Raw genomic sequence first — 72089 nt, forward strand, 5'->3', positions numbered from 1 at the left:
TCACCCAACTCTTTCTCTATGCATATGCAAGTATATATGTACTGGTTCTTCATTTGTGTTGGATTTGGAATTTAATGTTTGGAATAAAGCCTATAGAAAACAAAAACAAATGCATATAGACATCTATTCTGGAAGAACAATGGATGCTACAAATGCTATGATATTAAGATCTAACCAATATTAATTACAAGATAGTGTTTATTGGTAGGAAGGAAAATGTTATAGGACTTAGAAAAAGGAGTTGAGCAATTGTAGTAACTGACATCCTCTCTCTGAAAGATACTCCCAGGGCACACCCACACTAAATTTCAGGATACTGGAGTCCCCTGGGTTTTTGCTTTTAAAGATTAGCTGAGGGAACAGAGGAATGGAAATAATAATTAGTTCTTAAGCTAAGGAAGATTGGAGGTCCTTTATGAAGGAGCAGTGCTACCCTAGATACACAAATTTGCAATCACACATCTTTTTTTAGAATTTTAATTAATCTAAGGAAGACAGCATAACTATGACAAACTATTTTCCACTCAAATCCTGAGTTAATGCTGCAAGCTTTCGTCTCTTCTTCCCTTTCAGTATTAAAGGAACCTCAAAGTCAACCTTTGTAATCTTTCTTTACACACATATACTTCTAGATAGGCAGGACCTGGAAGTCACTGCATGGGACAAGCATTGTACATGCTTTGTCTAATGTCCCACTCTCAACTTTTTGTGCTTTTATCACTCTTCTAAACCTAACCACACACAGTAGCCTAGTAAAAAATAGACATTTCTCAAAACGTAAATAAAAATCACCTTACACATGCATAAATACCTATATAATATATATAATACAGGTACACACATATACATATAAACATATACTTGGGAAATATCATTCTCTTACTATTTCAGTTTTACTCCATATACCCCCATCCCCATATACATACTTATGCATGTGTGGTTTTGTCTGTTTTTGAACCCTACGTAAATAGAAATATATTACACTATTCTTCTATGATTTGCTTCTTTCTTATCAATATTGTTTGTGAATTCATTCACATGCTTGCAGATAGCTGTTTTCATGCATACTTTTTAAAAGATTTTATTTATTTATTCATGAGAGACACCGAGAGAGAGAAACGCAGAAACATAGGCAGGGGGAGAAGCAGGCTCCTTGCAGGGAGCCTGATGTGAGATTCGATCCTGGGACACCAGGATCACTCCCTGAGCCAAAGGCAGACACTTAAATGTGAGCCACCCAGGTGTCCCTTGTTCATGCTTATTGCGTTATGGTATTCCATTTGTGCTTTGATGGTACTTTTATTTGCTCTAACCTTTACAAACATTTGGCCTATTCCAACTTTGGGCTTTTTTTTTTTTTTTTTTAAGATTTTATTTACTTATTCATGAGAGACACAGAGAGAGAGAGAGAGGTAGAGACACAGGCAGAGGGAGAAGCAGGCTCCATGCAGGGAGCCTGATATGGAACTTGATCCGAGGTGTCCAGGATCAGGCTCTGGGCTGAAGGCGGCGCTAAACCGCTGAGCCACCTGGGCTGCCCAACTTGAGGCTTTAATACACAATGATGTTATGGATATTATATGCAATTGCTTTACTCGGCTCAAGCTGCTATAGCAAAAATACCATATACTAGTTGGCTTAAATGACCAAAATTTATTTTTCACAGTTCAAGAAGCTGGAAGTCTGAGATTAAGATGTCAGCATAGTCAGGTTCTGGTAATGCTCTGTTCCTGATTTGCAGATAGCCATCTTATCCCTATATCTTCATATGGCAGAGAGAACTCTAGTCTTCTCCCTTTCTTATAGGGGCACTAATCTCACTCATGAGAACTCCATTCTCATGACTTGATTACTTTCCAAACACACCACCTGTAAATACCATCACATTGGAGATTATAGTTTCAATATGTGCACATATATGCCAATGATATATATGTATATGATATATATACACACACAAACACACACACATGTTTTGGAGGAACACAAACATTCAGTCTATAGCAGCAAAAATTCCCCTAAACTTAAAATCTAGGAGTAACATTGTTGAGTTTTAAAATATGGGCATATGCAGTTTCACTATATAATGCCAAACTGGTTTCTCAACATGATTGTACCAATTTTCTCTTATCAATAGTGTATGAGAATTCCATAAACTTTCCAACTCTTGCTATAAAAACTCCCCAAGTATTGGTAGTGTCTGATTTGAAATGTGGTGTCCATTTTTGCAGGTGTGTAATAGTGTAATAGTATCCCACTGCGTTTATGATTTGTAATTTTGTTGATCATTAATGAAATTGAGAATTTTATCCCATATTTATTGACCATATGAGTACTCTTTTGTGCAGAGACTCTCAATTTTGCTTCATTAATCTATTTGTCTCTTTTCCATAATATACTGTCTTTATAAAGCACATCTTTCAAACTTATTCTACTTCTTCAGGAATGGTAGGCCTATTTTCAGAATTTTGTGCTTTCTAGTGCATTGTTGAATCAACTTGTCAACTTCCACAGTGGAAGCAAAAAGGCCTACTAGAATCCACTTAGACTGTTTTAAGTTTGTAAGTGAATTTAGACAGAGCTGATGTTATTATAATATGGGACTTCTAAACTACGAGCAAGATATATAACTCAATTTATTAAGAATTATATAACATATCTCAAAATGATTTTATAATTCTGATTTTTGAGTTTGCAAAATTTTCTTGGAGTGATTTTAGGTGCTTTATAACTCATATATTAATTTTGTATGAAATACAATTATTACATTATAAATTCTAATACTCTGTATTTCTATCCGCTTTTAAGTAAATAATCATACCACCTTAGCACAAAAGACTTGAGCTTTCCTATGTAAGCTTTCTGTTTCTTTTTGTTTCCTTTTATTCTAAGACCAGTATATAATTAGATACAAATGCCAATAAATGGCATCTTTGTCTTGTTTTAGATTCAAAGGGATAGATATTTATTATAAATTGTTTTGGCTGATTTTCTTTATCAAAGAAAGGAAATTGCTTTTCCTTTTTAGTCTAATAGTTTTACCATTTATGGATATTTAACATTACCAAAAGCTTTTCCTGTCTCCAGTAAGATCATCCTAAATTTTGCTTTGTTCTTTAATCAGTTAATATGTTGGATACTAGTGACTGATTTCCTAATAATAAACCATCTCACATTAGTTGGATAAAATAAAATTGGTCATTAAAAGATGTTTTAAGATTGTATGTATTTAAGGATTCAGTTTTCTAATATATTGTTTAAGCTATTTACATATGTGTTTACCACCAAGAATAATCTGTAATTTTCTGTGCTTACATAGGTACTGTCAGATTTCATTGTCATAGAAAAGCCTGCTATATACATTAGGGAATATTTTTCACTGCTGTTTGATGATTTTTTTTTAATTTTTTAAATTTTTTATTTATGATAGGCACACAGTGAGAGAGAGAGGCAGAGACATAGGCAGAGGGAGAAGCAGGCTCCATGCACTGGGAGCCTGACATGGGATTCGATTCCAGGATCGCGCCCTGGGCCAAAGGCAGGCGCCAAACCGCTGTTCCACCCAGGGATCCCTGTTTGATGAATTTTTAATTGAAATGATTTATTTTTGAAATTTTTGTTAGAACTCCCACTGAACAAAAAAAATGGGCAGTACGTTCTCATGATAACAAGATGTTGGTTACTGAGTCAATATTTTAATAATGAGACTATTAAAACTTGCTGTTTTTATGAGTCACCTTAGTATTATTTTTTCTTTTATCTACTTAAATTATCAAATATGTTGAGATAATTCTTATAACATCTTAATTAGTTTTAATGTCACAGCTTCTAAAACTTAAGGATCTTACCATGCATCCCAGAAATGGCTATTTGTATTTTTATTACCTTTTTCTTGATGTCCCAGAACTGATGTGCCTAATTTGGGATCTCTTTTCCTTGAGACAAAAATATATTCTGATATTTGTTTATCTTAAACTTTCCCTGACTTTCTGTTACTAAAACCCAGCACTATTCTCTAAAACTTTTCTGTCATTTACCTATACAGTAATTATTGATTTATAAATATCCAAACTGCATAGTGTTTGGATGAGTGATTATTTCTTATAATGTCCCTACTGGATGCTATGGCTTTGAGAGAATTGCCTCTTTTAATACCCATATTGACGAAGATTGGCCTTCACAGAGATTATGTTACCAAAGGTTAAATAATTAAGTAATACAAGCAGGATTCATAGCCAAGCTTGCCTGAAACTAACCCTATGCATATTCACAATTACACTGAATTGTTTTAAGAAATGCACAGTGTAATTATAATGCCCAATGGTCCAAAAAGAGCTATTAAACTACTAGATTAAATAATTAAGACAGAACTAAACCCAAAAGTAAATTATGAGTTTTTTAGAAAGCAATAGATACAAAATATAAAATAATTCATATCTTACATGTTATACCCTATAGTTAAGTTTTTGTCTAAATACTGTGAAGAATGGCCCTGTATGATTTAGTGAATCTTCCATATTTTATGTAACAGTATTCAGTTTTAGTAAAAATTATAGTAATATATAATCTGTTTAATAGCTTCATGATCATTACACTGTGGATAATTAAATGTATAGTGTGTCAATTCATAATTTATAAATGTAGATAATTTCAGTGTCATTTAGTGAAATTATTTGTTTGCTAAATGTTTAATGAGAAAAAAATCTCTAGATGCTTTTATATAATGTTAGGCATGGCTATTAATTCTTGCTTTCCATTGTTGTATATTCCTAGGATTTGGTAGACAAGAATCATAAAAGGAAGTAAGTAAGATTAAGGGAATGAAAGAATCACTGCATTTAATGAGCACACATGGTGCCCTGTCATAACAAATTACCCTATGATGCTTGTGATTAACTAGGCTGCCACTTGTTCTGTGAGCTTACAGTACCATGAGCCAAGTAAGCATAATAGAAAACAGTCTACAAAATTAGAAAACTGCTTTAACTTCATATTTATCACCATCTTGTCATTTGTGATAACACTTCATCATATACGTGCTTTTGCCTGAAGTGTTCAAAATTAAAATTTACTTAAATAGAAGTATTGTAGCTCAGTGGAGAACCAATGAGGCTATGCGACAAATAATAAGGTATACAAATTAGAATGAATTTGTTCCAGTTTGAAGATAACAGTATCACAAGAATCTCGAAGGGTTCCCTTGTTTCAATGCTATCATATATTTCCATTACAGGGAGATACATATCACTAAGTCTATTGGTATTGATGTACAAATAATAAACTTTTTGGCACATTGTACTTTTTCATCATGGGATTTCAGTGTAGTCTGATTCTAGAAAAGAGCCCTAGGTAAACGTCTCTTTGCAAAGGTGTTGTGAAGACTGAATATTTACTGTCAAGCCACATGCAGTAAAAATGCAAGTAAATAATGTGGAAACATGATCAATCATATCATAGCAGTGTATCAAATTCAGAGCCAAGAGGAGATTACAAAATAGATATAAACTGTGCTTTCACTTCGTGTTCCTGATAAACATAGCTCTTTATTTTGAAACCATCTTTGACCAGGAATTAAAGCTTCATTCCATTGCAATCAGGCAGGGGTTGTCCGTGTCTCCAGAATAATCAACTACAGTGTTCTCTGATCATTAGCTGTGATCCATAATTTCTGCCCTCTATTTATGCTACCTTTTTTTGTCACCTCTATAAAACTATATAAAATTGCTTCAGCTACAATTGCCTCAATTTTCCCTGCATTCTTATTACATTCATAACCCCTTAATCTTCTTTTTGCTTCACACATACTCACTTTTATTTCACCCAATAATAAGGTCTTGGGGTCAGGGAATATTATATACTTTATTTTCTCTCCACAGCATCTAAGACGGTGATGAATATATCATAAATCTTCATATATTCTCATTGAATTTATTTTTTTTACACTTGTAAAATTTTAAGAAGCTTCACTTTTCTACTCAAGTTCTGAACTAATTGAGGAATGAAAGAACTTGTATTCAGAACAAAATCTAATCTTTATTGCTGGTGAAGCAGAAATCTGAGATTGTGGCTTGAAAATTGGGACAAAATAAATTTCCTAATTCTGATTGTACTCCATCACTAGACTGATTAGTCATGGGTAAGTCAACTCCTTCCTATCTTTTTCTTCTTGGGACTCTGCACTCAAGAGGTCTATTTTATGCACTCTCTCTCTTTTTTTAAAATAAACCATAAAGCATAGAGAAGCAGTACAGAAAGATACTTCTATGCATACTACTAAGATGCAAAAAGACAAAAAGATTTTAGCTACTCATAACCAATTCCTCTCTTAAGCCTCACCAGTTAGTTAATAGATGAAAGATTGAGAAGGTTGAGAGGGGCCAGGAATTTTATTTTAATAAATAACCTTCCACATGGAAGGACTGTTGAATAAGAGCTCTTCCCTAACACTGTTACCAAAGCAAACAGAATAATGTATTTATACTAACTGTAATGATTTCAAATTGTTGTGAAACAGTTTGGAGATTTTTGAATTCAAGGAAATATCCTGGGTAGATTTCAGTAATCAAATATATTTGGCTCTTAGACAATTTGAAAGCACAAATATGAAATCTGTAGGAATCCCAATTTGGTTTGTTAACCCCACACAGAGCATGTGATATGTGTATGTGTATAATAGTATTATATATGTAATTAGCAATGCATGTAATTGGAGCAAAGTCTCTATCTATATCAACAAGAAAATGGTTAATTGATATTGGTGATGGATAAAAGTAATCAAATAACATATTCATATTCTTCTGTAATTCAGTAATATAAAGTTTGAATGTGTGAAAAAAAATAAACTGTCTGGAGAAAAATTTTCGTTCAAACTATACTAGGAAAGTTGGTTGAATTATTCAATAATTATCTTTGTCATTTAGGGTATAAATTATTGTTTTATTTACAGACACACAAAGAATTAAAAGTTACTAAATGCTAATAGCTACTAAAAAAATTCTGCAAGCCTAAAAAAATGGTAGCATATTAGTTCCCTCTGTCATAATAGAAGTTCAAATATTTTCTGAGAGTCTACCACTGGCATGATATTTATGAGTGTGTAACATTTTTAAGAGTTCACATGTAACCTTGAGAAATATCCTTGTTTTGGGAAGTGCTCTTTGCTTGTGAATACCTCATCAATTGGTCTTCTATAACATGAAACAGTCTTAGTTTTCTTTTGAATTGTACTAGCCTTTGTGTTAATGTACATGGATTCATGGAGTCCCTTTGCTCCCCAAATGATTATACAGGATATAGCCTCAGAAGAGAATTATAATCTTTGTTCTGAAAACAAAGAAAAATGGAAATATATTTTTGCACCATATGATTTTCTATTATAGGATTTCTGAATAAATTGTGCATTTTAGTTATTACAGTACTTATGTGTGTCACAGATAAATGAATGATTAAATGAATTAATGAATGTATAAATGGACTTCTCTCGTGTTTTGCAAATCATCCTTTTAATGACAGACCTTAGTGAGAACATCTGGAGGTGCCACATATATCATTTCCTTGTAGCCATCATCAATCAAGGCATATTTTGACCTCATCACTGTTTTTATATAATGCTAGTTTTCTAGACTCACCAGTGGAAATAAATTCTGGCTTTCTTCTGCTATTTATACTAGTAATTCCCAAATCTACATTTACAACTATGTTCTCTTTTCTGAACTGCAGATGTATATACTTCAACCATCGAATGAAAATGTATACTTATATTCTTCTATCTATATTGTATAGATAAAATATCTATACTTGTATATACTAAGAATATTTCATACAGAGAATAGCTATCCTTAATTTTTTTCCCAACCTAATCTTCTTCCCATATTCCCTATCTCATGAATGGCATTATCCACCCAGGTAAACAAACAAGAAAACTAACACGACTTTAATCCTTCTCTTTCTCCATAACCTATGTCAAATTAATTTCTTCTCTCCTAATATAGTAAAGTAAATGGACTTTAGAATCAGACAGCCTGGATCTAAATCCTTATTTCTCTTCTTAATGTTGTGTGACCTTGAGTTTCTTTGAGCCTTAGATTCTTTATTTTCAAAATTCTTTAAGACATAATTTTAAAATAAAATTTCTCACTTAAAAATATCTACCTCAACCAAAGAAGAATTGAGTAAATAGAGAGATATTCTACAGTCATGGAGAGCAAGACTCAATATTGAATCTATAGAATGCAACCCAATCAAAACCCCTGTGAGTTATGTGGATATTGACAAACATTTTAGAGTTTCACTGGAGAGGCAAAAGACCCAGACTAGCTAATGCAGTATGTTTCAAAAAGATTTAGCAGCTAACTGAAGAGCCTCCCATTGGAAAAGAAAAGAAAATTTTGTGGCGCAGCGGTTTAGCGCCTGCCTTTGGCCCAGGGCCTGATCCTGGAGACCCGGGATCGAGTCCCACGTCGGGCTCCCGGTGCATGGAGCCTGCTTCTCCCTCTGCCTATATCTCTGCCTCTCTCTCTTTCTCTCTCTGTGACTATCATAAATAAATAATAAAAAAAAAAGGATAGCTAAAAATTAAATACGAGGAACACAGAAGATATTTAGGGCAGTGAAAAAAACTCTGTATGATACTATAGTGGTAGATACATGACATACATTTATCCAAGCCCATGGAATGTACAAAGCTAAGAATGAACGTTGATGTAAATTTTGGACTTTGGGTGATAATGATGAAACAATGCAGGCTCATCAATTATGGTAAATATACCACTATGGTGGGGAATGTTGATACTGGGAATGGTTTTGCATGTGGGAACAGGAAGTAATCTTTGTATCTTCCCCTCAATTTTGCTGTGAATCTTAAGCTCTTCTTTAAAAAAAAATGTCTTAATAAAAAAATCTAATTCATAGACATTGAGGAGGAATAAATGCCATAATGCATGAAAAGCATTTACTAAAAGCATTTACATAAAAGCATTTACTGTCTAACAGGCAGTGCTCAATAATGGTTAGATTTTCTTCTATATTATTAATATGATTAAATGTGTTTCAAACCCACCTACTCTTCTGTTTTCTTCTACCTTTCTCATAGTATCACAACTCATGTTTCTAATGGAACACTACATTTACTCAGTACTCTGCTCCTGTTTTCAGTCTTGAGTGCCCCCATCTATTACACTCTGTAATTTCCCTTACCTTCAGGGCTTTATATATAATTTTCTCTTCTCTATTTTAATCTATCTTCTCTTCTCACCCTGATCTTTCTAGCACCTACTTATATTTTGGTTTGTAAATTAGATGTCAGTTTCTCTGAAAATGCTTCTCTGACTCATAACCTCCTCCAATAGAAGCTATTTCATAAAATTTATCATTAAATATATTCTACAAAATTTATCTTCCTACCTTCTTTTCTATGCTCTCCATCAGAGGGCAAGATTCTTGAGTTCTGGAACCATATCTGCCAGGTTGACTATTATATTCTCAGTGCTTAGCCTGATGATCATTATATAGGTATTCAATAAATAGTTTTTGAATAAATGAATAAAGGAATTCCTAATCTATCCATTTTTGATAAACCATTAGTAAGTGACAATAGATTCTGGCCATAGCTTCCAGAATATTCAGGCATCTTGATTCTGCTCCTGCTCCTTAAAAGCTGCTAGAAAAAAAAAAAAATAGAAGTTTTTTCTTTGCTTTTGTATTTTGTTTTTAATAACAGAATGCCATAATAATCAACTATAGACCTTTTTATTGTTTTCCAATTCTATTCTATTTGTTACATTGTTATTGTTCTTTACAAATATTAGTATTTACCAATACTTTCCCAATAACTGGTATTAATGTCTATAGAAATTCCTTTAGTTTTTGGGAAAATATCTTTGCTGAAATATGCTCCCATTTGTGCTTTAGAGAGGTTTAGTAGGTGATACAGAATGTAGTAAAGAAAATAGATAATTTTAGATGACCACATCCTGAGATTGCAAGACTTCAGTACTACTTAAGAGATCACATTTTCCTAAAATATACACTAAATGAGAGAATTCAATACTTATGACTTCCATCTGGCAGACACGACGAACAAAGGTCATCAATTTGTTCTCAAAAATAGCCGATGCTTAGACTCAAACTTTGTGAAAATATTTATTTGTAGTGATCTAATATGACTCTGAAACTTCCCATCATTCAAGATGTTAAGGTTAAAGAAATGAATCTGCATCTGTTGGTTGGAAAGATAAGTGAGGAAGACAATCAGGAACAGTTACAAAATACCTCCTCTTTGTTATTTTCATTTAAATGAAAGGGTATAGATGTCTTTCAGTTCAAGCTGATTCCACTCCTAAGGCCTGATTTTTCTCCCGCTGTAGGTGTATTTCACTTTATTTAATGATTACTTCCTTGAAAGCAATCACTGTTAGATTCATCCTTCCCATTTCCCCTTTTATTGATCTCATACTTTCAGACCTGCTTTTATATTTACTTTCCTGGATGTCTAACTCTAGGGCTACTACTCCTATGGGTAATTTTTGTATTAAAAGCTTAATTTTAATATTTTCTATTACGAGGAATTCAACTTGCAAAAGAGCACTATGTTTCTCCAAGAACCCTGTCTTTATTTTGCTTCCTCAGGATGTACATAAAAATGTTCATTATGTGTTCTCAAAAGTGTTCCTCTTGATGTAGCCCCTGTGATGTTAATATTGTCAAATACATTTAGTAAATATATTTTTTAAGTTACATATCTCTTTATTGTAAGACTTCTTAGAGGTTTTAATAAGCTAATGTGAATTGTGACTAAGACAAGATAATGTGTGCAACGTTTCTCAAATGTATTTGCTACTTTGGTTCAGATATTTTCTCTGAACAGTTTGTGGAACATTTAATAGAAGAGATTACACTAAATATTGTGGCATCCATACAATAACTTTTAATTATTACTCAGTTTTAAATTAAATCAGGCAAAACTGTTAGTAGGTAACTATACTGGTAGTGAGTGCCACAGGCTTTATTCAATTGAAGCCAGTTCATTTTCCATTTGAATTTTACAAAATTATATTAAAACTTGATGCATAGAAATGAGTTTCCTGATTTTACTTATCATTACATGTTGCTCCAATAACTGAAGAGTGAATCTTATGTCAAAAGTGAAAAAAAAAAAACAAAACAAACAAATAATTTTTTCTACACTGTCCGTAAGATTTATTGCCTTTGATCAGAAAAGGAAGAAGATCTACATTTAATTTTACTTATCTTTAATTCATGAATTCAGCCAATTCAACGTTAACCATTATATTACAATTAGTTCAATAGAAGTTGTATGTACAATGATGAAAGGAGAGACTGTTCTCATGGAACTTTGGGCCAGGGAAAACACAGGACTGTCTTCTTTTTTTTTTTTTTTTTTCCAGGACTGTCTTCTTAGACAAGGCCAGGATTGAGATAATACCTGAAGAACAAGTAGTCAGATGAGAGATAGAGAACTTTCAGGCCATTACATCTAGGGGACTACAAATAGCTGTGCTCTTCTGAAAGGAACAGTGTGAGGAAAAGAATGCCTCCTGGACATTCTTAGCACATGGTTCCTATTGTTTGCTGTGGCTTTAGCCTCTTTCAAATACAGCGTCTTAACTTGATCTCATCATGATCTCGTGATTTCTTTTTTACAAAGGGTAAGAATGCTTACTGGATTGATTCTTCAGTACAGTAATGACTCTCTGAGAAGACTACCTAATGTATATACTCACAATATTATAGAGGGGAGCTATGTGAGGGGATGAACAACACCTTTATTTTTGTGATACTAAATATGAAGAAAAATGGAACACAACATTTGGAAGAGAGAAAATTAGAAGACATAGTAAAAGTAGAAGGATAGGAGAGATAATATGTTTTTAGAAAAGTTCAATATGTTATGTATTTCACCACATGCCATAAAAAGTATGAACTCTTAATACTCAGTGAAAATTGGGAAACACATCTTTGCCGTACTCTGAGTACTACCTTGGGTAAAAATAAAGATACATCAATAGAATTATTAAGTATAAAACATTTCTTCAGTTTGAAAGCAAAAGATAAAAGCAAGTACTGAAATCAAAGTAATGCCACAACTCACAGAGCAAGTGCATATCCTTCCCATCTGGAAATCTTTCTTGTCATTTCTTTATCGCACTTGCGTAAGATTTTCTCTTTTCTCTAACACAAGCAATGCTCCATTGAAGTTTTCCAAACCTAGATAAGGAGGAAAAAAGGATTCAAACAATTTTGAAAACAATTTACTGAACCAAGTGGCAAGGTTTTCTGAACTTCTTGAAAGGTGTATCACTGAAATTTAATTTCATCCCCTCATCAGAAGGATGATCTGAAACTTTCAAAAGAAAAAGAAAAAAGAAGGCATTAAAAGAATTGTGTTTCTGAAAAGCTCTATGACTGTGAACAGGAATAGGATGGAAATAATTGCTAACTTATACAGCTATTTCTATGAGCCAAATAGTGTTCTCGGTACTGCATATATTCAATGCTTTAATCTTCCAAATGACTCTAAGAGAGAGATTCTATTATTGTCCTCACTTTAACAATAATGTATTCAGACACAGCAGTGCTCCAGGTGTCATAGCCAGTAAGTGACACAGAACAATTTAAATCTCTGGATTCAGCCTCCAGAATCTACAATCTTAATACTGATGCTAAACATATTATAAACACTAAATGATACTATTTTTGTATGTTGAATACATTTTATAAAATTGGATACTTATTATTTCTCTCAAGAAAGAACTTAAGTGTGTAAAGATAATTTCTTAGCCAAAACATTTCAGTCATCTAAGTTGTCATAACTCATATTCAAGGCCATGCCTGAAAGTATTAGTCAATTAGCTGGTTATTATAATGACTCTATAAGAAGTAGATCAGGAGATCCCTGGGTGGCTCAGTGGTTTAGCGTCGCCTTTGGCCCAGGGCTTTATCCTGGAGACCCAGGATCGAGTCCCACATCGGGCTCCCTGCATGGAGCCTGCTTCTCCCTCTGCCTGTGTCTCTGCCTCTCTCTGTGTGTCTCTCATGAATAAATAAATAAATAAATAAATAAATAAATAAATAAATAAATCTTAAAAAAAAAGAAGTAGATCAAGCTGCATTTTTATTCTTTACGATGGATAGACGAATGTATCTATATGGATTTATTCATTCTAAACCTCATATTTAAATCCTAACTGTAATCCAAGATTAAAATAAATAGTACATAAAGCAGAGAAAAATTAAAATCAATGTTCAAAACGTAAAATGAAATCAATATCAAGTTAATGCATAATATGCAAGCCATAAAAATCCTATGTACTTGTGAGCCTATAAATGTTGTTTCAAGATTCCCATCTGTCTACACACACGCATGGAAATAGTAAAGTTGTCAGAAGAATCATTGGTAGCACAGAAAAAAGAAATGCTTCTCCTCTGGATTCTTACAGAGTTGTAACTATGGTCCGAGTACTCAAGGAATATAGTAACTAGCACTTCCTTTATTAAATAACAGAGTCCATGTAGTATTGTTATTGTTTTCTAATGCCCTTTGTTGTAAACAGACAAAACTATTCCAAAACAGAAAGATGCAATAAAAATAATTTCTATATGCTACCAGAATAATAGAGTCCAGGCACATTATTTAGTGATGTTATATACTAAAAAATGTATTTCCATAAAAGGACAGCTTTGTAGAAGTGAACCACATCTACCTTAATTTCTTTTAACAGAAAAACAGGCTATCTCTGTATATTTTTCCACGGATTCATAATTAACAAGTGTTAAAATTGGCAAAAATATTTTTAACTTAATGAAACGGGAACAATCTTAAAGTCTACAAAAAAGTGCAACTCTTTGAAATGTTCAATGCTGAATATTTTGAAACTATTTTATGAATTTTATGCTTTTATACTTACATCTTAAAGTACCAGCTAATGACTGACTCAACTGAGATATCATATGTAACTCTGATAAATTCTATCATTACTGTCTTCATCCCCTCATCTTTCACCTCCATAACTCAGCACTAAAAGTAAATGATTTATTGTTGATATGGTACACTATGAAAATGCTAAAAATACATGTTAAATAAATACAGAATGGTTAATACAGAAATGGTTAGAATACAACTTTGTAAGGGATTTGAAATAACATTTGATGGAGCTAGAAAAATCACTGTTTACAAAAAGACTATGACACTCACACATTTCTTTCTCCTCTAGATAGAAACTATGGCACTCCATCTTATAAGTAAGAATTTATTATTTACAGGAAAGAACACTGTAATAAAAATACTCCTTTTTTCCTGGTGAACTTGTAAAACTAATGAAAGTTGTTTATCATTTTCTCATGCATAAATATCAAAGCTAATGCCTGAAAATAAAATTTGTAAAAGCAATATTTTAAATTATATTGGTAACTCCAAAGTTCCCTCAACATTTTTAGAAAAATCTAAATGGATGTTTACTTACTTTTAACTGTGCTTACAACTCCTCATTTTTTCATGCCTTTCCAATGTTTTGCATTTCTTAAGAAAATCTAAATCAAAAGGAAAGATATACCTTTAAAATGGATTTGCTCAAAATAGTCTAGTTTTCTTTTGATTTTTGAAAATGCCATCAGCCCTTTGAAGTTTAGAAATTAATCTCTACCAGTTATGAGCATATAGTCACCTGTTGATTATTTATTCTGATTAATCAATTTACTTTATCTAATTATGATCTATCTAAAAGCCTCTAGCCTTATGTATTTCCACTTAAAATTAATTATTACTTTATCCCTATCTGAAGTAGGCATAGGTCGAGCCAAACTGTATTTGCCTCCAAAATAGAAAAAATTTACTATTTCTAAATGTAACTTTAATGGGTTTGCATTCATATGTATGTACTGACTACTAAATTAGGTAAATAATACCATAAAAGTTGCCCTGAGTAATAAGGAGAGTGTTTATATACAATGGATACCCTTTCTGTTATGCAGATGGAAAATGATTCTGTTCTCATTTGTTATTTACTAAATCTTTAAGAAACTGTGTATTTTTCACATTTATTTAGGAGGTTTTCAAAAGACCAGTCAGTGAATAGAGTAAAAACTGCTGCTGAAAATGAATTAGCACCATCCCTGAAAGAGTCAGACCTCACATAGGTGCCAAATGAAAGGCGTGATGACCCTCATAAACACCTTGTGTGAGTTAATAAGAGTGAAGGTTCATTTCTGTAATGACTCCACATTTGCATCTGTTGCATACCACTTGGGGTGCCCCATAATATAGGCTGTTCATGGTACAGGTTGGCAAGTCAACTATGAATCAGCCAGGCTGTGATACTCATCACTTTGGTAATAAAAATGACCATGCAGACTCTGCATCTGGCCCACTGCCCAAGTAACAGCCATTACATTGGCTTAACAACCACACAGCCTTTGAAGCACACCATCTGCTAGTCAGCTTTGTTACTACTTCCTCCTCCTTGTTAGTACATAAACATTAATATACCACCAAGTATATACTTCCAGAAGACCCACCAAGGACAAGGTGAAAAAGCAGATTCTCTCATTGATTTCTACTTCTGTTACCAATACCCTCTGAGCCAAAGGAATAAAATAACATGGGACAAGTTTGATTATGCAGAATAGAAAAGACAAACGATAAAAATGTGGGAAGAAATGTATTTCTGAAGGCTCTACTAACCTTAAAAATAGAGATTGAAGCCTAGAAATCCAGTGGTCTTATTCTTCAAACACATCTGCAGACTCAAAGCATGAAGATGAAGAGAAAAGCTCCATTTATTAGATATTGCTATACCAGGAAAGTTCTCCTTTTAACCATTGCCAAAGCCCAAAGTATTTTATTTCACATTAAGGGGGGGTGGGGGGGAAGGCATGCATGTGATTTTTCCCTCCATGTTTCCAATTATAAGAGGAATGTATGGAAGACTATTTAACAAAAGAAGAAAATTTAAGTCAATGGAAACAAATAAACATATAACCGACATTTACATATTCATAAAAGGACTAAGTCATAGAATATCAATATGTGTCTGATAATGTAAAATGCTTTTAGAATTGAAAGCAAACTGCCTAGCTCCGTCTTTGGTTTGACAAATACTACTTTTTACTCTGAAAGACACTAAAGTGATGAAATGAGAAAAATGCAAAAAAGAAAAAGTTGATAGCTTTCATCTCTGTGTAAGAGAAACTATGTCAACTCAACAAATGTGAAACTGAAGATGGTGCGAGGGACGGATATCCAGAAGTGGATGAAATGGAGAAAGTTGTGGATGGAAATAATCATAATCAATAATGCTCTGGTACATATTTCTTGAGAGCCTGATACAGAAAGGGACCCATTAACCATTAGGCAGATTGAATGATCCCTCTCAAGTTCTTACACTTTCTTATTCAGAGACCTCATTTTATTTTATTTATTTTTATTTTTTTTAATTTATTTTTTATTGGTGTTCAATTTACTAACATACAGAATAACCCCCAGTGCTCATTTGATTTTATAACTTTAACTTCTATACCTGATGATGCTCATATCTGTAAGCTCAGCTCTGTTCTCCCATTCAAGCTCAAACTATTATTTTTAATTATCTCCTAGACTCTTTTACTCACATAGCTTCCTGCTATGTTGTTTCCTTTTTTTTTTTCTGAGTAAGGAAGACTTGCAAATTTTCTTTGAAATCTCTTTCTCCTGTCCTGTTATTTAAAATTTTAATGCCACTAGTGCTGTACTCTACTTTTTCAAGCCTCAATTCCTAAAAAAAATCAATTTGATAGCCCTCAAACCCTAAATTCTCTCTACCTTTATTCAGTGTTCTTTCAGACTAAATTACCTCAAATATTGTTTCCTGATTTGCAGGCTTTAGGAAAAGCAAATTTCCAACCATACTAAATGCATTTTTTCTTTGCTTGGCTTCATTTAAGTTTTAGGTGGTATTTATTGAGGGCAGACACTGAGCTAAGTACTTGATGATGATTGTCTCATTTACCATCCAGAATGTGGTAAGTATTGTAATATTTCTATTTTAATAATATGGAAACTGAGTTTTACAGGGTAAATAACTTATCCTATAGCTAGTCAATCATATAGCTAGTAAGAGTAAGGTAAGAATTTAACCCTGTACAAGAAAGAAGTAATTATGTGATGGGAAGAGGTATTAGTTAATGCTACAGGGGTTATCATATATATGTATGTATATATATATATATATATATATATATATATATATATACATACACATCAGATCAACATGTATACCTTAAATAACATTATATGGCAATTATATTTCAATTTTAAAAATTAAAAAACAAATATCCAAAAAAGTCCCTATCAATCAGACTTCAAAGTTGATGCTCTTTAATAACTCTATGATATTGCTTCCACATTTCTTAGTTTTACTTCTTCCTAATGTCAACACATTATCCTTTCATTTAGAGTCTCTCTCTCCCTCTCTCTCCCCTCTCTCTCTCTACACACACACACACATACACACACACACAAACATTTCTTTATACCATTTTCCTTACATAGAACACCTTCTTTACCCTTCAGTTCTCTGTTTATTTATTTATTTATTTATTATATTTTTTAATTTTTTTTTTCAGTTCTCTGTTTAAACATGATGTGACAAAGTTCAAGTCATTTGCAAGTTACCTTTCATGGAGCCATTCATAAATATTTTTCATTATTAATTTCCCGATGCTTTTTAACTCTTAAGGAACCCAAGGTTTATCATGGAAATTTTTATACAGTTTGCTTGTATCATTCATTACTTTTTCTTACATTCTTATCTGTACAACTCATTTAGATCTTCTTCAAGGCAAAAACTTGTAGTTCTCTATAATTAACTATATAAATGTAAGCTATCATTATTTCTGTTATTAAACCTCTGTATACTTTGCTCATACTAGCATACTGACATATAATGGGTACTCATGGGATTCGTGTTAACATATTAATGGCAGAGTTGGAACTGAAATATAGATTTTAGATATCCCAATTCAGTTCAGATTTCCCAAAACAGAATGAAACTATTACTTAAAACCAACTGTAAGTCTTTGGAACCAGAATCCTGGTAAAGGGAAGCTTTGTATCCTCTAGAATTTGAAGGACAGAACATTCAGTCCTGTTTAAATGCAAAAAGGAACAGCTGGATTTGTTATAAATAGCAATGAAATAATTCAAAATGTCTATCCACTGAAAAAAATTAATATTGCTGTTCAGTGGATAAAGTGACTTGTATTCACAGGAAAATGATGAAGATATAAACACTTACTAAAATTACTCAATTTCAAACTTCTCCAAAAAATAAATAAAACATAATTACAAAGACAATACTGAGTGAAAAAAAAAGAAAAAGAGGATATTTTGGTTTAAACTAAGAAGTTTAGAGTTGTCAGAAATATAATAGTAGGGAAACTTTACCAACACTTGGTGATTAGCCATCAGACATGTAATAAGACAGATTCCTGTCTGAGAAGGAGCACAAATTAATAAATTCTAAGCCCATTCCCAGATGCTTTATTTTTGACTCTAGATTTATGCTCTTGGGTGTCTGAAAATGTACATGGTAAAACCAGGGTTGTAACTAAGCAGAGATTCTCAACCCTGGCTACATGTTAGATTGTCTTAGAGAATTTTTTGAAATATCAATGCATAAGCACAATGATAAACTAATTAAATCAGAATCTCTAAGGATAGAGTCTGGTGATCATATTATTTTAAATGCTGCCCAGGTGTCTCCAGTCTGCATCTAGGATTAGGACAAGTCCATAGACGTTGCCTGGGATTTAAGAGGTTGACAATTACTAATTGGTTGTATAAATCATGTAGAAACTGTCAAATAGTTCCAATAACAAATCTGAACTTGATCAGAGCCATATCATAACAATGAACATAGGTGAATATAAATTAGATAATATAAGTAAAAGTAAAAAAGATTGTGTTTTAGTTCTCACTTTTCTATAAACATTTTGTGGGGCTCTGGTCAATAAGTTCACTTATTATTTCTGAGCCTCATTTATTAGTTTATTCACACTTATAACACAGTAGACTGGCCAATGGAACTGAAATTTTCCTTAAATAGCCTTACAGCTGCTAAATATTGCATCAAAAATGTCTCATTTATGTATCTCTAACACAGAATCTGTTAATGTCAAATTTTCCAGTTTCTGGGAAATACTGGGTATTATCAATCATAAATATGGCCAGAGCCACAGACACACATTCCAGGATTACAATAACATTAAACCAGAATACAGTATCAGAAAGTAGAGGTAGAGATAAAAATTATTGACTGTGAACAAATTTCTACCTTTATGCATGTTTTATAAGCAGCTCAGAGATTGCCATTCTTAATACATTAAACTCAAATGAGGGTATTAGAAGCCCAATTTGATAAAAATTAAAATTTAAAAGGTAAAAAAATTTAAAAGAATATCTGTTGCAAGTGACTAAAACACGCATACAAATACATAATAAATAATATTAAGTGACTTTAGTAATAAAGATTAAACTGAAAATATTTGAAGTTCTGGCCTAAATCTGTAATATTTTAAACTGCAAAGTGAAAGCAAATTAATAAAGCTTTGCAATGACCTAAAAAATAGAGATAGACACTAGCTGGTGTGAATTCACAAAACAAAATGTCAGCTTTTAAATGATTTACAATTGTATAGAAACTCTTTGTTTAGCAAACTTTTTAAACAGGTATGATGTGATCTAGCTAAAGTATAAAATGTACTTCTCAGTGCTATTGAGAAAACTGTCATATCCAAAACAAGAAAAGAACTGTTAAATTAGGCTAAATCCCATATTAATATATAACATTCGATTTCCAAAGCAGCCTTAGTGAATATCCAAAAGCTTGAATCTTCTTCTTTTACCCATCGATGGACAACATAATTTTCTGTATGAGATTTGCTTTTGGATGAGCCAACTTAAAGGTTGTAGCTCATCTTCCTGATCAGAAGCGACAAGAGGGATTCATACTCTGTTCCTGGGAATGTATTAGAAAAGTAGACTCTATGTCTTTGTGGCAAAGAGTCACAAAGCAAAACCCTAAAACCATGCTTTGTCAATAATTTGGAAAAGAATGTTGGGGATTCATCTTCAATTAATTCAATCAAAGATTTCAATCAAGAGCAGCACTGAATTCATAATTATTTAGTTTTACTTATTGGACTAACTTCAAAACACACAAGGCATTCTCATGAGGAGGTCTGGCTTTATTAGTAGTAAGTTATAGTTTATTTTATCCACTGTATCAGATGAGCTGTCTTATTTAACCAATGGCAGTTGAGTGAATGAGTAAATTTACTTTGGCAATTTTATCCAGTTAAAAAAATTGATTCAAATTGATGTCTTGTTTTGTTTTGTTTTGCTGAGAGCCAGTGTTCCTTTTGTATGACTCCCAGATTTTACTGATTAGCAACAAATTCACAATAAAAGGTTATCTTATTTTCTTAACTGTCTTATCACTTGTTCCAAGATCATTTTAGTGTTGTTTGTAGAACACCCTGGAGAGTTTCTGATTGATCCTCTAGTCCATTTCTACCTTTGTAGGGTAAGGAAGGACAGAGAGTAGTAGAGATGTCAGCTTATTTTGTAATAAAAGCAAACATCATCCATCTCTTTCACTGCAATAAGAATCTCAAAGTTACGATGAAGTTACCTAAAAAAGAAGCCATTCGACCTACTTTCTTGTTTGCTTGGTAAAAATATTTGGGAAAAAAGTTGATTTTTTATTAAAAATGAGTGAGGAGCAGCAAAAATAATTGAAGGAAAAGGAAACTACCCCCCAAAACCTTTTCAATAAAATTTAATGTAATTAAAAGATAATCTAGTTTGAGGTGGCTAACAGAGTGAACAAAAATAGACCTATACTGAAGCATATCACATAAAAGTTTGGGACATGAAAAAACAAGATAAGTTTCATTAAGTTTCAGAAATTAAGGAGGTAGAGTACATAATACTCATGCTTATGTGCAAAGGATCAACATTCAGAATGGCAAAATGGCTTCAGACTTCCATGAAGCTGTAAGATTCTAAAGTGAAGCTTCCAAATACTGAAGTAATATTATTTCAATCTTGAATTTCATTGTCAATCAAACTATAAATAAAATATAAAGATAGAATAAAAACATTTTTAGACAAGCAAAGTCTCAACAAAGTTAACTTTTCCAAGTACTCACCTGAAAGAAGGTATTGGTGAACTTACTCTCAAAGTGAATTGTATAGCCAAAGTCACAAGGATGTGACCAACTTAGTAGGAACTTCAACATATAAAGCACATAATGAAAATATGATGATGGCATATAAGGGACATTCTAGGATAACAAGTATGAACCAGGTGATAGGAGAATTGTTTTCTGCTGGTCTCAGTCTATGGATTGTGATGCTCTTAGCTAGAAATACCAGCTGTACCCACCAGTAGACCACAGATATTTTTCCTTTCTGATCCAATGTTGTGGCTGGACCAGTCCTTGTGGTTCCTGTTGTGATTGGAGGATGCACCTCAACAACAATCATCAAGGGACTAAAAAAAAAAAAAAAAAAAAAAAAAAGAAAGAAAGAAAGAAAGAAAGAAAGAAAGAAAGAAAATAAAAGAAAACCCTTATTAGTTACAAAGCCTGGAGGGTACACAGCACTAGGGCCCACACAGCAAGGTTTTAGGGAGAGGGAGAGATGGAGAGAAGGAGAGAAGATAGGAAGAAAAAATAACAAGAGAAAGAACATGTGGACCTGGGTTCTACTTTCATTGGAGAGTTAGGATAGGGTGATTAGGGTTTCATGGGTTCATTCTTTAGTGGTGAATTTAAAACATAAGAGGGAAAATTAGGGCAGCCCCGGTGGCGCAGCGGTTTAGCGCCGCCTGCAGCCTGGGGTGTGATCCTGGAGACCCAGGATCGAGTCCCATGTCGGGCTCCCTGCATGGAGCCTGCTTCTCCCTCTGTCTGTGTCTCTGCCTCTCTCTTCGCTCTCTCTGAATGAATAAATAAATAAATCTTTAAAAAAAAGAAAAGAAAATTAAAACTCAGGATAGAGAAAACAAGCTATGGAAATTGTTTAAGTCAACCAGAAATCTCTAAAACAAAGGAAACTCCAGGGGTAGAGTGGCCGCTTTCTCTAGATGTATACGTGTTTTTGGAGAGAGCTGCCTTTGAAGTGAAGCCCTCAGCAATCTAAAGCTTACTGTCAGGACTTGCATTGTAATAAAAAAAAAAAAAAAAAAAAGGCCCACTCTCATGTTCTTAAACAGCAGAGGATGCAAAGAAGATGGCAAAATATTGGGCACATGTGATAGGGAAGGTATGAAATAATTCAATTATATTAGTATATAAAAGAAACTAAAAATGAAAATGATAAGAGCCATCCAAGTGAATCTTTTAATTATACAATTGGAATGATTTATTATAAAATTGTGTGTGGTCATAAGAGAAGTGCATTTATTGTTCAAATGAGAATTTCAGGGAAATTAGGAGTGCCTGGATGGCTCAGTTAGTTAAGCATCTGACTCTTGATCTCAGCTCGGTCTTGAGTTCAAGTTTCACATTTGGCTCCATGCTAGGTGTGGAGCCTACTTTAAAAAGGGAGAGAGAAAGGGAGAAAGAGAGAGAGAGAGAAGAATATCAAGGAATTTGAGTTTTGAATTGATCAGCAAAGTATCATATTATCACATCACCATTATTGGTCATTGTTTCCCCACATAAAACTAATCGATAATTACAAACAGATGTTTGCTTTCTTTGTCCTGTTTCAGTCAAACATACATTTTCCTTTGTCTACAGATGCATCTTCTTTACTTTCTATTAAATTTTTATCTCCTTCCCATTAATCTTCCACATCTGGTGCTTGACTAAACTGTCTAAGAACATAAATAAACTCACCGATACTAAGTTTAATAGACAGTTTTTTAAAAAAGATTTATTTATTTTAGGGAGAGAAAGTGAGGGGGAAGGGCAAAAAGAGAGGCAGAGAGAGAATCTCAATCGGACTCCACCTGAGTGTGGAGCCCAACCTCGGGCTCAATCTCAGGACCTTCAAATCATGACCTGAGCTGATATCAAGTCAGTTGCCCAACCAACTGAGCCACCCAGATGTCCCCTGACACTTTTTAAACCCCACCTGACCTGATATTTCAGAAATAAGTGGCTGACAATTTACCACATATTCTCTTACTGATACATCCTCTGTCTTTCTTAGTCTATGTGGAATTGAATTGAGAAACAGTTCTACGGACAGAATTTTTATTTAGTGACCAAACAGGAGACAAGTCCTTTTCTATGGACTTAGAGAAAGGAGAATGTAAACCTAGGGAATGGATCAAATAATAAAGGGCAAAAGTTTAATAAGAACTTTGTGAAAGGATTTAAATCTAGTATGGAACCAGAGGATATGAAATGGAGAATCTCATGCATGTGGTTTCAAAATAAAGTAACTTAAGAACTGAAAGACTAATTTTTCATAAATATCTGATTTACAGAAGAATGAGACTTATCCCCTTGGCAGTAGACATTCATCAAGAATCTCTCCACATCTCTCCTCAATCCTTCTCCAAAGAACTTATTGCTTGGGCTCTCATTCTTGCCCATTTCTCCTGGAGCATTCTATCTCTCAGCAAATGTTAATTCCTTAGAATTTCTTTAACAATCCCTTAGACCAAAGCCAAAAAATCAATATTGACACCTGCCTTCTTCCTACCCTAAATCCAATCAATTGCTAAGGGCTTATCAATTCTTCCTCTATTTGTATATACAGTTAGTTCTCTGTATCTCTACTGTTGTCCAGATCACCATTGTCTTTTATAACTGTACTTCATTCCTACAATTTTGACCCTATTCCTATCTCATATATTTTCACAGAGAGGACAGAATTATTTCAAAAATGAAAATCAGATATATTACTCCTTTGTTTGAAAGCTGTCAATCTCTTTTCATTTTCCTTAGAATGTAGACCCAAATCTTTACTTGGATCTATACCATGATTCCAATCAATTCTTTGCCTACCTGAGAGATGCTGGCAGGCCATCACATTCCATCTGCAAGTTTCTTCCTGGCCTAGTCATATTTAATCATATCCCATGACTTTCTCTTTAATATCATAATTTGTAAATTTCCAATATTTTCACAAAGATTGAGCTTATTGGGGCTTAAAACATGCTTTCAAATGAATGAATGACATTTATATAACAACTCCTTCCTGCTTATTATAGCAAATGAAAATGGACAGGAAATAATTACTATGCTTGATTGTTATCCATTTGTACTTGGAGATGGTTACTTTTATGTGTCAACTTGACTGAGCCAACTGGTGCCCAGATATTTGGTCAAATAGTATTCTGGGTGTTTCTGTAAAAGTGTTTTTGAATCAGATTAACATTTAAATTGGTAGACTGAGTAAAGCAGATTTTTCTCTACTCTTTACAATGAGACCCGATTGGATAAGCTTTATCCAATGCATTGGAAGCCTGAACAGGACAAAAAGTCTGACCTTCCTTTGAATAAGAGAGAATTCTTTCTGTCTGATTGCCTTCAAATGAATATATTGGCTTTTTATCCACCTTAATCTCAAACTAAGACAATAGTTCTTAGGTCTTGAGCTTGCAAGCCTTCTAATGGGAACTACACGATTGGCTTTCCTGGGTCTCAGGCCTTTGGATCTGGACTGGAACTAAACCATTGGCTCTCTTGGGTCTCTACTTGCTGACAGATCTTGGAATACCTCTATAATCACATGAGCCAATTCTTTGTAATAAATCAGTAGATAGATAGGTAGAGAGAGGGAGAGGGAGATTGAGAGAAAGACAGGGACAGACAGAGACACAGAAAGAGAGAGATCTCCCTATTGGTTCTGTTTCTCTGGAGAATCCTAATACAGAGGCATTGTAAAAATATAGCTAAAGTGACTTTTGGATTAAATAGTGAAACTTAGTCATAACATTGTTTTAGGATCTGAGTGTTCTGAATTAGCGTAATCCATCCCCAAAATGCAGTTGTACTCTCTGCCATAGTATGCACAGTGCCTGGTATAATAGGCATCTGAACAAACGTAATCCAAGTAAATATTTAAAAAGGCTTACTCTATTAAATGCATAATATTTTCTGTGCATATTTAAGCTTAATTGTATAAATAAGTAGTTCTATGAATTATTTAATAGTTTACTCAAACAACTGTTCATCTATAAGAGAAAAAAATACATCCAAATAGAAAACATATACAAAAATCAATTCCAGGTCAATCATAGATTTAAAATAAAAAAGCAAAATTTTAAAAAAAAATTACCATAAAAATACTAAAATGCCTTTTTTACTACATAGATTACATTTCCTTAAGAAGATAAAAAAAATATCTGAAAGGAAAAGAAATAAATTTCCCCAAAATACATGTAAAAACACAAAGAATTTATACACAAAGGATTTTCTTCAATTCAAATATGATAAAATAACTGGTATCAGAATAACTTTCTTGGCAAAAATAATTATCAAAGAGACAAAATAAAAGAAAATCATCTGAAGGAATTGGAAAAATAAAGTATCAAAAAGACTACTATCTTTGAAAAAAGAGAAGCAGCACAGCTGGTGAAATCTGCTTAACCCTATCTTTTCTGAGGCCATTCCCAGGTTCTTCCTGCAGGAGTCTAGAACACAAGATGACTATGATCTCACTTGGAAGGGAAGACAGAAGTCAGAGACTTTGGGAGGCAAAGCAGATGAAAAGTGAAGGACACAGTAATGAACGTACTGCATAGGGGACTGTGGAAGGAAACCCCCAAATCTGCATACTAGCACATTGTAAGTCATTGTGTAATTCTTAACCAGTCATATCAATAAGAACTACCACTACATGCAACAAATGACTGAATCGCATAATCAGACACTTGAGTGCAGGAGGCTAGACACAGAGATTTCAGTTATGTGAAGTTCAAGGACAGAGAATGGTAATATATGGTGACACTATTTTGAACTTTATTTTTTAAAAATATTTTTTATTTATTCATGATAGACACAGAGAGAGAGGCAGAAACATAGGCAGAGGGAGAAGCAGGCTTCAGGCAGGGAGCCCGCTATGGGACTCGATTCCAGTTCCCAGGATCACACCCTGAGCCAAAGGCAGACGCTCAACTGCTGAGCCACCCAGGGGTCCCTATTTTGAACTTTAAATGAATGATATGGAATGGTATATATCAAAAGTACTTAGGGGGAAAATGTATAAAGAAAACAAAGCAAATTGCTAAAAGAAGATATCTATTATGGCAGCATTCAGTTAAAAATCTCAAAAGGACACTTTATTGAGGTTATGAATACATACACATGAAATTTGAAGTTAATATTTGACAAAGTTTGGTAGAAGATACATTATATTATTCTATACACTGAAAAAATATATATATATTAACAATAAGGTCTGTGTGCTTGTCTTTAAACACTCTTATCCTAAAAATTATGTTTCAGTTGAAAAGTTGCTGCAATGGACACATAACCTCTGGTCAAAAGAACTGTGTGCTTTTGACAGGATTATTACTTTAAAAATAAATTTGTCAGAAGAATGGTTTATTATGTGTGGTTTAGATTTATTAAAAAAATATATCATCTGAAAAAGTTTGTCTTATAGGTTAAGACATCATTCATATTCTATTTCATACTAGAAATATGCTAATGAAAATTCTTAAGTATTTATAATTTAAGAATGTATATACCTTTCTAATAAAAAAGTAGTTTTTTCTATGACATAATCACTTCCTCAAGAAGTATACAGTTTAATAAGAAAAAGAGAATAATTTTGGCACCAGAGCTCCTTGTACTTCCAAATTTGAATTTCCCAATTGACCCGAGAAAAGAATCAAATACTTTACCATATAAAAATATGTGGGCACTTAGAAAGTTTTTGTGCTTTTCATCTATTTTGGGCCCAAACTCAATGATAGTATGTCAGTATGTCAGATGTAGTATATATCACTGTTTGTATTTTCATTGTTTACTATTTGACATACATTTAAGCCTCAACGGAGAACTTTTCTCCAAAGGAACATACATATTTTTTTAAAAATAAAAAACTTAAATTATTTAATACATATATTTATATGCCCTTAACTTGGTTACCTTGAACAAGTCCATCCAGGAACCAAAAAAGTAAAATCCACAATGTCTGACATTTAATGAATTATCAGGCACATAAAAAGTAGGCATAAGGTTCTTAATGAGGAGTAAAAAACAATCAATGAAAACAGAGTCAGAAACAATGTATATATAGTACGCCTAGAAGATAATGAAGCTAAAAAAAGCTATTGTAAATCTACTCCATATGATCAAGAAGGTAGAAGAAAAAATTAGGATAATAAGGAAGGACATGAAAGATAAGTTTCTTAAAAGACTCAACTGAACAACTAATGATAAAAAATAAAATATCTAAAGTAAAAATATTTGAGATGAGATTAACAGAAAATTGGACACCGCCAATGAAAACATTAATCACTTTAAAGTAGAGGACTTCCTAAAGCTGTCCTTCCCACATGAACACCCATAAGCCTTCCTATGGCTCTCAATGCTTAAAAACTAACCACTATTCTCATGATAGCCTCAAAAACCTGCATGGTGCATTCCTCACCTATTTCTAAATCTCACCATGCATCATGGTCTCAGTCTCAGCAGGTTTTAGCTGCCTTGCCCTTTTTCTTTATGGCCTATAACTGAATGTCAATTGTACATGATGTTTCACCTTCCAAATTCTCCTCCCCACACCTCCCCACACCTCCCATTTTTCCCTAAATATCTACTTTAAATATCACCTGCAGCATTATTTCCTCAGGGAAGCTCTCTATGAATCCACAGATTAGGTTGTTATCTCTCTACCATATACTTTCATAGATCCTGTGTTTATTTTATTTTAAACTTACCAGTTGTAATTTTACATGTTTTCTGTCATATTTTTAGCGCCTACCTTTTTCACTTGCATGCTGGCAAGAAATATATTTTGTTCACCAATGAATTCCCAGCTCACTACCTGACACATGTTAAGCAATCAACAATTTTTTTGAAAAAAATAATAAGCGAATTTATTGTAAATTAAGATTTTTCTTTGGGCTGTAATGTGTTTGGTTTATGAAGTCTCTGCTTCATTAAATATAATTATTCAGGCACAAATTTCATTAGCATTTAAGCCCCAAATCAATTAGTTTTCTGTATTTGAATTTTCTGTATTTGTATTATTCCTAAGTGGTAATTTCTCAGAAATATTAAATAATTTATCAAGACTAACATACTAAGCTCAAGTACAAAAGGATTCAAGTTCTAACAAAAATGTGCCAGAGCATAATAAACAAAATATATTAAAATAAAAATATAACACTGTACAGGGACACTTGGGTGGCTTAGTGGTTGAGCATTTGCCTTTGGCTCAGGGTGTGATCCCTGACCCCGAGGTCCTGGGATTGAGTCCTACATCAAGCTCCCCACAGGAAGCCTGCTTCACCCTCTTCCTATGTCTCTGCCTATTATGTATATATTTCTTATGAATAAATAAATAAAAATTTTAAAGTGTTATGAAATATAACAGTATATATAGCAAAATGCTAAAAGTCCTTATATTTTATAAAATCGTATAGTGAGAATTTAATGCAGATTAATAGTTAAATCATATAAAATCAGCTAATAATAATCTAATAGCGAAAATATTTTCCTTCTCATTATTGAATTATATAGTCCATGAATGACAAAATAACAATTTATTCAAAAGCTTATACAAAAAATTTAAGTCTTGATGATAAAATTTAGCGAGGATGCTAGTCAGTATGTACAGTGAAAGTTCTTCCCAGTGTATGATAATGAATCAAGGTGCATATTGAGTTTAGGGAGTAAGGGTTTCCTCTAACTAGAAGCATCACAGTTAGATTTTAAACTACTTTAGTATTCTATACATTAAAATTTAATAATAACAATAATAATAATACAAAATTATTTTCCTTACCAGTGTAATCATTGGGTGGTTGACAAAAAGGAAATAAAAACCACACTGTAAAAGATCATAATCTCATCTCAAGTCTAAAATGATTTCTACTAAAGAAGATCCATGACTAAGAGTTTACATTTCAAAATTACAAAATGTACAAGGTTTTACAACAAAGGAGTGTCAATAGACACAATAAAGAACAGACTGAAATCCTCCAGAAAGCTTCAGAAAATAGTTGACCATCTGAAAGACATTATACAATGGTATATCCAAAATTATTAAAAGCCTAAAAGAAGGAACATAAAACAAGACAAAATATACTAGAAAAGATAACTTGGAGGAAGAGCAAAAAACCCATTTCTAACATTAAAAAGAAAGTGAAAAGTGAATACAAGAAAAACTGTGGATTGTCTAATAGCACAGAATTAATAAATTCCAAGAAAGAATTGGACAAATTACATGCATCACACGAGACAAATGGATATCTATGAAAAACGAGACTGAGAGACTTGAAAGGTAAAGTAAGAAGGTACTTGTATTACTGCTGTCACTCAAGGAATCAGAACAAATATGAGTGCTATGGAATAAGAAATGTATTATAACTAGACCTTACACAGTTATGAGGGAAGCCAAAAAACATAAAGTCAAATGACCAAAGAAAAAATCACTATTAAGGAACCTCAAAGAGGAGCTGATGAAGAAGAGATGAGAAGATTATTATTGCCTTCAAATTTGGTGGTTGCCTGAAGTTGCTATATGTCAGTAGGATAGTAGTTGATAAGAATAACAGGACACCCAAGTAGAGGAAAGCAAGGAAAAACAGTAACCAAATAGTAATATGTTCAAAGATAACCTGAAATTCATAAAAACTAGCTGGACTCAAAGGTCAAAACCTATATATATAATGTATGTGTATGTGTGAAAAAATATAATGGGAAAAACCTAAGGGAATGCTGCATCAGTTTTGCCATTCAGTTAGAAGAAAATGTATTTGTCTTACTTGGTTTACATTTTTAATATTATTTAAACATACGTGCTGGACATATTTGGAGAATTAAAATTTTAAATTTTATAAATTAAATTTATAAAAAAAACAAAATGCTATTAATCAGTGTTTATGTCTTCATTCCTTCTAGCAATTCTCCTCCAGAGAAAAGACTAGACCTATTCTTTTCTGTTTTTTTTTTTAAAGATTTTATTTACTTATTCATGAGAGACAGAGAGAGAGTGGCAGAGACATACACAGAGGGAGAAGCAGGCTCCATGTAGGGACCTCGATGTGGGACTCGATCCTGGATCATGCCCTGAGCCAAAGGCAGATGCTCAACCGCTGAACCAACCAGGCGTCCCAAGACTAGACCTATTCTGATCCAATGACATGATTGGTCCCTCACTTTAAATAGATGCTGTGATGTGATGCATAGAAGTAATGTGTTCCAATCCCAGAATATGAATTGGGATTGTAGGAAAGGATTTCTTTAGCACATAGTAATGGAAATGAAGTTGGTCTTTTAATAACTGCAGTAGCTGTTGAAATAGAGGAAATACTGAATAGTTTATGTGAAAATAATCCAGGATGCTTATTTTCCTTATTTTTAAAAAATATTTAATTCAATTATGTGTTTCCATGGTAAAGCCATATAATTGGCTAAAAATACACTTAAAAATGATGTCTTGTATTTTTCTAGTGCTAACAGAAAATTATCAGGGAATGAAGACAGTCGTGTCTAAATATGCTAGGTTTATTTCTGAATCTCATTAATGGTGTTTGCTTCTTAAACAAGAACATCACATTGCTGACCCTATCCTAGATAAAGCACAGGTGGTCAACACATAACAGGCACATTAAAAATGTTTGTTTTTTTAATTCCTCATTTTTTCTTACATTTGGTGCAGGTACTATCCTATTTTTCCTTAATGCAATTTAACACTTCCTCAGGTTATATATTTCAATTATTACCTTCATAATCATTAGTTTTTAATCAAATCAACTCATCTTTATTTCAGCTCTAAGCAAGATGTTGGAAGGATATTTGTGGCTATAAAAAAGAATAAATTATGTATGCTTTTTGCACTCAAGGAATTTATAATTCATTGGGGGAAAGAATCATCTAATTATAAAAAATACAAGTTTTTAAGTAAAACTTAAGTTTTTAAGTAAAATAATATTCTATTATATATTAAATGGTATAAGAGATAAATATCCAACTACTTAAATATAGTCTCTAGCAATTAACATTCTTCCAAAGGCCATATTTGTCTATCATTTTACAGCATTATGCAAAATTGAACAGGAAGTAGCAAATATTCTGAATACTTTTTAAAAACAGGCATGTTGGAAATAAAAGGGAAAATATGCAGATTCAAGAGCTGTTTTATATGTAAAATTTTTTTAGGAATATACTGGTCTATGGCAAGCCAGGATTTCCCATCTCAGGCAAAAATAACAAGTTGCTACAACTTCTTCCCCTATCAATAAGTCACTAAGTGCTATAGCACTTGCTAGGTGTCTTTGGAGTTTTGAAGCAATACATTTTAAACTGGAAGAAGATTCTCCAACCTATTGTCAGGGCATTTGAAGTGTTGTCAGTTTTGAGGCCAAGGGCAAGACAAGACTGTGTAGCAGGTCCTAGGCTATAGAGATATCTACCCAGCCATCCAAGTCATATGACCCAGCAGATCTGATGATGTTAGATGTATCTCTGGTGGATAAGGGTGTTGTGTGGAATCTCTGGAAATTACCAAGTATTATTGCAGAGCCCTAGGGCTGTGGCGAAGGTCATCATTCTGTGACAGGAGGCCGGCATGCTAATGTCCCTTATCATGAGAGAAAAGATAATTCTGTGACTAGTACTGCTCATTCTGAGTCAGTTATTGTCAGATTCACCAAGTCATGTAGTTGAGTGGTGCTATCCATCCATGATACAATGAAAATAGTATGTTCAGGATCACACCTGGGGTCTAAGATATAAGAAAGGTTAAAGGGCACAAGTAAGTTAGGTGATCAAGTTCTCACATCACTTGTCTTTCTTACACTGAAGCAAGCCACTCAGCTCATACTCCTGATCTCTTGGGAGAGCCATTCCTACCATTCTCTTATAGAAGACAGAAAACTTCATTTGAAGATGTATTTACAGCTTCAGGATGTAGAGGTAAATTACAAATGGATTTCTTTTATAGGACAGTGCTACTTAAAAAAAAAAAAAAAAAAAAAGGACAGTGCTACTTATGCGTGGTCCAAAAGAGTAACAACAGTGAGAAGTCCTATCATTGGGAAAGCTCCAGGGAGCACATTTGATTGGCTGATTTGTTTGGAGAGAGAAGTATCTTAAGACTTGCATACACACAGAATTCTATAGACAATGGTAAATGGCTTCAGAGGTAAATATTAGAAGATCAGGAATAAAAAAAAATCTGGGCAAGAGACATATGGATGAACCTATGGAAGATGAAGTATGAAGATTTATATGTCTGATATTGGCCTAGCCATAGAGCATCCAACACAGGGGAAACACATTAGCCAAGTAGATGGGATGACTTAGCCTAAGGTCATCAGTAGCCTATGTCCTCAACAATTCCACTGCATGAGAGAAAGGAACATAAACAGAATGGCCATGGTGGCAGGGATGGTGGTTAAACATGGGATTAACAACATGGGCTCCATCTCACTAGAGTCAATTTAGTGATACTACTGTCAGTGTCATATTGTCACTACCAAATGCCTAACTTGCTAGCCTCAGAGACTGACACTGAACTCTCAATATGGCAAAATCTCTCAGGCCAGTCACTTAGTAGCAAGTGGATTATGTTGAACTTCTACCACGATGGAAGAGACAGTGATTCATCTTCTAGAATTAATACCTACTAATTTAGATTTCTCTTTTCTGGCTTCAGGAATACTGCTAGCTCCAGCATCAGAGAATTCTTTATCTATGCATATGTTACTTAGACTGAGGGAATCATTTTATGGAAAAGCAAGAATTACTTGGGTTCTACATTGTACAATATAGTGCATTACCTAGAAAGAGTCAGTCAGCTATAACTCGGTTGATCATTTTACAGTTCTTTTGCTAGGAGAGCAGAAAGAAGAAGAAAACAGAGTTATTACATAGAAGGTAGATAATTAACCCTTATTATGATAAGGAGCTAGGAATTCTGCTACAGAATGAGATAGGAAATAGTAGGTCTAGAATTCACTAAGACATTTTTGATACTCCCATGCCCCATCCTAATAGTAAGTGATGAATTGCAAGTAAATGCAAGATTCCCAATGCCCCAAAACACTTGTGCTGAGGTATGGGTCAACCAAATAGGCAAACATCAGCCCAGTTGATGTGATGTCCAAATGTGAAGAAAATACAGAATGAGAGGTAGTGGAAGAGGAAGTTGGCTATCACAGCAAGGACAATAGCTTGTTCCAATAATAAGCATTAAGTATGAAATTCTTGCCAAGGGACTTATGCATATTGTGAGTGGATCCAAGTGAGGCAGGAATGGACCATATGAATATTACTTTTGTACTGACATATATTCTCTGACTACAACCATGGCTATGGTGAACAATTCCAAGCAGGCTTTAATCTACTTCACACTCGTGGTGACTAAAGTCAAGTATGTACCATACGTACAGGACTATGTATATGTATGTTAGGACTTTTCTGTTGCAGAGGCATGGGACACCTGAAAAAGACACTTGACATTCATATACAAATGTCACATGGGTGTGGTGTATCTATACTCTAAGGACCAAATCTCTAAGGACCAAATCTCAAGGCATGGAGCTGATAGAAAAATCCTCTATTTCATTCCTCAGGCAGACAATTACATAGCTCCTCAGAAGGACCTGGTGGAGTCAGGCGTCCAAAGCCCACAATGATCAACATTCAATAATTGACTTTTATTTTTGTTTTCTCTCTTTCTCGTTTCATTCTCCTCATTCTTTATTCTTGCTTTCGAAGTTTGGTTCCTTCATAAACTTTGTGCATACAATGTCATCTGATTGTTATAAGGATTACGTGAGGTGTCAATTGTAAACTACTTAGAACAGTGCCCGGCACACAATAAGTATTTTATATGTTGTTACCAATTAAAAAACAAATGATAATAAAGTTTTAAAAGATTAAACAGGATGGTCTCAGATATATAGATAGAGATATATATGAGAGAATATAAATTAGAAATTATTTTTTCCGGAATATATACCTTTCTTATTTGTACTACCTTCAACTCCCAAACTTTTCTCATTTCTATGCCATTAGAATTAATTTGCTTTTGACTCTATTCACATAATGAACTTCTGATGCTAATGTAAAACATGAGACCCTAGATCACTCAACATAGTGAAAACTCTCCACTTAGAATAATAATAGAATGCCCAAGATAACAAATTAAAGATACTGCTGATAACAAAATCTGAGCAGTATTTGCAAACTACATCGATATCAAGGCAAAGACTTTAAACGTATGGTTTCCAGATTATCATTACAAGTAGATGGATAGATAGATGGATAATAGATAGAAGAAGGTGATAGATGTAGATGATAGATTGATAAATAGATGATGATAGATAGATAGATAGATGATACCTATCTCTTGAAGCTGTGCAGAAAGTGGAGAAAAGAAGGAGATATAGGCATAGTATCTTATGAATCCTAATTCTAAAGGTCCATTTCCTTAAGGGAGTAAAAAGGGAGGAGCACATCTGTGACGTTTCCTTAGGCCACTGACAAATATCCTGCATCCATCTTCCTCTTGCAGAAAAATAGTTGATTCACATGAATATATGTCCATTCGAATAGCCTCTAGCCTTGCACAAGAAAAATAGTCCAAAGAACTATTGAATTATCCTTTCTTAATGTGCCATTTCTTCAAATATACTACAAAATTATTCTCGTAAGTCCTCTTTTCCTCGAAAGTATAATGAAATACATTTTTTCATTGTATAGAAAAATATTTCCATGATTAATTATATAAATAGGATATATATATGTATATATAAATATAATACTTAGAGTAAAAGAAAGGTTAGTAAAGGTTTCATGTCTGCATGTAAGAAATTGGCTGAAAAGCAGAGTGAAATCTGGAAAATGACAGAAAAATCTTCCAAAGCATTTTTCTTCGGTAGTTTGGATACTTAAAAGTATTGTTAAAATGTTTCCTTTTTCAATCTTCTTCCTGTCATAAATATTATTATCTACCATGGAGACAGCCTTTATATTCAGCTATCACCCACAGACATGAACAGCACTCCATGTATGCATTATAGTATGTTAAAAAAAAAATCTAAGGTTGAAATACTTCACACGATGAAGTGTTGCTACAGGGATTTTATCATTAAGTGGATTTGGTAAAGAGTATTAAAGGATTCATCTAAGTACAAAAAAATCACTTGAGAATCATCCTTGCTTCTTGACTGTCCTCTGGGTAAAATACTGGTCCTCCCCAATCATATTTTTGGAGAGTAAAGTGTTATTCTTAACTACATAGTTATTCTTCAGAGAACAATGTTAAACACATCTGCTCTGGATCTATTATCCAGCCCCTCCTTTCATCACATCAATCTATTGTTATGCAGAGAAGGGCGAGAATGTATAATAGATGAGAAGTGTATTGTTTTATAGCACTTGTCAATCTGACACTTAAAAAATACCTGCATGGAGGTTTGGTTTCAAAGAAATGACTTTCTCTTATGGAACCAACATTTCTTAGTAAATCAAAAGAAGATATAGATTGCAAAGAATGCAGTCAAGGTATCTAATCATGTCTGAAGGGTAAATACAAGCACTATACCTAGGTGCCATTCCATGCTGGGATATTGACAATTTGCTTTTACCATTTACTTTAAATATTAGAGAGCTTGGCTCATTTGACCTTAAATGATACTGTAAACCAAATATGAAGTGGAATAGTTTCGAAATGCCAAAAGATCCCCCTTTCTAAACTGTCCGTGTTGTTTTTACATATTTAACCCAGATTATTTTGTTTCCATGTAAATCAGATTAATAAATATAAGAAAATGCTCAATTTACTGACAAGCTTAGTTTCTCTTCTATCTGAGATGAGGTCCTAATAATTCATCTTTCCCAATTGTAAAGGAGAACATATTCTTCTCATTTCCTTATCTTTGCATTCAGTTTTCACCTAGTTTATATCTCATGATACCAAAGTGTATTCTTTACCAGATGCCCACCAATACCAGAACTACATCCTTTGTGGAATATACTACCAAGGTGCTTAGAAAGGGAGTATGAAATGATTGAATACATCAACAAAAAACTTACAGGCACAATGCTAACTTTTCTTGTTTTTATAACTAGATATGTCTCTGTGGGGTCAGGGGAAGCTACGGAATTCCATCAGAGAAGTTATAAGAGGAATACAAATTTCATTCCTGTCATCACTGAGTTTAAAAACAAAAGGATAGGAAATATACTGAAGAGTAAGAAAGTTGGTGGAAGAAACTCAAGTCATAGAATTATTGCCCCCAATGCCTAATAAAATGAATATGAAGCCACAAATCTTATAAAAGAGAGGAATTCACAGTAGTAACCCAGAAGGAACTGATGCCACCTCATTCCAAAAAGAAATAAAGATTCTGGTACCTTGACTCAGACTCCATACCATGTTCAAAACACACACACACACACACACACACACACACACAATGACTCTCAAAATTAATACCAAGAAAGAATATGACTGACTGGGGGGCACAATTGTGAGAATTCTCATTATTACAGTTGACATTGGAAAGAAGTGAACGAAGATTTGCATGAGACATAGGATTTCTGCAGAAGTAAGAAAAGTGTAAAATTTTGACATTTTCCAGTGTTCCTTGCAGAAATGTGGTAATGGTAAGAAACCCAAAGTTATGAAAATAGATATCTTAAATCTTGTTAGAGAATATTTGCCAGGATCTTAGAAGAAAAGAAGACCAAACTGAAATTCTTCCATGTGCTCAAACTACAAATGCAGAATAAAATTCCCTTCTAATGGGAGCTTAGAGGGAAGACAAACAGTCCTGGGTAAGTAGGGAGTTACTGATGTAAGAAAAATTGCTTTAAAGATAGAGAAAGTGGGAGAGCTGACCACATTGAATTTGAGCAAATGACGAGTGGTACAGCATGGCAATCTGGTATCTGCCAAGAAAACCATAACTAATAAGAAAAAAATGGGAAAATTGGTGGTAAAGAGAGAGAAATAAAAGAAAAAGAAAGAAAGAAGAAAGAAAGAAAGAAAGAAAGAAAGAGAAAGAAAGAAAGAAAGAAAGAAAGAAAGAAAGAAAGAAAGAAAGAAAGAAAGAAATGTAGTAAACCAAAAGAAGGAAACAAAATAAGGAGTTCATTTTAAAAGAAAACATAATGAAATGATCAACGGAAAATGTAGATAAGAAAAATAGAACACAAATTTAAAAATCAAAGACCACAATAATAAGATTAAAATAGTTATCTGAAAAGGAAGAGCTGAGGAAGTCAAGAATCAAAATAACCAATTGAGAGAACTACATTACAGATCATCTCATAACAGAACAAACACAGATGAAAATCTGGTCATTGGCCCAAAGGAACTTACAGTCATCAGTGGACACAAAAGAGAAAGACAAAGACTACAGAAATCAGAGTCCATAGCTTTGATTTGACTTAACAAGAATTCCCATGCCTTTAAGAAAAAGGTAAGAAACTTTGAAAACCTTTGAAAACCCCAAATATGCTCAGATTTCAGAAAAATGCATGTCCATTTCCAAAACACAAAGCTCTGTTAACCTCTTTATCTCATTGTGTCTTTGTCATAGTCATGAGGTTAGAAGGTCTAACTTCTTTCCATTTAACAGATAACTAAACTGAGATGCAGAGAAATTGGGCTTGGCCAAGAGCAAATGTCAAGGAAGTTAAAGCGAAAAGTTATTAATTTAGATGTTCTTGACTTAGAGCTGATGCTCTCTCTTTTGTTTCAGAAATGGCCAGTTAAGGTATATAGTAGTGGTGCAGGAAATACTAACTGTGAAACTGTGAGGGCAGGATTATAGTACAGGCATTTATCTATCATTTAAAAATGTCTTATATCTTTCTTTGAATTGTAAGCAACATCAGATATTATTTCAAATGATATCTCCAGAGAATAACTGAAAATAACTCAAATTGGATGAAATACAGCAGCAGATTCCTATAGGGACCAATTACAAATAAACAGCCTCATTAAAGCTGTAAATGCTTATAAAGTACATCAGAGCAGGAACATCCAACAGTGAAGCACAGGTGTACACAGTTACTACCAATATTTAGCATAATTTAAATTTGGAACATAATTTAAAGTAATTTAAGGGAAAGTGCAGGCATTGGAGGATCTCCCAACCAAATGATGATGGAAGAAACTGCAGTACAAGATTGAAATGTCTACTTTGTTCTGTATTGTGTTTGTCCAATTTACCCTCTCTGTCCCCCTATTTCTCCCTTCATTAGAAACTATCTAGTGCTTTCTATAATTCATTGATGTGCCTCACATTGACCTTTCTCCTTTGAAAATTATTCCACATCTGTTCATACATTCTCCTCATTTAGACAAGTCATTACATTCTTTCTTCCTTCTAGAGTTTTAGAACTAAGTTTCATTAACATGACCAGGAGGATATTTATCAATATATATCTTAAAGTACAAATGTTTTTCATAAAATGAATTACATAAAGAGAGAAAAATTAGAGGAATAGTTATTTGAAGATGATAGGACAGAAAAAGTATAATTATAAAGAAATGCTTGGAATTATAATTTCCATTTTTGCTTTCTAATACCAGAAAACTGAATTTAACATGATAGGTTCATTTTTTACCACACTCAATATGTTCCATCAATACAAGTCAATGAATTTTGTATTGAGACTAAAATGGAATTAACTACAAGAATTCCTGTTAATGCCTTCAAATCAGTAGTAGGAAGCTCTATAAATAGAATGATATCGAGGCACAAGTTAGTTTATTCTCAAGTTAACAATTTACCAACTGTGATTTTTACATATACATTAGAGAAAAAAGTTATCTTAGAATAAATTATTTGAGGGATCCCTGGGTGGCGCAGCGGTTTGGCGCCTGCCTTTGGCCCAGGGCGCGATCCTGGAGACCCGGGATCGAATCCCACATCGGGCTCCCGGTGCATGGAGCCTGCTTCTCCCTCTGCCTGTGTCTCTGCCTCTCTCTCTCTCTCTGTGACTATCATGAATAAATAAATAAAATCTTAAAAAAAAAAAAGAATAAATTATTTGAAAATCACTTTGCCTAGAACCCAGTTAAATTTGACTGTTAAATTGTTGAAAACTGAAAATGTAAGTAGTCCATCTGTTTGACCTTAGTCAAAATATTAACACTCTTGGCTAGTTTTCTCATCTATAGAATCAATATTGGATAGAATAAACTAGGTGCTTTTAACTTGGGAACAAAAATCTTTTGTTAATAAAATATATTTTGGCCTCTGTCTTGAAGACGTTTCTGAATGTCCCAGAATTTTTTTTGTAAAAATGACGTATAACTTCCTGTGTGCCTTGTTTTGGAGAGAAGATCAATACATTTCATCAGATTCTATGCAAGGTGGACTGCATGTTTCTTTGTATCTCTAATATTCTATTGATGCTATGATGCTCTATCTGTGGTTCACTGAGTGGGGAGAACAATCTGTGAAGGTTGTTGAAAATATGGATCATTGGAACACACCAAAAAAGTTTTTGATTCAGGAGTCCTGGGGTCAAGCTGACATGAGAAGCACTGCCACAAGACCCGTTGCAATTATAGATGTGATAACCAAAATGCAGTTTAAAGTATTTTAAAATGATAAAACAATATTCTCTTATAGTCTGTGCTGATTAGCATAAGAGAAGCCAAGCTCCTTAATGTTTCTTTATTGATATTTTAATTTTTATTAAGGTGGCTCTCCTGTCTATACTTTCACAAGCAGGGGAAATATTGGAAATGAAATCTCACTGGATAGCTTTAAGTCTATGTAGAATGTTTTATGAAAGGTTTAAAAAAAAAAAAAGAAAGGTTTAGATACATAGGAAAACAAAACTATGAGCTAAAATAACATTTGAGTTTTATATACTACTACACTATGGATTTATAATGTAGTTGTGTTAGCTTTGTGGTTTTTTTGTTTGTTGTTTGTGTTTGTGGCTGTGTTTTTTATTTTGAATTGGAAAGATCTACTTTTCTTCCTATAGAGTGCCCATTTCTTTTTTGGCATTGCTTATAATTCTTCAAGGGTTTATACATTAAAGGAACTCTAAAAACAATCATGTTCCTATGGAATCAAAGCCATTACTTTTAAATTTCTTTATTCCATTGCTTATCACTTCCACAAAGTTATCTCCTTTGTGGAAGGAGACTTCCATTGAAGTCTCCTGGAGAGTTTTCAGGGGGCATGAGACTACACTAGTTATATTTCTAATTATTACTGATAAGAAATGGAAATATCTGCTTTGTCCAGATGAGGTCATTAGCTAAAAGCTAAGAAAATGACTGCAGTACATTAAAACATTCATCTAATTCACTTTTTAAGCAGTCTTGTCAGGCTGAAAAACGAGGAATTTAACAAACCGTAAATGTTCTCATAAAGCCCTTTATATTAAGTTGTAGCAAATTAAGATTTTTTCTTTAAAAAATAAAATAAATAAACTGATGGCCTCTAAGCATAGTTTTTGGAAGTAATCATCAAATAAACATCAAAGAACAAATTCAGACTTAGTAGAGATGTTATTCAAAAGGATGGTTGTAAAGTAAGGAAAGGCACTATTAAAATAGAAAGTGCTCACCATAGATAGCAAACATCTGAGGGTAAGTCAAAAAGGGCATTTCCCTTACAGTGAAAAAAGGCTAGAAAAAAACAAAGCGTGGGCAAGTTGGATGAAGGACTTGTATGATAAGACGGAGTAAAGAATGCTTTACCCAGGGGGAACCTGGCTAGCTCAGTCAGCATGTGACTCTTGATCAGTTGTAAGTTCTAGACCCATGTTGAATGTGGAGATTACTTAAAAAAAATAAAATATTTTAAAAAATGAATGTTTTACCCTGAGGTCAGCCTAGACTATGGTGGGCTCTGAAGAAGGGCTGTGTGGTGGCTCAGGCTGAGGGTGGCCCAAAAGCTTGGGACCTGGGGCATGGAGAGAAGGTTGACCAAAGTTTGGTTAATAAGCACTTGGTTCCAAAGGATCAGTGGGGATAGCAGTTTATTTAATCATTTATGAGGCAAAGAATAAGAATTTGGAGACTCTGTGTCTGGCCATATCATACATAAACAAGAGACTATTAATTGAATTCACAGAAAGAACTTTTCCCTATAAAATGAGTTGACATTGCTCATTATGTCCTAAGCACTATGCCATTTGCCAGGTTGCTGGGCATGAAGGCATCATTCATATATAATTTTGTTTTTAAAGTATTTTTATTTATTTTTAATTCAAGTGCAGTTAACATAATGTTATATTAGTTTCAGATGTACTAGTGATTCAAGTCTATACATTACTCAGTGCTTATCACGGTAAGTGTACTCTTAATCCCTTTCACCTATTTCACCCTTCCTCCCCTCTAGTAACCATCAATTTATTCTCTATATTTAAGAGCCTGTTTGTGTGTGTGTGTGTGTGTGTGTGTCTTTTTTTAAAACTTTTTCATTTGCTTTGTTTCTTAAATTCCTCATTTAAGTGAAATCATATGGTATTTTGTCTTTCTCTGACTGGTTTGTTTTACTTAGCATTATACCCTCTAGATCTATCCATGTTGTTGTAAATGACAAGATCTCATTCTTTCGTATGGCTGAGTAGTATTCCATTGCATATACATCTCACACCTTCTTCATCCATTCATCTATTGATGGATACTAGGATTGCTTCTATATTGTGACTACTGTAAATAATGCTGCAATAAACATAGGGATGCATGTGCCTTTTTAAATTAGTGTTTTATTTTCTTTGCACAAATACCCAGTGGTGAAATTACTGGATCATATGGTAGTTTCATTTTAATATTTTGAGGAACCTCCATACTGTTTTCCACAGTGACTGTACCAGCTTATATTCGTATCAATAGTGCATAAGAGTCCCTTTTTCTCTACATCCTCCACAATACCTATTGTTTCTTGTGTTTTTTAGTTTAGCCATTCTGACAGATGTACAGTGATATCTCATTGTAGTGAATTTGCATTTCCCTGCTAATGAGTGCTGTTCAACATCTTTTTACCTGTCTATTGTCCATCTGTATGTCTTCTTGGGGAAAAAATGTCTATCCATGTCTTCTGCCAATTTTAATTGGATTATTTGGGATCTTTTGGTGTTTAGTTGTATAAGTTCTTTATATATTTTGGATATTAACCTCTTAACAAATATGTCATTTCCAAATGGCTTCTCCTATTTGGGGGTTTGTCTTTAGTTTTATTGATGGTTTCTTTCACTGTGTAAAAGCTTTTATTTTGGTGTAGTCCTAATAGTTTAATTTTGGTTTTGCTTTCCTTGCCAAAGGAAACATATCTAGAAAAGTATTCCTATAGCTAATGTCAAAGAGATTACACCCTATGTTTACTTTTAGGGGTTTTATGGTTTCAAGTCTCATTTGGATCTTTCCATCCATTTTGAGTTTATTTTTGTGTATAGTATAATAAAGTGATTCAGTTGTATTCTTTTGCATGTAGCTGTCCAGTTTTCCTAACACCATTTGTCGAAGAGACTATCTTTTTTCCATTGTATATTCTTGCCTACTTTGTCATAGATTAATTGACCATATAATCATGGATCATTCATATTTAATTTTAAACCTTCAGGGGTAACAACTCCTAGGCTATTTTAAAGTTTATATATGACCTAATGCTCCTAAATCAAATTTGGGATCATTAGAAAATCAAATCTTAAACATTTCTATTTAATAAACATTCTAAATTCAATAATCATCTTAAACATATCTCTGTACATCCTCCTACCCCTTTTCCTTATCATCATCACCACCTTTTAAAACATAAAGTATGGAAGCTTTAGAATAACTGGACTGTTTCCATAAGCTATATACCATATGCCTATACTCTTATCTGGCTGTTTCTCTCTACTCACTTCAGAGGAAATCTGTTGATCTACAAGCTATAGATGGACACTCCTCCTCCACTGGTGGAAATGGAATTCCCCTATTAAACTTCATAAAGGGTCATACAGTTTTATAAGAAAAGCAAAGGGAAGACAGATTTATGCAAGCTTCTTGGAAGAGATGGAATACAGCTCTTCCTATACTAAGATGAAGTGGACCTTTGCCTCAGGCCTGGTGCTTTTAGTGTTCAGCAATTCTTATGATTAGAGAAAAGTATGTATTTCAACAGCTAGTTCTAAAAAGCAAGAGACATAAAACAATGAAATCTACTTCCATGGGCACCAGACAGAACTGTTGTTTTCATTGTCACTATATAATCACACATTTTTAAAATATTCTCTGTAATTAGTCCTTACATTTTAAGCTGCCCTTTTGTGATTAATTTTCCTAATCCAATGTGTTCCTGCTGTCCACTTAAACCTGATTTCACCTCATAAAAATATTGATTAATGTGGAAAAATATCTAGATTTCAATGCTACATACCTGAGAAGCATACCCCTAGAATATGACCAGGTATTATGTTAAAATGAAAAGGTGTAATAATGTTACATATAATGCCACACCTTAAAGAAGGTACCTTTGACTAGGATGATGAAACAGTATAAGTAGATGTTAATATTTGATTATAAGCTAAGAGGAAGTCTTGAATATCATGCTGGCTCATGAATTTTAAGATTTATAGCTCTAAAATATAAATTATGGTTCATAGAATTTTCAAGATTTATATCTCTAAAATATACATAAATAACTCATAGAACTATGGGTCAAAATATAAGCAAATATGGTTATTGATCTAACTATTTTAAGCTGCATACACTAGCAAAAAATGATGTAAACATGTTCATACCAAACAGGAAGACAACAGTCAAATGCACAGACTTTGACTAAGTCACCTCAGTTTAACTTCCAGCTGAACCATTAATCTTGGGCAAGCTACCTTGGTTGAGCTACTCCTTACCTCAGTTCCTCAACTGTATTGTGAATATTAAAACAGCACTAAATTCAAAGTCTGTTCTAACTATAAAAAGAATTAATTGATTATTATAAAGATTTTAGAAAAATCCCTGACATATGTTCAACACTCAGTAAATGTTAGCTATTATTAGGCCACAGAACTTTTAGTGAAGACTCATTTTTCAATGTACTCTAAATGAATGTTTCTTTATTACATAGTATTACTATGATGATTATTGCGAACTGATTGCAAGATAAGCATCATACACTCCAACAAACGCACACACTCACATACACATACATAAAATCTTATTTGATTTTTTTCATCATTTAAGGGTTTATAAGTATTACTGTAATGCCCATAATACCAAATAGGAATTGAGACATAGAGTTGCAAAGTAACTTCTTCAAGATCACAGACTTTTTAAATAATGAAAAAAACAACCAAACCATACCAAAACAAAACAAAATAACATACACTACTTTAGTAGCAAAAAAATCTAGATTCTTAATCACGATATATAATTTACTAGCTGTATTGGCTATAGAAAGCTAACTGTCTGGCTTATTTCCTCACCTGTAAAATGGGAGTAACATTCTGTGCCCCTGCCTGCTTCTCGAGTTAGTGGAATCTAATGATGTAATAATGATGAAAACATTCCATCAAATGGAACAGGAATAACTGAAGATTCCTCAGCTTGTGGTATATGGGTCTCTTTAAGAGTGCTTCAGATTGCAGTGTTCTCAGCTACCTCCTCAAAGAGCATGGAGCTTGGTTTTCCTTTGATGAACAGGCCGGCTATTCCCCATAGCAGTGTCTGAAGGAAAGGAAAGTCTTTAACATCTATAATCAGAGCTGGTGTCTGAATGTGAATGGACTTTTCTTTTCTGTCTGTGGTTGCTGGGTTGCCAGGAGATGTCGCTGCCTGGGGTTATTACATGTACACATATAGATCTCATTTGAAATGCTAAATTTCATAAATTTCTCCCTCTCTGCCCTAAAGATAAATGTGTTTTGCTCCTCAAAACTATCTTAGAGTTACCAAAATGAAGCTGCAGAGATCCTAATGACCCAATTCATCTTATGTAACACAACCATCTCCTCCAAGTAAAGATTCTCAAAAGCATTTTGGTAATTGAGGATTTGAAAGACATAGATTCAAAGACTATGGCTAAATTCTACCTCATGTTCGTATACCAGAAACAATCAAGTCTCTACAACATAGGCCTTTTTACTCATCCTTCCCTCATCTGCCCAAACTTCGACTTGTCTTCTAGTGTTTTTACAAAACAGGAGTTCCATCATCTGTCTTTGGGTTCTTTAAAGGACCCATGGTTTTTCAAACAAGCCTGAATCTACCCCCAAGCTTTGGTTCTGACAATAATATATATTTAAATTTGGTAAAATGTATTTTATAAACTGCCATTGCTATCCCGATATCAATAATACAAAAGAAAAATATGCATATATTAGTATGGCAAGTAATATGGAATCATAACTATGGTTATATTGCTTGCATTATCATTTTAAAATGGGGAAATCTAAAATAAATACTGTACAGAATTTCAATCATTAACACAAAATATATTAAATGTTATAAAAAATAAAAGTTATCTTGGGGACTCTTATCTAATTAGTGAGTGTCTGATATATATTTTACATTCTGCTAAGAATGTGCTTATTCTTATAAAGTAAGACATGATTTCTAGAGTTAAAACACTTGACTATTTAATAATAGAAAGGACTTGCATGCTTTAAACATGAGAATAGGAAAATTATACAAAGGTATAATGAGGGAAGGAAAAAAGTGTTATAGATTTGAAAAAAAAGGTTTCTTGAAGAAGAGGGTATTAACCTGACCTCTGGCATTCATTCATGATAAAAATGTTTTGTAAACTAGAAACAGAAGGTAAATTCACTTTGTATCTGCAATCAGGAATGAGAAAAGTATACCTGCTATCACTATTTCTGTGCCACATTACTTTGAAGGCACTGACTAGTATGATCTTGCAATAAAAAGAAATAAAAATGTAAGAATTAGAAACAAAAAGTGAAGCTCTCATGACTCACTAATACGATTGTGTTTAAGGAAAGGGAGGTGGACAGGGAGTTGGGGTGACTGGGTGATGGGCACTGATGGGGGCACTTGATGGAATGAGCACTGGGTGTTATGCTATATGTTGGCAAATTGAACTCCAAAAAAAATTTTTTTTTAAAAAAAAAGAAAGTGTCCAATGCCTCCTCAATAAAAATCTTCGTATAGAAAAACAAAAACAAAACAAAATAAAACAAAGAAAATAAAAAATAAAATCCATAAAAATCATTACAATTAAGTTCAACAAATTTGCTGGTTATCCTCTTATAATACAAAAGTCTGTTTTATTTCTATATAAGAGAAACAAACACCAAATATAATTTTATAAATTAAATGTAATTTTAAAAAATTAACAAAAGTCTCAAAAGTATTAAATGTCGAAAAATAAACCTCATGGAAGATCTGCAAGATCTCTACATAGAAAACAAAGCGTTTCTGAGAGCAACTAAGGGAGACCTAAATAAATGAATAAATATTCCATGCTCGTGGGTCAGAAGACAAAATTACAAAATTTTCTATTTCTCCCTCATCAACCTATGATTTAAGTGCAGTGAGGGTGTGAAGCAATGGAAAACTTAATAAACTGCTAATAGAAGCGTTCATAGTAAAATCACTTGCAGTAAAATTATTTGTAATTTAAAAGTAAACCTAGTTGATAGATGGGCAGCATTTATTTATTTATTTTTTAAATATAGAAGCTTGTTTTATAACCACATGCCCTCCTAAAATACAGATCCACTCACGATGTGCTTAGTAGTTACTAGATGGTAGGTCATCTGGTAATACTTTATGTTAACCAATTATTTTTGTTATCTGCCCAATGACTAATAATGGAGGCAAACCAGGAAGCATGACACAATTATGATGGGGAAGGAAGGGATAAATATAACTAGATATGTAGAAAAAAGTAATCTTAAAAATTTTGGTTATAATAAAATATTAAAGCTTTATAATTTTCAGGTTTATCTTTTAAACATCATAATGGACTTTTGACTTTAAATATATTTTTCAGCTTGGCCATTCTACTGGCCTCACTGGCAGTAGGTTCAACCTATTTACTCCCAAAATGTCATTTGTACTTTAATATTCTGATCTGGGACTAAAGAAGGACCAGGAAATAGGAAGATAGGATGTGTCGTCCTGTTTCCAGAAAGCAGTGAAATTTCAAAACTGCCCATGATGTTACTAAAAGAACAATGGAGCCAAATAAAAAGGCTACTATTGGCCACGCTCTGAATATTGAGGATCCATAAAAAGAAAAATAATAGTCGACTGCAATGGTTCTTAACCAGTGACAATTTTGTCCACCAGGAGACATTTGAATTGTCTGAAGACATTTTTGTTTTCACTACTAGGGGAAGGGCTACTGGCACCTAATAGGTAGAGGCAGGGGTGCCGCTAAGTTTCCTGAGATATTTGGAATAGTTGCCTACAGAAAAGAATTTACAATTTAAATTGTCAGTAGTGCCTAGATTGAGAAACACTGATCAATTGAAACAAATTCAGTTCATAGACATATTCCAAATTGGGAAAAACCATATAAATGTAAAGCAAAGTAGTTGAATGCAAAAGAAGAGTGAGCTTAATAAATATTTTAAAATTACTGTTAATGTGTGATTGGATTTGGCACCAGCTAGACCGCAAAACCCGACATTTACTGCCCACCTGCTTGTTCTCACTAAAACCTTTCTCCTACATTTAAAACTCTACTTACTGACTTACCTCTTAACTCAGGCAAATGAAACTCAAAACCAGTCCTCAGGTAATGGCAACTGCTCGGACAAGACGTCCCAGTAGCCCAGACCACCCAGAGCTTTTGAGCTAAACTCCCTAACTAGTGCCTCCATGGAGTGACCCTTGGAATGAGAGACAACTACCTTTAGTTCATTATACTAAAACCTCCACCCAAGGACGGACCTCAGCCTCATTTACATAACATGCAATGTATGTATAGGCATTTCTCTTTAAGATGCAACCTTATGCCTGCCTTTACATAAGATGAGATTTCATTCCTACTTAAATATTCATCCTAACTCTTAATAAAAGAGGCTCATCCATCGTGTCTCAGGGATTCGTGGCTTTGGAAGCCATTCCCTATAATCTATCTGCTGGAAGTTAATTTTTTTTTTTTCATCCAGCATGGAGCCCAACATGGGGCTTGAACTCATGACCCTGAGGTCTAAAACTGATCTAAGATCAAGAGTCAGACGCTTAATCAACTGAGCCACCCAAGTGTCCCACTTATTTGATGCAAATGAAAGTTTTCTTTGTGCCACAATTCAACCTGGTGCCGTTTCTTATTCACCAAGGAACAAATTCACATTAGTTGAGTTACAGATTGACATATGAATGTGCTGATCTCAGGGTTTTATTTGTTTTTATTAAGAATATGTGTGATAAGAGATATTTATTGTTTGTTAACTATGTGATAGGGAATGGTAGACAGAATCATGAGTGAACTCACCTGAACCAGAAAACCTAGACCTGTATTATAAACAAGAAGAGTGGTCAGCAGAAATGACCGTACAAGAAAACCAGGTAGAAACCATTCAGTGGTGCAACCGAATATCCATAAAGAAGTGGACAGTGAAGACTCAGCTGTCTGGGAGGGAAAAAAAAAAATTAGTATGCTTCTACTAATTTTAATTGAGGCACTACAAGATATAGTGAAGTAAATAACTATATGAAATATCTATAGCCAAAACTTGGTGGATAAGGGAACAGAAAGAGGAGGTGAAAGAAATCAATTTACAAAGCCGATGAAATAGCATATGAACCTGTCCTGAAAGAGGAAGCCGCACCAACTAGTGTAGACTTGGAACTGAATCCCACTGAGATAAAAACAGGTCTTGTTTTCAGACCAAGAATCAACTAGTTAATAAATTAGAACCTGATATCTTGGCTTGAAAGAATATTATTTGGAGATTATTATTAAGACAATGCTATCCAAAGGAATGAATGAAAATGCTAATTTTGGGATCCCTGGGTGGCGCAGCGGTTTGGCGCCTGCCTTTGGCCCGGGGCGCGATCCTGGAGACCCGGGATCGAATCCCACGTCGGGCTCCCAGCATGGAGCCTGCTTCTCCCTCTGCCTGTGTCTCTGCCTCTCTGTCTCTCTCTGTGTGACTATCATGAATAAATAAATAAAATCTTAAAAAAAAAAAAGAAAAGAAAATGCTAATTTTGTAAACCCATAAATCCATGGTAGCAATATCTTTGTAGTGAGTGAAGTGTCAGTGTAACAATAAGATTTGTAATCATTGAGCTATTTAGTGTATATTTGATTTGTTTTAAGAGGTTGAAGCATTTAAAAGATCTCTTACATCAGATTCTTATTTTTATTGACATTTGGGACTTGCCCAGGTTTTGTCTTAAGATTGTATTTATTTATTCATGAGAGACACAGCGAGAGAGGCAGAGACACAGGCAGAGGGAGAAGCAGGCTCCCCGCAGGAAGCATGATGTGGGACTTGATCCTGGAACTAGGGGATCACACCCTAACTGAAGGCAGATGCTCAGCCGCTGAGCCACCCCAGTGTCTCTTGCCTGGGTTTTACTAAAATTTTACTTAATTTTTAAAATTTTTTGAAAAATGTATTTGACAGAGAAAGATAGAGCATGTATGTGCATGAGCAAGTGAGTCGGACAGGGGCAGAAGGAGAGGGGGAGAGTCCCAACCCGACTCTGTATTGAGCATGCCACCAGGCTCCCCTAATCAACTTTTCAAATGGTCAGCATTTTGGACTTATAAATGTATATTTTGATTTACTAGCAATGTAAGTAGCGTTTCAATATGGGAAATTTGCCTAGTGACTTATAAATTTAATAAATTGAGTGATTAAAAAGCAAAAGAAGAGGTAAATGTCCCTTTACATCCACGACAGTCTCCCAAGCCCTACTGATGAGACATGGCAATAAGGAATATCACTGGTATTAGCAAACTATGGCCCAAAAGTCAAATCTTGCCTGCTACCTGAATACGTAAAGCCTTACTACTTTTTAAACAGTTGAAAAAAAAATCAAAGGAATAGTATTTTGTGACATGTAAATTATGACAACCCAATTTCAGTGACCGTGTTATTCATTGTGCTATTGGAACAATGCCACCCTCATTCATTTATGTATTGTCTCCGTTTTTCTACACAACAGAGTATGTATGTTATGATAGGAACTGTATACAGACAAAGCTTAAAATATTTACTATATGGCCCTTGACAGAAGGTTGTCAGTCCTTGGGGTAGCATATGCCTGGGCTTCAGGGCAAGATAGACTAGGTTTAAATACCATGTCTGTCCCTACTAGTCATTACTCCAATGAGTTTCTTAAACTTTGAGAACCCCGTTGTGTCCATTTGTGAAATGGAGACAATTTTAGTAACTACCTTATGGAGAGGCTGCCAAGAGTGACTATGTAATACATGGAGGACACCTAGAAGAGTGCCTGGAAATAGGGGGTCCTCAACAAAGGCTTTTTTAAGACTAACTGGTCTTGGGCTTACTTATTGCTATGTCTGGAGTGATGGCGGAGGACTGCCTATGCTATCAACTCGGGAATGTGCAATTTAACAGTAGCACACTTATTTACAATCATAATTTAAAGCTCCTATGCCTTCTAAATGTCAGACCCCGGGGATCCCTGGGTGGCTCAGCGGTTTAGCGCCTGCCTTTGGCCCAGGGCGCGATCCTGGAGTCCCGGGATCAAATCCCGCATCAGGCTCCCGGCATGGAGCCTGCTTCTCCCTCTGCCTGTGTCTCTGCCTCTCTCTCCCTCTCTGTCTATCATGAATGAATAAATAAAACTTTAAAATAAAAATAAACAAGAGATGCATGAAGATTAAATTTAAAAAAAAAATAAATGTCAGACCCCTGGTGCAAAGCCGGTTGAACTTCCCTTGAACTCGCCCTGGGTCACAAAAAGTTAGTAGCAGAGGGGAGAATCAGTGTGTGATGGAAGCACATGAGCTTTGGGACCTTCAAGGAAGAATTAATACTTCTTCCCCTGGCAATGTGGCTTCAAGCAGTTCAGTATGCCTTTATGAGCATTGCTCTTCTCATCTACACAAACACAGGACATACACCAGCATCACAAATGCAAATACAGGTGCTTGGACCTGCTGAATCTCAAAGGATGAGACCCAGATGTTTGCGATTTAAAAAAAAAAAAAGAAAGAAAGAAAGAAAAAGAAAAGAAAGAAAAAAAAAGAAAAAAGAAAGAGAAGAAAAGAAAAGAGAAAAGAAAGAAAAGAAAAAAGAAAAGAAAGAAAAGAAAAGAAAGAGAAAAGAAAAGAAGAAAAAAGAAAAGAAAAGAAAGAAAAGAAAAGAAAAGAAAAGAAAAGAAAAGAAAAGAAAAGAAAAGAAAAGAAAAGAAAAGAAAAGCAAAGCAAGCAAAGCAAAGCTAACCAGGTTTTGGTGCACATGCAGGCAGGGTTGAGAATCAAAAAACTAAAATGTTTATGTGAAATCTAAATGAGATAATGACTGTCAAACTCTTAGCAGAGGACCTGAGATAACCAATCTTTCAAAACCCAACACTTGCTAACACTCTGAACATCATCCATTCAGGGGTAACGGAAAGCTTGAAGCTGGACTCATTGTTTTCATCCCACGAAATGAGGGAGGATCAAATGTTGGGTCCTGTGCAGTAACAACAGGTGATGAACATTTCTGTGCAGTAACAACAGGTGATGAGGAGAACTTGCATACAGTTGTCTCCCAACCTTTGGGAGAAAAGTGCTTCTATCCAACAGTCAGAATTCTCTCAAACTCTCTATATTGGGAAACAAGACTGTTTCCAGAACTTTACAAAATCCTGTTAACGACTGATAGGGTTAAAATTTTGAGTATAAAGAACACATTCTCTAAGGGTGATATTTCTATCAAAATTAGACCCTTTCTCCAAAAACACCGTTGTGAGCTTATTAACACTTTAAAATCACTGGAAAACCTGTAAGGCAGGACTTACATAGTTCTGCTGTCCTCTGAGTGGTTCAGCATTAATACAAAGTCTCATTAACCTTATCCCTTTCTAGTCCTTGAGCACAATGGGATATGTCAGGCAGTTGCCACCGTCTGTGTGCTCTAATGCATAAACTTAATGGGTTTGGAGAATAAGACTTCCAGCAGTGCCATGAGCTATTCAGAGGTACTTTTCAGCTAGCAAATATGTTATTCTGAACCACCCAGCTATTTTTGGAATGTATGGAGCCCTTAATTTTGGTTTAATGGTGTTTTTGTAAGGGAGACTTCAATGAAACTTAGACCATATTTTAAAAGTCCAAGAAAAAAAAAAAAAAAGAGTTCTCCTTCCCACATAGTCCTAGTGACATTAAACAATGCCATATAATGAGGTCCTCACCTTCTTCCCAGCTGCTACCTAACTGGTTTTGGAAGATAAATTCACCTTATTTATTCAATTGTGCAAAGTCTAAGGAAAGTTCCAAAATAAACTAAATCTCCTGGGAATTATTGTAAGATAAAGAAAACATCTTCAACTGGACTTAATTGCCAGAGATGTCTAAAATTTCCTTCTGAGGATTGAAAAAGGAAAATTAGGGGGCAGCCCGGGTGGCTCAGAGGTTTAGCGCCTCCTTCAGCCCAGGGCCTAATCCTGGACACCTGGGATCAAGTCCCGCATTGGGCTCCCTGCATGGAGCCTGCTTCTCCCACTCTGCCTGTGTCTCTGCCTCTCTCCCTCTCTCTCTCTCTCTCTGTGTGTGTGTGTGTGTCTCATGAATAAATAAAATATTTAAAAAAGAGAAAGAAAAAGGAAAATTAGAATAATGAACAAAGTATCTTTACACCTGAGAGCACGAAACCACTACAACCATCCCCATTCCCATCCCCATCCCATCTCATAAATATAAATCTCATAGGTATAGTATGTCATACTTAAGAGATGTTTAATATATGGGCAAGCTTTTTGAATAGCTTTGTGAAATGGTGTAATCAAAATTGAGTTAGGAAATCAATCTTGTAGTTAGAATGATTTTTTTAAAAAAGGAAAGAAGAAAAATTTAGAAATCTGTAACATGAGAAAAGATATCCATTTCATGCTATTTGCTCTCTTAGTGGGTACCACTGCTATTCTTTATACAAAGTATTCTCATTTGTAGAAAATGCCATAATGCATTTCATTAAAAGGAATCAGATTGGGTATAGCCTCAAAGAGCTGGGCCTAGGAAGATCAAAGCAGGGTCAATCCTATGCTGGTTAGCCAGAAGGCTGTGCTCTGTTATTGAGAAGTTGGGGGAGAAATCCAAGAACCTTTGCATCATCAAATAGTGTTTTTTCATATTCACTAAATAGTGAGATAAAAAATGACTTCAGTGGTCACCTGAGTTCTTGCCACCATCTCCCCCACCCTTACACTGATTATATACCACACACTCACTCACTATATACCATTTTACTTTATCCCTATCTGTGGGTGGTATTTCAAGGTGAATAAATTAAAGACAGTTTTCTGGACTTTTCTCTCTTTACAACTTTTACCATATCCAGTCAACTATTAAGTCATCTTTTTTTCCTTTATGTGTTGTATGAATTCCACATTCTTTCCATTTCTAACACCCAAGTGCAAATTCTTATTCCTTCTTACCTAGGTTATTGAAATAATCTCTCTCATTATAATCTCTCTTGCCCAATACTCCTTAGTCAACATCAAAATATTATATATCTAAAATGGAGCTTTGATCAGTGGCCTGAGATATTCTCTATTTGTCCCTCTTCATTCATTTTACACATTCTCTATTCTTCTCTATGCCCCAGAGGTTAACCTCTATAGCCAGCATCAACCAGTAATCACGGTCTTTGGCTTTTGTTTTGAGTTTGCCGAAGGGAGTTACCAATAGGAGGTTAGGAAGTAGTAGGACAAGGAGGTAAACATACCTTTTATGCTGGTCACCATGCTGTTGGGCTGTGGTTTGGTGGTAGCTATGTATTTCCAAGGTAAGGACATTTTCCGAGAAGATGGCAGTCTCCAACACCTTCAGCTTCTTCAAATTCTGGCAATCACTTTCTCTTCCCATGTCTCCAAGTCTAATGTTTTGAGCCCACCATGGCTTTCCCTTAATCTTGCCCAAAGTTTTCCAAATAGTCTTCATTCCATGCTCTTCAATTATCCCTTCAATTGTTACCTGCAATAGTTATGCTACTTTCTAAACAGGTGCTCACAAATGTCTTCTTATGCCTCTAATATAGATTCCACTTTCCAACATCTGATTGTTAACCCCACTAAATTTAGCCCTAATCCATCAGTCTTGATGATTTTCAATTATTCAGTTACATGGGCACTACTCTCTAGTCAGACTATATCGCTCACTCTGCTCCTCACATATCACATGTGTTCCCACATCCATTCCTTGATACATAGAAATAATCTGGTTTGACTGATCAGCCTCTTTTACTCAGAGATCTGCTTCCCATGTCTCCTCTTATAATATTACCGGTATATTTCTGCTATATGACCTTCCTCTCTATCCATAAAAAAATTGGGCCAGGCATACCTAAAAGATACAGGAATCCTAAAATCCTCAGGAATGTGGATTTCTGAACAAAATTATTGGGACTAGATTCTGTGGGTAATGGAGTATCAGTAATAGGATTGTGGTAAAAGAAAGTCTACAATCAGCCATCCTGGGCCCCATCCTTGAGGTTTGTGTGAAAAACTCATCCATGAAGGTCTGAGTGTCTCAGCTGGTTAAGGATCTGCCTTCAGCTCAGGTCTCCGGTCTCTTGGGTCCTGAGCCTGGAGTCCCCGGGATTGAGCCTCAACCACATCAGACTCCCTGCTCAGCAGGAAGTCAGCTTCTCCCTCTACTCCTCCTCCCTGCTCCTGTTCTCTCTCTCTTTCTCTCTCACTCTCTCTGTCAAATAAATACATAAACAACTTAAAAAAAACCACCTCTTCCTTGATTTGAGTGAGACACTAGAATATCTTCTCTAATAAATTTTTTATATGGCTTAATTTGATTTCTTTAACTATAAAGCAAAAGAACCATCACTAACACTAAGATTCAACATCTCTTTTCTCTTGGAATAGTAGCATGCCTCACTCTATGTATTTAAAGCAATGGTCTCCAAAATAGGTTATGAGCACCAGAGATGACTAATTAGTGTGGAAAAAAATACTGGAATATCTATTTTCTATTAAAACAACTTCAAATGATTTAAAAATCAACTTATATTAATATTTAATATCTGATTAACATTGGTGCCCTCACTCAGCCTGTAAGTCAGCAGGTGAGGAGTTCTGTACATACAGGGATGTGAAGGGATGAGTGGGAATTTTACATGGTGGATAGGTTGACAGTGGTATTATCTCTTCTTTATTTACTTTTAGCAAAAGTTAAATTATAATAGTTTATGTGTGCACTATTAGATTGGTTTGAATGCTTACTCAAATGCTAGAGTTTTTACAAGACAATGACATGGGAAGGAAAGTGATTCTGATTTATTTTTGTAACATTCTGAGGTTCACTGTTTATGTCATGGCAAAGTACTGTAAAGAGCTGTCAAGCTTGAAGATAAAGCATTTTTCTTTTAAAAAGATAAGTGTCCCAAATATATTGAATTTTTGGTGATAAAAAATTGCTATCTGTAGTGTGCTATATAGCAGATATTTTATAAAAAAATTCAACCTTCACTGTACCCTTAAGATAAAAATGATATCTTAATAATAAATGAAAGTAACTATATTTTGAAAGGGACTCCTTTGAATTCAGGTATTTGTTAAAGTTTCTCCTAATGTGAGACTTTATTGTAAAAATATGCCATTTACATAGACTTTAGTATTTGTACATTAAAATATGGAAATAGAAATTTCAGATCAGTTTCAAATTCTCCAAATAGTATTATTAAACTTGGAACCATTTGCTTAAAATACCAAATTCAGCAGCTTCCAAACAATTCAGGAATAGCCTATCAAAGTCAGTTAGAATATACAATTAAGAGCTAAATTTCAATTAAACATTTTTCATAATTAGAATAGAAAAAAGTGTATCATAATTATCAAATATTGCCAAGTATTAACTTCTCTAGGTAAATTTATATATTTTTTTTCAGCTATAACAGCTATTCCTTTAAAAGCAAATATTGTAATATAGTTTTTTAGAACCAAAACTTTAAAATAATCAAAAACACAGGATTAAAATTCATTTTTCAGTTTACTGAAGCATTTTCTTTTTTTTTTTTTTTTTTTTTTTTTTTTACTCCTGCTTTATTTTCAATTTTTGCCTCTCCTAGGTTGTGCTTTCTGGTACAATCAGCTAATTTTTAATAAAATAAAATGTTTTAAAAAGTGTCTGAGTTAAATTTATTGATGAGCAAATTACCATTTTTTATTATCTTGAGGTTTTTTTTTTTTTTTTTTGTCATCCTTTCTATTCTTAATACCTTTAAAACAAGAACAAAACTTTTCACTCTATAGCATTTGCTTTCTTTTTTTGGCCAGCCTTCCCTTCGGGTAATTGGAAGGTTAGACTCTTTTTGTCCTTTTTTTGTTCTCCTAGTGTCACATAGTGGCATGCCCTGAGAATTTTCTAGACGTTGTTTCAGTTTTATAGGTTGAGTATTTCTTCTTTTTTTTTTTTTCTATCTTATTTTTTTTTATTGGTGTTCAATTTACTAACATACAGAATAACCCCCAGTGCCCGTCACCCATTCACTCCCACCCCCCGCCCTTCTCCCCTTCCACCACCCCCAGTTCGTTTCCCAGAGTTAGAAGTCTTTATGTTCTGTCTCCCTTTCTGATATTTCCCACACATTTCTTCTCCCTTCCCTTATATTCCCTTTAACTATTATTTATATTCCCCAAATGAATGAGAACATATAATGTTTGTCCTTCTCCGACTGACTTACTTCACTCAGCATAATACCCTCCAGTTCCATCCACGTTGAAGCAAATGGTGGGTATTTGTCATTTCTAATAGCTGAGTAATATTCCATTGTATACATAAACCACATCTTCTTTATCCATTCATCTTTCGATGGACACCGAGGCTCCTTCCACAGTTTGGCTATCGTGGCCATTGCTGCTATAAACATCGGGGTGCAGGTGTCCCGGCGTTTCATTGCATCTGTATCTTTGGGGTAAATCCCCAGCAGTGCAATTGCTGGGTCGTAGGGCAGGTCTATTTTTAAGTGTTTGAGGAACCTCCACACAGTTTTCCAGAGTGGCTGCACATTTTCAATAATATTTAATAAAAGCAAAGAGATTTGGGTCTGACTAATAAAAATAAATGTAATATTTTAAAATGTCACTTATTTATTTTTGGCTTATACTTAATTTTTCTCACATGTATACTATATTATATACAAATATACCATAATACATGAATCTGATTTATAAATGATATAGTTTATCTTATGTATATTATATATTATTTCTATGGTATTTGTATAGCATATTTATGTAACAAATATGATGATATATTTATAATTTACACATAGTTGTTTTCTATAAATAAATATGTTTTCATTATTCTGTAAATAAGTTATATATGTATATATACCTGTCTATACATTCAGGGGTTCATTTTTTTTAACTATTAGGAAAATGGGATCAAAATATTTCAGATATATCAGCCTCAGTGATGGAAAATTAAAGACAAACAGAAGTGATCCTGACTTGATGATTTTATATCTGTACTTGGGGTTTTATTTTTAATTTTCTCTACTTTGGGGCTTTTTGAAATTTCCTATTGAATAACTTATGAAAGCAGTATAGTCCTACAATTATAATGTAATAAGTTAAACTAGTAAATGGACAAATAATTTATAGATTTCTCAAATAAGGAAGAAAAATACTTTGGGGGGTCAGATTCAAATCAAGTCTATCTTCTACCAGGAAAACTTTCTGATTTGGGGACCCTACTCTTCTGCCATCTTGCCCCTCCTCCAGGAAAACTTTCTGAACCAGGGTTTCTTTTTTCACTGGATTCCTCTCAAAGCTTGTGTAATTTACATACTCTTAATTTCATATTTATGAATTTTCATAATTTTTGTAAACATATATGTTGTCAATTTTATTACACTTGACCCTTGAACAATGGGGATTAGGGCTGCTGATCCCCATGCAGTAGAAAATTAACATCTAACTTTTGACTCACCTAAAACTTACATACTACTGTTGACTGGAAACCTTACCAATAACAAAAACACATATTTTGTATATTATATGTGTTACATACTATATTCTTATAATATAGTAAGATAGAGAAAATAAAATGTTACTAAAATCATCAGGAAGAGAAAATACATGTATAGTACTAATATATATATAATATATATTATATATATAATATATATATATATATATATATATTCCATGTATAAGTAGACCCACACAGTTCAAACCCATGTTGTTCAAGGGTCAACCATATTTTACTAGTTCCTTAATAGCAATCTTCTCTTCTGTCCTTATTTTTACTTGACCCAAATAGATTCTGGTTATACCCAACTCTTAAATCATGAAAGGGGCTGGGATGAACTAGTCACTCAGCTGGCCAGCCTTACTTTAAATTCAAGGTCACTGGGGCACTTGGGTGGTTCAGTTGGTCAAGCGGCTGCCTTCAGCTCAGGTCATCATCTCAGGGTCCTGGGATCGAGCCCCACATTGGGTTCCCTGCTCAGTGAGGAGTCTGCTTCTGCCTCTGCCCTCTCCTCAGCTTGTGTTCTCTGTCTGGCATCATCTTGCATCAGAATTATTGCAATGACCTCTTGCTCTCTACTTGCTTCTACTCTCGCACATCTTTCAGTCTGTCCCCCAAAAAGCAACTGAAGTGATTCTGCCTTGAGCTGTTAGATTATGTTAAACCCCTGGCCAAAATCTCTGTGTTGTGTGTCTGTGTGTGTGTGTTTCATTTTTCTCAGTTTCTGTTAAACTCCGCAAAGTCACTCTTTATGGGAACTCTTTCAGGATATCTTTCCATAACATGTAACATCTGGTCATAAGGAACCTACCTTTAAAAATCACCAGTAAAAGTAATATCCTGCCCAAGGGACCCATCCCAAGTTACCTCTAGGCTTGTAATATACGCTCCAGCCACTAGAGGCACTTTCTTAGCAACAAAACAGGACTTTCCCAGAGGACCAATACCAACAGTCACATTAAGTCTTTCAATCCTGCTCCTTGGAAATTTCAGCAATCAGAACAAAGTCACACAAACCACAACCATACTGAATAAAAAGCACTGGCACTTCATTAACCAGATGCTTCAGAACATCACCCTTCTCTTGTAGCAGCTCCACCACTCGTTCTTGATCCATTCTTTTAAGATCACAAAGTATTCCAAACTCTTCAAAATGTCCATCTTCAGAATGGTACTTCTTATTATCTTCATTTCTAGAGTGAGCCAAATTCTTTACCACGGTTTACAAAGCACTTTCCCATCTGGCTGGCCATTAACTCCCTAATCCCATCTCCTACTGCTCTCTTACTTCTGATCCAGGCTTACTGGCCTTGCTCTTCCTGGTCCATGTCTGGCTCACTGGCTCCTTCCTCAGACCCTTTGCACTTGTTTCCTCTGCCTATAATACAGTCCTCCATGTAAACACATATGTTCTTTAGCTGCCTTCCTTGTTTTTATTTTTCTAGCACTTAACACCACTCAATACACTATGTATCTAAGTATTTGCTTTTTTTTTTTTTTTTTTTTTTTTTTTTGGTCTGTGTTCTACAGGAACATAGAATCTATGAGGACAGAAATTATTTTATCTCTGAATAGAAAACTTTTTACATCTAATGATGGTTCACAGGATCAGACTATCCAAGGAAGAACACATTAAGCCCCACATGTATTATTTACAAATGCTACAAAAACGAATGAGTTATCCCTATTGTATGTTCTTATGACCCTGTTCATGCCTCTCTTAAAATGTTCAACACATTCATTATAGTAGTGGTGTTCATATTTAACTTTCTTGCTTCAGTAAGAAGTCTCTGAGTATAAAAACATACATTTTTCACTTTTCTGTGGCCAGATCCCAGCATAGATTTTGATATTCAATAAGCAAGATGTATCGGTATTTGATTTTTCCTTTGTGATTTTCTTTACTTTTTCATTCACTTATTTATTTTTACATTTGAGGGAGAAAGCAGGCATTAAAAATAAATGTTAAAAGTTCCTCACCACTATGCAGTATAGGAAAACTGAATGAATGAATTAGCTGTGCTAATTACACAGTCCACTGGATGAAAAAAGATCCTTTCCATTCTTTCTTTCCTTCCCTTTTGTCCCTACGGCTGTTATTGACAATACTCCCGTATCACTATTTCTATGCCAGTGGACTTTTCTGACTTTACTTCAATTCTCAGATCCAAAGATACGCAGAAAAGAGACATGCAGATAAGCTGAAATGGGAGTGAAGAAAAGTTGAACAGGGGTGAAGAGAAGAGACATAGAGAGAGGGGAATCAGGGCAGAGGAGGAACCAGGAAATTCTAGGTCTGTGGGTCATTTGCATAGTTATTTGCATCAAGCAACTTTGCTGCTGCAAGGAAATCAGTAAGAAGTAAGCTTTGGAAACTGATCCCATTCAAACTGAGATGCTAGAGAAAGAATGGAAGGGAAGAGTGTCAAAGAAAGAAGTATACTATAGAGTACAAGGGATGAAGTCCCACCTTACAAGTTTCACAACATAGTAAATACTAAGAAGTGTAAATTAAGGTGTATGTTTCTCAAAGCTTGAGTAACTGAATGATGATAGTTTACATAAAACTGTCACCATTGGTGTTTTTCTTTTTCTTTTTTGCATGCTAATTAGCCCTGTTTTCAAATACTATGCTTTTAAATGTCTGCTTTCTCTAAAAATATTATATTTGCCTTATTTTGATTTATAAAACTTCATCACATTAAACATTTAACCAGTGACCTTGAAATAAGGCTAAATTCTAACTCAAATGTCAGCAGAAAGAAATGCCAGTTTTTATGAAAATTTTGCTTATGAATTTTAAATGTGAGAATAATGTCCTTTGGTTTTAAAAAACATTCTATTCTCTTTCACCTTTATTATTACTATAACCTTTAATATTTCAGACAAAGATTTTTTAGTTGTTTGAATTAGTCAGATTCAGAGGGAACTTATGAATATTGATTATTAAAATTTTACCATTTGCCAATACTAAAGTAATTTTTAGAACTAATTCTATGACATTTAACATAACTTCCAGGTATAACCTCCAGGTTTTGAATCATAAGTTCTCTTTTGGAATTATTTTTAAATATTGTTTTATTAATATGGTGCTATACATAAAGAATTTGGATTGGGAGCAAAAATCTGAAAAAAAAATTGAGATTGGTAGGTGTAGAATAGAAAAAAAAACTTAATCACAATATTCTTTTTTTAAGATTTTTTTATTTATTCATTTATGAAAGACAGAGAGAGAGAGAGAGAGAGTGGCAGAGACACAGGTAGAGGGAGAAGCAGGCTCCACACCAGGAGCTTGATGTGGGACTTGATCTTGGGTCTCCAGGATCACACCTTGAGCCAAAGGCAGGCACTAAATCACTGAGCCACCCTGGGATCCCCATAATATTCTTATAGAGGCATGAAATAAAGGTGTGTAGCCACAAACTGCTATTTATTTATTTATATTTAATTTTTTGGGGGGTGGAAAGGGGTAAAGGGAAAGGGAAAGAGAATTTTAAGCAGTTTCCAGGCCCACCACAGAGCTCAACATGATCTCACAACCCTGAGATCATGACCAGAGCCAAAACCAAGAGTTGGACACTTAATTGACTGAGCCACATTGGCGCCCAGTGAATTAGAATTTACAATAATTATTTATAATTTTTCTTTTACCCCCACTATATGAAAAGACACTGCATGCTACCTTTTTCCAAATCCTTTTCTCTGTCCTAGCTAAAATATGAATAGAGGAGTATTATGTTAATTGCTAGTAAGAGTTTAAATATCATTTTCTATTAGCCACCAGGGAATATTTAAAACTACTATTGTTTTTTCAAATATATTAAAGAATTTTATTGTAATGTTAAAGAAACTGAAAGCATTAAAAAAAAACTTTAAACAGAGCTTGACCATAATAAAATTAACACTGGTTGTAAAAAAATACCAGATATTATTCTAAGTCTTTTACATGCCTTATCTTGTTTAAATAGTACAATAACTCTATGAAATAAGTACTTTAAGATAGAAGTGCTTAGAGTAGACTTAGAGAGTCCTGCAGCTCTTTCACACAGATACTGGTCTGGGATTCAAATTCAAGTTTGTATGACTCCAGCAGCTAAGTTTTTGAACTGTGTGGTGGATGGTATTGTTCATTCAAAATATCTGCCGCTTTTTTTATAGTTCCTCTTGCTATGCAGGACTATACATATGGTCCCAACTTATAATGATTTGACTTACACTTTTTCAAGTTTACAATGATGCATCCAGTAGAAAAGCTTACTTTGAGTTTTTATCTTGTCCAGGCTAGCGATAAGCAGTACAATATTCTATTATGGTGCTGAGTAGTGGCAGTAAGCCTAGCTCCCCATCAGCCACACAATCAGGAAGGTAAACGCCCTACAATCTATACCTACAACCACTCCATATCCATACAAACATTATGTTTATCACTTTCAGTATAGTATTCAATAAATAACAGGAGATATTCAACACTTTATTATAAAATAAGCTTTGTTAGATGATTTCATCCAACTCTGGGCTCATAAATTGTTCTGAACACATTTAAAGTAAACTAGGCTAATCTATGATGTTTGGTAAGTGAGATGCATTAAATGCATTTTTGACTCATGATATTTCCAACTTACAGTGGATTTACTGGGACATAACCCCATCCTAAGTCAGGGAATATCTGTACCTCATTGACTTTAGGCTTGGTAATGTTACTGGCCTTGGCAAATGGATGATGGCAATTGATACGTGCATTCCCAAAAAGAAGATTTACAAGCCATTACATCGTTCTCCACCTTGGTATTTTCCCCTTTCCGTTGAGCTTGGCAGTGTTCCCAGTAGGCTGATCCTACAGTGTAGGTCTCAGGTGAGGTGACTCTGAAGAGACCTTGGGTGGAATAAATACACAACTCAGTGTTCACTGTTCTGTGTCAATGAGACCTACAGGTCATTTTTTTGTTATAGCACAAATGAGCCTAGCTTGACTGATACATTATGCAATCTGTGCCTCTATTTGCTTCTTCTATGTGAGAAATTTACTTGTAATTTTTTTCTTTATCCCAAATAAACTAGAACAAATCAAAATCTCCTTCCCTGCAAAACATTCGGAATACATCATAAAGTTCTTTGGTAAACTCTGTAAATATACAATATAATTAAATTACAAGGACATGGAATTATAAAATGCCCACTCTGGTTGGGGATGTTGCACAAAGTGCATATCAAGTAGAAGAGCAAATACTTTTCAGAGATTATTTTCCATTATCAACTGTTAATAACACCTCTCTTGGTACTGGCTAAACCATTAAACTTTGTCTGCAAGCACATTTTAAAAACAGATTCTGTTGACAGGTGCAGCTCCAAAGACTGCTTCATCTTCAGTGAAATTATATTGCTCTCCCACTCACACTCCTTCCTTTAAAATGGTACATACACCCACTGCCGCCTGGATGCTTTTATTGTAGAGGAAAGACTAAAGAGTGATTCATCTAGTTTTTAATCTTTTGGCCTTTTTAGTGGGATGGTAAAATCACAGGAATTAGGGATGAAAATGATCAATTGTTTTTGCATTTACATTTTTATACCCACAGTCAGCAGCTTCCCAACAATGAGATTGAATAAAAAAGTGATAGGTAGGCCAAAACCCTCCGCTACAGATAATCAACTTGCTACAGACCTGAGGGTAGGCATGTGCTTTATTTAGAAGAATTGCCTGATGTCACTATCACCTTCTTTTAAATTCAGTCTCCTCTGGCTCAGTGTGCATCCATTGATTTTGTTTTGGCTGAAATCTGTTAAAAAAACAAGATAAACAACCATGAATTTCTCATTTGCAACCATTTATGTATATGGGAAGTGACTTATTGATCTTATAATTGAACAGTCATTGCTCACTCTTCATCAGGCTGTTCCTCATCAGTGTTATTTAGCACTGCCCAGGCCCTGACCTGACTGTGGGGCTGCGAGCAACTCTGGAGATAGGAGCGTGTTTCTGCGGTTAGAGCAGCCATGTAGCAAATGCTTGGAACAGGCTAAATGAAAACTTCAGGCACAATATAAATATATTTTAAATGATTACTGGAGCCTCTTCTTTATGGGTCAGACCTACCAAAAGCACTTTGTTACCTCCTGGGCTATTGCTTCTATCCTCAATAACAATTTTTTTGTGGATGTTTTTAATAAAATTGAAATCAAGAACAGTAAGGTCTTGACAATACAGGTAAATTTAAAAAATATATGCCTCCTTCATATTAGCTGATTTTGACATTTCTCAATGATTACCTCATGGTTGAAGGTAATGAAATAGTAAACATGTTCTGGGAAATTCAATGGAAAGGAATATAAATTATGGTAATTAAAAAGGGAATCAAGACTGATCATATTCTCCTTCCTGTATAGGGTATCACGTATACTGTATTATTGAGTCTTCCATGTGAATTTCTTTCTTGTTTTGCTACTCATTTTACTTTTAAAAATCTGTCTAGATCAGTGATGTGCAATAAAGCTTTTTGTAATGGTGGAAATGTTCTATAATTTGCAAAATCCAATATACTTATAGTCACTAGCCACATGTGCCTAATGAGCATTTGAAATCAGCGAGTGCAACTGAGAGACTGATTTTTAAATTATATTTAATTTTATTTGACTTAAACACCTGCATGTGGCTAGTGATTACCATGCTGGATGGTCAGACCATACACAGCTTACATTTTTAGAATCATAGAACTTTGAAGTTGAAGGAAGTTTGTAGAGAATCTAACCTAAGTTCTCTGTATTGTTATTCACTTGTTGGAGAGATGATCTCTGACATTATCTTTGGAAAGACTGTGGTCATTGAATAGCCAAAGTAATGTTGAAAAAGGGAATGAAAACTGGTGGCATCACTATTCTGGACTTCAAGCTCTAGCTCAAAGCTGTAATCATCAAGACAGTATGGTACTGGCACAAAAGCAGACACATAAATCAATGGAACAGAGAGGAAAACTCAGAAATGGAAAGACTGCTGTCAACTCTAGTTGCTTGCTCCATCTAATCATTATAGATAAGCCAGAGTCCAAAAGTTTCTGGGTTTCTTCTTGTCAATCATATAATTTTATTTGTCAACCATAAAATAGTCCAAGTGGTCAAATAGTATTATTATAATGGTGAATGATAAACATATCTCAGAATGTTACATATTATCTGAAATGTTGCTTGCCCTTAGAATTCATGCAGAAGTAAATACAAAACATGTATAAGTAGATATTTTGGGAGAAATGAAGCAGAAAACATTATTTCTGCAGAAACATTTGAGAATTCTCTTTCTTTGTTGCTAGAAATCATGCCTAATCTTTGCCTCTTCAGAATTGAACACCATAATTCTAATTTGAGAGATGACCCAAGTGTTGCATGGATTTACCCAACACAAGTGATTATATTAAGGGAGATAAATGGCATTCCATGGGCTGGTATCTTTCTCACAATAGATTAACCAGTAGAGCTTATTACTTTACTGGTCCTTGATTATGGCTTTATATTGAGGTCACTTGGGAAACTTAAAAAATGCCCAGCCCCAACTTCAGAAAAGGTGGGGGCCAAGGCTTTTGTGTCTTTAAAAGCTTCTCATCTGATTATAATGAGCAATAAGCATTGAAAAAGATTATTTGTTAGTTTAGTTATGGTAATAGTCAAAATTCAAATATATTTCAGAGTCAAAATTAATCTTGACTCTAATTTGTAACCTTAAAATCTGCCAAAGAAGATTATAATTGGACTGATGAAAACACCTTATCTCTAATAAAGATAGAAAGATAAAGCTCTACTAATTTTTAAAACAATCAAAAAAAAGACAACCAAAGACAAAAATCAGTGAATTCCAGCAGCCCGGGTGGCTCAGAAGTTTAGCGCTGCCTTCAGCCCAGGGCCTGATCCTGGAGACCCGGGATGGAGTCCTCTCCTGCATGGAGCCTGCTTCCCCTTCTACCTGCATCTCTGCCTCTCTCTTTCTCTCTCTGTGTGTGTGTGTGTGTGTGTCTCATGAATAAATAAATAAAATCTTTTTAAAAAATCAGTGAATTCTATGCTCACTGGGGTTTCATATATCCATACATATACTTGAGAGACCAGGAAGTCCTACCTGACAGAAACAAATTTTCACAGCACAAAATATGGATGTTAAGAGAGAAATCATTCTCAAGAATGAAACAGAGAACTAGACTTCACAACAAAACTTTGGTAGGAGGAAATGAAGGATATACATATGTATGTAGCTAGTATTTGAATAATGACTGTACTTGTTGAAAACTGCTGTCATGTATACATGTATACACACATGTACAAAAGTCGTACACGCATATGTATGTATATACATACATCATGTATACATGCGTACTACAAGTCACACTATTCCCAGTTCTGCAAGGGTATTTTTCTTCTTATTTCATAGAGAACTACTGGATTATTTTAGTGTCAGGATTGGAAAATCTAGATAGCTGTGATAATTGGTAGGGATCTATATTATGAAGAGGCCAATTTTGGAGAAAGTGATAGCACTTAGAATGGTTTGTTTGTTTAAGTGAGATGCTTTCCTCCCTTCCTGCTTATCACAATCCTTTCTATTCATCAAGGACAATTGTGGAAATAAAATCTAAAGTATGTTAATAAAACTTTAGTTAGAACTTTCATTGAAAATATAGGTCTCAGGGCGCCTGAATGGCTCAGTGGATTAATATCTGACTATTGGTTTCAGCTCAGGGTATGATCTCATGGGTCATGGGATGCCCTGCTTCAGGCTCCTTGCTCAGCAAAGAGTCTGCTTGAAAATTCTCTCCATCTGCCCTTCCCCCAACTCACACTCTCCTCTCCCTCTCTCTGAAATCAATCAATCAATCAATCAATCAATCAATCAATCTTAAAAAGAAAATATAGGCCCAATTCTAAATACAGTTAATGGTAGTATTCGAGTTAAATTGTTGATGATGACTAAGAACTAATGTATCCATTATTATTTGTTTGTAAAGCAAAGAGAAGTTAGAAAATTTATCATAAAATTTAAGTAGACTATATTCTATATCTATTCATTACAAAGTTGAGTTTCTGATGGTTTCTTGAAAAAATAAAGGTTTATTATAATTTGCATAGATATCTCTGAAGAATCTTCTACTCTAGATGTTTACTTATTACTTTCAGATTATATTTTACATAGAAAAGTATATTCTTTGTAGAAGGCTGCATTTGTTCATTTAAAATCAAAGTAAGTATATCCTTTAAACCTAACTTAAACCTTTGAATATATATGTGCACAGAAAAAATATTTGCTGATCAATTTAGATGAGAAATAAGGACAGCATATGGCAAGTTGAAATTTGGGGAGACTTGGTAGCTCAGGAATATAATTCCCATATGAGAAATATTGTGTATGTGTGTGTGTGTGTGTGTGTGCATTTCTGGATTTCGGATTCAAAAATAATTCTTAGCTTTGAAAGTAAGAAATCATATAAATAATAAATCTTTATTTTCTGGGTCCATAATGAACAAAGTAAACAGATACAGAACAAAAACCTCAGAGAACATGACTGTGGGTATCTACTGAAACATTTCACGAAGGCCTAATTTTCAACAGGAAAATTAAAGGAAATTTACCAGATATAGACCTGAGGATTTTGAAAATAAAGGTTAAAATTGTTATTTACAATCACTAACCTTTTCATCATTTGTAAAAAGGAAAATTTCTTCTTAAAATACAATCAATCAGTTTCCTTTCTAACAGACTCTGCAGTCCTTGGTGCCAGTTGGAATACTGCGTTACAAATAGAAGCTCCATTACCTCATGGAGAGAAGAGAGTTTGATGAACAATTGTGAGAATTGTAGGGTGGATTTCTTCTTTCCCGATTCAGGAAACAAATTTGATGATGTATATTTAAGTAAATGTACATCATTCTAATTTTAGAATTTTATTATCAGTGCAACATAATGTAAGATTTTGTATCTTTACAAATAAAAACAAATGAAAATATTTTAAAAGGAGACAATAGTTGAATTCTTTCTGTATGTAGGAAGAGACAGATTAGAAATCACAAGAGTCTATTTAAAATCCTGCATGGTGTTTTCATTTTCAGAGAAACAAACTAATGCAACATAAATCTCTTTCAAGTCTGATGAACAATATTATCACTCTATTTGCATTTTAGATTATAGATGAAAAAGGAAATGATATATTTGCCTAAGATTTTCCAAAGAGTAAATGTAGAGCCAGGAATAAAATGTCTTTTATTCATGGTTCTAAATCTCTTACTTCCTCTGCTTGACAAGATGACAACATCCTTCTACAGAAAAACATACTCCAATTATATAACCATCATTGAATCGGATAAGCAATGGTTTAAGAATGCATATACACTATCAACTAAAAGTAGCATTATTCCAAAACCTATGTTTTTCATTCTTTAGAAATAATATTGGCAAAAAGTTACAGAAATCATACTTCAAATTAGACTTTTCTAAATAATCAAATGATTCCAGATTCAGTAACCACTGCCTTGATTAAAGAGCACACTCCAAACTTCAAATTTCACTTCTCTTAAATAACCTTCCTGGCAGTAAACATTATGCAAATACAGGCTATGAGGGAAAACCACTTCTGAAAACTGCAGTGTGCATTTAAGTAAACAGCGATGGAACACAGAAAGTGCTTCTGATTCTACTAAATGATTTCTTTCTAGAAACTCCAAACTTAGGATGCTGATATGCTTAAGAACATTAACTGTAACTCAAGGTAGCAAATGGAAGTTTTACAGATTTGTACATATTGTAATCTAACAATTCACCATCATTCTAAAATATATTTTTTAGGCTTGTTCCACTTTCTAAAAAAAAAAGTTTGTAATTCTAGCGAATGATTTCATTCTTCTTATTTTCTTATGCAATAAGTTCATGTGTAGGGCATTCCTTGTCATCGGGGGTGGAAAGATAGACTTCTTCACTGGCGAAGCTGGGGTAGCTACTCAGAAAGTTGAAGCCCCATGGGAAGAATCGCCTACGGTAACCTTAAAAATCACAGAGGAAATGGTTCCACCAAACAAATGAGTGTGCTCATCCAACTCCCTCAACTCACCAGTCCTGGCTCAAAGAGCTATGTTTGGCTTTTGAGTGAGTGCTCTATAGAGGGAAATTTTTGCATGTGGAGAAAAAAACTCCCTTCCTTCTTTGTGACACTAGAAAAACTCATGGTCTCTCTCAGAATCATTGCACAGTGAAAATCAAATACTCTCAGGTCCTAGAGAGATAAAGAAAATAATGAGAAGCAGAATGATATAATCTTGGAAATGGTTACTGTAGTGATCTACAAAAAAAACAAATATTTGGAGAAAAAAAATATCAATCAGCATATTATTAAAAACCTTACTTGAAAATTTTAGATCAGATGTATATAAAGTTTCCTTATTTATTTTCAGATCTTAGTGTATCACCTCCATCTCCATACCAGGTGTGTGTCTTGCTTGGGGGAACTCTGCTCCAAATATCTCCATAAAGCTAGATATGCTACATGTGACTTCTTCCTCTGAATAAATTATTCTGTTTTTGGAGACTCCACCCCAAAGGCATGTATAAAACAAATATAAACATTTTCAAGTATGGGCCCTAGTTAACATAAACACAATTTGAAAATCAAGAAACCAAGCAATGGTTTCTTTTCTTATTTCTACAGAATTCAGAGATTTTGGAACAGTAGATCATCTTTGGTAGACACTATAATCATAGAACATGACCTCATTTCTTCATTTCACTCATTGCATCTCTCTCCTTTCCCTTTATCTCCTTTATCTCTTGTTTTATTTTGGGGCAGAAGACAAAGATGTTATTTTCATTTTTTTTAACATGGTGTTTGACTATAGCAAAGGAAATATATCCCAATCCTTACATCTGCTATAGTGTAAAATCAAATAGATATAGGTTTTAATTACCTTGTCTTTATTTTTTTAGAAGTTATCCAATGTCTTTTTTTTCTTTTTCCTTCTTTCTTTTTTAGAGAGAGTGTGCTGGAGGGAGTGAACCAGCACTCTCTTCCACCAGCAATGCATGAGAATTGCAGTTGTTCCATGCCCTCTCTAATATGTGGTATTGTCAGTCTTTTTCATTATGACCATTCCACTGGCTGTGTCTTGGTATCCCATAGTGGCTGTACTTTATATCCTTAATAAAAAATGATGTTGAGTGTCAATTATGTATGCCATAGCATATACATTACTCTTCCTAGAAAGTTATTAAGTACATTCTAGACATATTAATATAGGGATAAGGAAATTCATAGATACTAATGCCAAAAATATTTTACTTTGCTTTTTTCCCATGATGCAACATAATACAGAATATATTAATTATATTGTCTTAATAAAGCATTTAGAGGCTTACCATTTGGGTAAGTTATGCCTTTCTAATAATTTAAAAATTTTATATAGTTGTCATACTTGTTGGTACAAAGTTGTTTATAACATTACCTATTTCTTGCTAATATCTGTAAAATCTGGATCTCCCTCTTTCATTCCTAATATTGATAACTTGTGTCTTCACTTTTTTGTTTTTTTTTATCAGTCTAGCCAGAATTTTATTGATTTTTGACCTTTCAAAGAATTCTTTGGTTTTATTGTCTTTTCTCTATTATCTTCTATTTCATTGATTTCCACACCTATTTTGGTTATTATTTTGATTATTATTCTATTCATTTTGAATTTATTTCTTTTCCTCAATTCTTGAGATGTTAACATAGATTATTTTAGACCTCTCTTTTTTCTAATATAATGATTTAAAATCTTATATTTCCCTCTGAGTGTCATGTTAGCTGTATCTCAGAAATTTTGACACTTTAATTTTTATTCAAACTGGGATTTTTTTTAAAGATTTTATTCATTTATTCATAGAGACACAGAGAGAGAATGAGAGGCAGAGACACAGGCAGAAGAAGCAGGCTCCATGCAGAGAGCCCAACGTGGGACTCGATCCAGGGTCTCCAGGATCACACCCTGGGCTGCAGGCAGTGCTAAACTGCTGCGCCACCAGGGCTGCCCCCTCAAACTGGGATATTTTTTAATACCTTTGTGATTCTCCCTTGACTCATGGTTATATTTAAGTGTGTTTATTAATGCCCATGTTTGGGGAAATTTTGTAGACAGATTTCTGAAGTCAATTAAAAATTTAATTCTATTACATGCAGAAATAATCTTCATAGTTCCAGTTCTTATTTTTATTAAGAAATGTCATATCTCATCATAGGGTCCATCTTGGTGAATGGTCTATCTGCTATTGAAAATATTTATTCTAAAAAAAAAAAAAAGAAAAAAAGAAAATATTTATTCTGCTATTGCTGAAGAGAAAATTTTACAAATACCATTAACTTTTATTAGTTAATACTACCATTTCCCATAAAATGTAAAAAAAAATACAGTTATATCATTACACTCTCTTATTCTTTCTACTTTTGTTTTCATCCATGTGATTTATAACATAGGCTGCATATATATTACAAACCCCACAATATATTTTTATCACTTCTGTTCTAAAAGTCATATATTTTTATAAATATTTAAAATAAGAGCATATTGACTTAGCATTGTATTTGCTCATTTATTTACTGTTCCCAACATCATTACTTTCAGTAAATCCAAGTGTCCCTCTGTTGTCATTGTTCTTTCACATGAAGAACTCTTTTAAATACTTCCTATAGTGTGAGTAAGCTGGTGATAAATTCTGTTTTTTGTTTGTTTAAATAATCTTCATTTTGCCTTTCTTTTTTGAGTACATTTTTGCTAGGTATAGAATTCTGCATTGACAGATTTTTCTCATAGCTCTTTGAAGATGTTACCCTT

General features: G+C 34.0%; 2 long non-coding RNA genes across 4 annotated transcripts; one reads left to right on the forward strand and one right to left on the reverse strand.

Moving 5' to 3' along the window:
• Positions 1-11376: 11376 nt before the first annotated feature.
• On the reverse strand, positions 11377-44870 carry LOC102156412. Of its 3 annotated transcripts, XR_005370926.1 has the most exons (5): positions 44596-44870; positions 15698-15752; positions 14481-14547; positions 12110-12225; positions 11377-11443 (listed from the first exon to the last, which is right to left on the reverse strand). It is a non-coding gene; the product is annotated as an uncharacterized LOC102156412 (long non-coding RNA). The 3 variants fall into 3 exon arrangements; XR_005370924.1 differs by lacking the exon at positions 15698-15752 and having other exon boundaries at positions 44596-44862; XR_005370925.1 differs by lacking the exon at positions 44596-44870 and having other exon boundaries at positions 15698-15872.
• Positions 25677-29330, forward strand: LOC111090116. The gene is made up of 2 exons (XR_005370927.1): positions 25677-25803; positions 28979-29330. It is a non-coding gene; the product is annotated as an uncharacterized LOC111090116 (long non-coding RNA).
• Positions 44871-72089: the final 27219 nt, after the last annotated feature.

The sequence above is a fragment of the Canis lupus genome, chromosome 15 (genome assembly GCF_011100685.1).
Source record: "Canis lupus familiaris isolate Mischka breed German Shepherd chromosome 15, alternate assembly UU_Cfam_GSD_1.0, whole genome shotgun sequence".
Classification (NCBI taxonomy): domain Eukaryota; kingdom Metazoa; phylum Chordata; class Mammalia; order Carnivora; family Canidae; genus Canis; species Canis lupus.